We start from the raw sequence: 72,089 nt of genomic DNA, 5'->3' as shown, positions 1-72,089 counted from the left end.
AAGGAGGAGGTACATATCCAAATTGGCCGATCGGAAGCTATTACTCATGTAGCATCAGATCTGGAGCTGGAACTGAAAGCCAAGCTGATACAATGTTTAATACACAATAATGATGTGTTCACTTGGATGCCAAGGAAGTGACAAGAGTGTCTCCTATGGTTATGGAGCACATGCTTCATGTGTATCTTGATGCCCGACTGCTTAAACAGAGGAAGTGGGATTTTAGAGCTAATCAGAATAAAATCATCAAGGAAGATGTGGACAAGTTACTGGAAGTTGGTTATTTCTGAGAGGTGCAATTCCCCAGCTGGTTGGCCAATGTGGTCCTAGTTTTTAAGTTTGCAAACAAATGGCGAGTATGCATAGATTTTTGAGACCTCAATAAAGCTTGTCCAAAGGATTATTATCTCCTATCTCACATCGACCAAGTGGTAGATTCTATCTCTGGATGTGAGTTTATATGCATGCTAGATGCCTATCAGGGATATCATCAAATCCTGCTTGCTAAGGAAGATCAAGAAAATGCTAGTTTTATAACTGCTGAAGGTACTTCTTGCTATAATGTTATGCCTTTCAGACTAAAGAATGCAGGGGCTCCTTATCAAAAGCTCATGAATAAAGTTTTTCAAAAGCAGATCGGGAGAAATAAAGAAGTTTATATGGATGATATCCTTATCAAATCTCTGAGAGCCTCGGATTTATGTGCAGACATAGAAGAAACCTACGAAACTTTGAGGCGGTATGGACTTAAGCTCAACCTTCGTAAGTATTTATTTGGAGCTAAAAGTAGAAAATTTATGGGATACAAGGTGATCGAACGATGAATAGAAGCCAATCTCAACAAAGTACAGACACTTCAAGATATGGTTCCACCGTATAACATGAAGGAGGAGGCGCAAAAGTTGATCGGTCAAATTACTGCTCTATCGCACTTTATCTCTCAATCAGCCAACTAAAGTCTCCCTTTCTTCAAAATATCCCACCAGACTACTAAATTCCAATGGGATGAAGATTGTGATAAAGCGTTTGAAGAGTTAAAAAATTATTTGTCTGCTTTGCCTGTATTAGCAAAACCAATAGTGGGGGAAGACTTTGTAGGATTATCTATCGGCTAATGAGCATGCTGTTGACTCAGTTTAATGAGACAAGGGGGGAAAGAATAGCAGCCTGTGTATTTCTTAAGTAATTTATTAAAGGGAGTCGAGTGTCCCTATGCTACACTCGAGAAATTGGCTTATAGATTGATTTTGGCCCCTCAGAGATTATGCCCTTTCTTTTTATCACATCCAATCATAGTACTAGCTAATAGTACTTTGGGTCGAGTACTCATTAACCCGGAGGCGTCCGAGCCACTGATTAAGTGGACAATTGAACTTAGTAAATATGATATACAGTATCAACCCCGAGCAGCAATCAAAACCCAAGCCTTAGCAGATTTTATAACAAAAGTACAAGGTCTAGAAGAAAAGGAAACTTGAAAAATATATGTTGACGAGTCTTCCACTTAGCAAGGTAGTGGAATAGGAATTCTTCTTATATCACCAAGGGAGGATTGAAGGCAACTATCCTTTTGACTAAATTACAGAGCTACTAATCATGAGGCAGAATATGAGGTGTTAATAGTAGGACTACAAGTTGCAAGGCACGTAGGGGCCACTCTGATTTTGATCTATTTTGATTCTCAATGAGTTGCACAACAATTAACAGACAATTTTGATAATAGTAATGAGTGACTCAAACTATATGCAGAAGCATTAGATAAGTTGAAGCCTAGATTCCTAGAAGTAAGCATACAGAAGATTGCCCGATCGGATAATCAAGTAGCAGATGAATTAGCTAAATTGGCTTCCTCCATAATACCCTAGAACTTAGACAGACCTATGAAACAAACAATGTTGGTGTCTTGTATTAAACGATAGGTTGATGTGGAGATACAAGGTGATTGGAGGACATCAATCATCATGTTCTTACAGCAGGGTATCTTGCCAGCTGACAGAGAACAAGCACATGTATTTAAAAAGAGAGCTAGTCGATATACCATGGTGGGGGATCAATTATATAAAAGGACTTTTTCCAGTCCCCTACTTAAGTGTGTCAGACCAGATGATATACAGTATATTCTACATGAAGTGCATCAAGGTTCTTGTGGTACTCATGTGGGGGGGACGATCTCTTGCTAGAAAAATAATATTAGCTGGATATTTTTGGCCTAATTTATAAGCGGATGCTACTCAACTTATGAGAACATGTTTATCTTGTCAGAAGCATCAGAATATTCCCCATCACCCTAGTGAATTGTTGAAGACTTCAATTGTATCTTGTCCCTTTGATCAATGGGGGATGGATATATTGGGACCATTTCCTATTGCACTTGCTCAGAGAAGGTTTTTATTAGTGGCTGTGGATTATTTTTCAAAATGGGTGGAGTTTGAGCCGTTGGCCGGAATTACTGAACAGGCGGTCATTAAGTTCCTATGGCAATATATTATCTATAGATTTGGAATTCCTCATAAATTAGTCTCTGATAATGGAAGACAATTTTAAAGCAGGAGAATTAAGGAGTGGTGCTTGGAGTATGGTATTACATAGGCTTTCACCTCTGTGGCATATCCACAGAGCAATGGTCAAGCTGAAGTAATAGAGAGATTATTAGAGGGCTCAAAACTAAATTAGATCATGTTGGTGGTGTTGGTTGCTACTCGAAATACCGTTCCAGTTCCCCTGTATAAAAATTTGTACAAGCATAGAACTATCCTAGCTACCCATGTACTCCACTAAAGTTAAATTTGGATTGCAAATGATGCTTAACATTATTAATCCAAATTGTCCTTCAGAAGTTAAACTTGGATTGGAAGCGATACTTAACATTTTTACTCCAAGTTTAACCGATGTGTTCTTCATAAGTTAAACTATATTACAGAAGTTAATTAAATATCTATTTCAAAAATTGGCTTTCAGGTTAAACATGGCCAGGCACTAGGCCTTCTTAGGTATGAGATCATCCACCACTTTCTAGACAAACCCTTTCAAAGAAATCAGATATTTAACTTCTTACAGTAAACCAGGATTAACTACAGAGACCTCAATAGAAGCACAATATCAAAATACAAAATCAAAAAATAAAATCGATAACAAAATGATAACCCAAAACTGATAACATCTTGTGTTGGTATTTTAGAATCTATACAAAGAAAACTAACTAATTAATATGAAGCGGAAACCATTAATTAGTTATACCTTTCTTTGTAGCTAAAAGACCTCTTGATCTTCTATTGTATTCCTCTCCTTCTCTTGGACATCATGTGGGCGATGATCTACCAAGATAACTCCACCCGAACCACTTCTTTGCCTCCAAGAAACTCGAGCCACCAAGGGATGCCAAAATAGGAAACTTCCTTTCTCTTCTTCTTCTCTTCCAAGTATCCGGCCACCAAAGAAAAAGAACTTTTTGATGTGCCGCTGTGCTTGAGAGAAAGAAACAAGGAGCAAGGGAAGAAGCAAGGGCCGACCACACAAGGATCAAGAGAGGAGACTAAGGTTATGTTATCATGAAAGCTCCCTCTCCCTCTCTTTTATAATCCATGCTCAAGGCAAAAAATGAAAGTTTTAAAACAAAATTAAAATTTCCTTTTAATCCTTGCTAATGACTAAAAAGAAAAGTTTTAAAACAAAAAATTAAAACTTCCTCATAAACAATACATGGTCGGCCACACAAAAGTAAAAAAGGAAAGATTTAAAACAATTAAAATCTCTTTTTTAAAAAAAAAAATCCTATTGTACATGGCAATAAAGGAAAGTTTTAAAAATTAATCTCTCTCTTTTAAAACATGTAGACAACTACAAAAAATGAAAGATTAATTAAAACTTCTCTTTTTAAATCATGGTTACAAAAAAGGAAAGTTTTATCAAAAATTAAAATATCTCTTTTAAACATTATAGATAACTACAAATAAGGAAAGATTTTAACAAAAATTAAAATCTCTCTTTAATCTTTTGTAGAAATCTATAAAAAGAAAGATTTTAAAATTTTAAAACTCTTTTTTAAAACCATGATGTTGACTATAAAAGGAAATTAAAATATTTCTTTTAACCATTGTAGATAACTACAAAAAAGAAAAGATTTTAAACAAAATAAAATCTCTCTTTTAACCATTGTAGATAACTATAAATAATGAAAGATTCTAAAATTTATAATAACCCTTTTATTTAATGTGTGGCCGACCACCTTGCCTGGGCTCCAAGCTTGGCCGACCATTGATCTTGGCTCCATCCTTTGACTTGGCCGAGCCTAGCTTGGGCTCAAAGCTTGGCTTGGCCGACCACAAAGAGTTGGATAAGAAGCTTGACTCTAAGTGGATATAAGGCTTTATAAATAAGAGGCTACAATAGGGACCGAGAGGAGGAATTAGTTTTGGTCTCCCGATGAGCTTGAGCTTCCCGTGTTCGCCCCGAACACCCAACTCAAGTTCATCAATAATAACTCATACCACTAAAGAGTTATTATTGCATTACCACACCAATCCCATATTACAATATGGGCTCCTTCTTATCATGAGTGCATTAGTCTCCCTTATTTAAGATATTGAATGTCCATTAATTAAATGAGTTACTGACAACTCAATTAATTAATATCTAGCTCCAAGAGTAGTACCACTCAACCTTATTGTCAGGTCAGACTAAGTCCACCTACAGGGTTTACATAACAATCCTTATAAGCTCCTCAAGGGGACATCATCAACCTAGATTACTATGGCACAATTTCATTCTATAATCAACAACACACCATATAAATAATATCATTTCCCAACTTATCGGGCCAATAACTTTAACGAACTAAATCGTATCCTTTGATAAATTAAAGAAATAAATATTAAGTATATGTGATTGTTATTATATCATGATTAAGAGTACACACTTCCATAATAACAGAGGTTTTGTTCTTTTATGTAGTTAATATAAAAAGAAACTACCTCGAATGGTCCTGCTCAATACACTCATAGTGTACTAGTGTAATTTATAGTTAAGATAAACTAATACAAAATTACACTACAACCACTCCAATGGTTTGTCTCATTCCATCTTGGTTGTGAGCTACTATCACACCCGGGGAAAGTCTCTGTCCGAAGAAATTTCGACAGCACCTCCCCTGTACGGGTGACAATTTGAAGCATTTCTACAGACATAATATACATCAGCCACAGGCGGCTGGAATATACACACAACCACGCAGTTATATATATATCATCAGCCCACTCGGCTGGAACAAAATATAAAACACAGCAGAAAAACGATAGAAATCCAAAATACATGACTGCTAGCCGGCTAGGCTTACACCACACAACAACACAATACTCCGGAAACAAAATCGGAACACAAAGTCAAATACACACATACCATATACCACGATAAACATAAACAAAATGCGAAGATTGGTCTTCTAATGTGATGTGGGGACCGGCAGTCAGGATACTCCAAGCGACTCCATAAACAACCTGCTACTTGAAAAAGATAGTGTCCACGGGGTGAGTTCAACAACTCAGCAGATACCTAGTTGACATGTATAGTAAACTATAACAAATAGTAATAACTATGGAGTACAGTCTCCTGATCAAAAGAAGGTAATGCATAATAGAAAAGGCTAAAGAGTACTATACTCACCAGGGCCACCTCTCAGAATAATCAGGTCGTCAGATCGGAAGTGTCATAAATCCTGTATGCATGTCAAACATATACATCCATTCAAATGCAGCAAACACAAGCAGTAAATGCATAAATGCGTATGATGCCAATGATGCGTCCTGGTCACCCCTGACGCCAGTCAGTCATCTCACACACAATAGTGAGGCCGAGTGGGTAGGGCTGTGACAACCGTGCACTCTACCATCACTACACCTGATAAGTGAGTGAGTGGATGGAATGCTGTCAGAGTACTCCTGTCCTCTGACCCCAAATCATAAATGGGGGAGCTCAATGCTCTCATCTCCCGGTATACGATAACGGGGAGGTATCTCTGCCGGCTACCACGCTGGGTCACCTGACTAACGGAGCCAAACAGAGTCCATCGTCTGCCGGCTACTACCTGCTACACTAAATGCCAGCAGAGCCAAACAGAGCGGAACTATCTGCCGGCTACCACGCTGAGTCACCTGACCAACGGAGCCAAACAGCAAAACCGCCACACACCTGCCTGATATACCACTAATCCATGAGTGGTGGTGTGTGCAGTATATGTAACTGGCGATGCGCTCAACCATAGTGGAGCTAACAATCGCGCAGCATGCAATCATGATGCATGACACTAAGCATAGCAATAAACTGATCAGCATAACCATGTCCATATATATAAAATGAGTACCGTAATGTCGATGGTCAAATACCAAGATCTCAAGTACACAGGTCAGATAGGATATCAAAAACCTAGTTCTTGAACATAACAAACATGGTATGTCACTACCTATCTGAGCATATATATAATCATGTGGGTACTAGCATAAAATGCATAACAGGTGAGCAAACAAGCATGTAACAGGTATCCAGTAGTGACGTACCGAAACAATGATGAACATAATTATTACTAAAGGTTATAACCTACTAAGCATATCAACAAGACATTATCTAAAAGATAAGTCAAGGTACCCGCCTCAAATAGTAAGTTCAATCTAGTCGAGTCCAAGGTCGAGATGCTCGTCTCGAATCAACATCCTGTAACAACATGATATATATATATATATTTAGCTAATTATGTATAAATTAATTAGCCAAACCAAATCCCCCAATCACTGTCCTACATCACATAGGTAACTTATCAATTACATATGTTATACATAACTAAATCACATTCTGCATGAATCCTACAAGAACAAGATACGAAACAAAATTTAAGGATCTGCCACCAATGTATCCTCCTAATAACCAATTCAAATCCTCGTTCCAAATGAAAATTTCCAATTGGATCAACTCAGATGTAATCTAATAACCTATGCAGAATCTGTACAGAATAGATCATCCTCAATAGGAATCTAAAGAAAATCACTGAACATCAACATGCTCACCTAAGTGTATGAAAAATGATCAGATTCGTCATCTCCACAACAGTTTAATCCTGTTGATACCAAACATATCCCGGAGTTGCTTATACATCCAACCAATAGGCAATTAGGGTTTTAAAATATTAGAGATCAAGAGCATAACCTACCCAAATTCGCAAGTGGTGGATGGTGGTACAAGCTGGCCACAGAGGTTTACAATTCCTTCCTCCCTGCCTTCACTTCCTAGCCTTATTCCGATTCTCATCAGTGTAGAGAACAGAAAGGCGTGCAGTGCCAAAGATAAGCCCATGTCTGCCGGTGATAAATTTGAGACCACAACGCTTGCAAGGGATGAAAGAAGGTGATCTAGTGGCTTGAGGTGGATCTGCATCCCCTAGTGCTCACGTGGCCGGAGAATGAAGGGAATCAGATCCAGGGCTAGGGCACATAAAGGTTGCGCACAGGTATCTGAGATGCTGGCCGTCGGTGATCGGTCTGGCGGTTGGCTTTGGCTAGGGCGCGGCGTCGCCGATCGGCTGAGAAGACGAGAGGAAGAGGGCGTCGGCGTGATGTGGCTAGGGCACAGCGAGGAGCTGGGTCGGCGGCGGTGCTAGGGCACGGCGACGGCGGTGCTAGGGCACGCTGGAGAGGCGCCGGGCGAGGCGGCTCGGGTGCGCGAGGGAGAGGCACGCACAGATTCGGGGGAGGAAAAAGAAACGGAGGAATAAAGAAAATAAAAAGAAATAAAAGAAAAGGAAATGTAAATATAAACATTTCCTCGCTTAAAGGGGTAGCCTAAACAGTCTTTCCCGGGCCCTGTTTTTTTTTATCCCCGTTAACTCGTCCGTACGAGCTCCGAAAAATTCTCCAAAAATTTCCAAAAATTCTGGAAAATTCCCTTATTAATATTCGCCTATTTCCGGTATTTTACAGCTACTATTTATAATTTATAAGGAACTGATAACATGAACTTCTGTGTGTCTCCTCACACCATGTTATCTATAATATAAATTAAATGGGCAACTGCACTTATCATAAATGTAGATATTTGACCAATGTGATTCTTATTTCAAAATAATTTTTACAAAAAGCTACACTTTTAGTATACATTCTAATAGCTACCGACGAAAAGGTTTCCTCATAATTGATTCCCTCTTTCTGAGTATACCCATTTGCAACAAACCTTGCTTTGAAGGTTTCCACCTTCTCGTCTATCCCTCTTTTTCTTTTGTAGACCCATTTATATCCAATAGCTTTTACACCATTTGGTGGCTCTACAAGCTCCCAGACCTGATTAGAATACATAGATTCTATTTCAGAGTTCAATACAATTTGTCAAGATGTTACATCTTTATCTTGGGGTACTTTATCATATGTTCGGGGATCAAGTTCATGTTCACCAGGGATGAAGTCCGAAGACTCTCCCAAAAACATGAATCTTTCAGGTTCCCTAATAACCCTCCCACTACAACGAGGCACTACTTGAAATTGTGCATTATTTGTGTCACGTGTTGCAGTTTCTTGTGGTATCTTATCTTGTACAGTTGGTACTAAATTAGATGTGTCTTCTATAATTTCCTCAAGAATAATTTTATTCATGGGCTTGTGGTTCATTACATAGTTCTCTTCTAAAAATTGGCATTGGTGCTAACAATGACCTTCTGATCTTTAGAATTATAAAATAAACCACCTTTCGTCCTTTAGGATAGCCCACAAACAAGCAAACTTCTGTTCGTGATTCCAACTTATTAGTGTCTCTCTTCAACACATGTGCTAGACTACCCCAAATCTGAATATGCTTCAGACTATACTTATGCCCATTCCATAATTCTATGGGAGTAGAGAGTTACTGACTTAGAAGGTACCATGTGTAGAATGTATACTACCGTTTCCAGAGCATATCCCCAAAACGAATTTGGTAATTTTGAATAACTCATCATTGATCTAACCATTTCCATAAGAGTCTTATTCCTTCGTTCTGCCACACCATTCTGTTGGGGCGTACCAGGTGTAAACAGTTGGGATTGAATCCCGGCCTCTGATAAGTAACTCCTAAACTTTCCTAAGAGGTTCTCTCTGTTGGGTTTTTCGGGCCGTGAAAACCGCTTTTTCGCGTCGCGGAAACCGCGAAACCCCCTAGCCATTGGATCCGTGTGAAGAAAACTTTCAAAAATACGAGTACGAGTTTCAAACTATGATCTATAGTAGATCTACAAAGGAAAAAACATTTTATACCTTTGAAGCGTGCCCTCGCAAATCCCGCTCGTCCAACGGTACGCCGGATCTCGAAGTTGTCAACGTAGACAACTCTCTAGTGATATCCACACGAACAAGAAGTGTTCTCTAACACTCAAGGATGGAGAAGAGAGCACCACAAGTGTGCTAGCACTCTCTAGGGCTCTCGGGTAGGATTGGAAGAAGAAGAAAGGAAAAGAAGAGAACACACTCCTCTAAAATCTCTATGTGACTTTCACTAACCTTTCTTCTTGGATTAGATTCACTCTCCTTTCTTCTCCCTTGCTAGAAACCCATGACCAAGAGAAGAGAAGGAGCAAGAAGAGAGCTTAGGAGGAGGAAGATCACTTGAATGAGAGTTACACTTGCAAAATGAACCTCTTTTCATCTAATTAAGTGTGGTTTGTAACCTCCATGGGATACCAAGAGTCACAACTCTTGGTAACTCCCATGAGGTGGCACTTCACTTAAGTAACCATGATGATGTGGAGCATCATCATTGGTCCACTTAATGCCAACTCACCAATGAGGTGGCATAAAGTCAAGTCAAACTTGACTCTTCATCTTCCTCTCAAGTCAAGTCAAACTTGACTTAATCTCTCTCATGGTTGATCTAATCCAACCATTTAATTCAAGCCAATTTAATATAATGAATCTAATTCATTTAATTAAATTGATTCAATGAGTCATAATCTAAATTAGACTCATTGAACATATGAATCAACTTGAGTCCAACTCAATTAGCCCAATTAGGATTACTCTTAATCTAATTTGATTCATCAAATGAATCTAATCCTCTTGGTTCATCATATGAACATAATCTCCATCCACTTGTTCTTTGTGTGTGACCCAATAGGTTCTTGTAACGTTGGCAATGCCCCTAAACTCATTTAGAAACATAAGTAATGAGCGGTATCTAGCAATACATCATTACTACCCAAGTTACAAGAATGTTGAGATCCAACATCACCTTGTGACTACTAATTGTGACTCCTCACAATATATGACAAGTGTCCTTCTATCCTAGACATCTAGATTGATCAATGTGAGGCATAGACCGTGTCATCCTCTAATCAATCTAAATCTTGAACTCCAAGTAGACTCACTCAATCAAATGAGCTCAATATCCTATATTGACTCATTTGGGCATGGCCATGCACTTCGTGGTCTCACTCTATCAAGAATATCGATGTCTCTCCCGTCATATAGGAGGGATAGATCCCATCTACATCACTCACATCCCTCTGCATAATTTGTTACATACCCAGTAATCGCCTTTATGGTCCACCCAGTTACGGGTGACGTTTGACGAAACCAAAGTACATAACTCCTTATGTATGGAACCATGGTGACTTCAGGTCTAAGGACTAGTAGTCATACTAATAGCCACATGAGAAAGTATATGACACTCATATAACGATCCATGATACTTTCTCATGGTGGGTCATTCAGTATACATTCTCTAATGCATACCCATGTGTCAACTTGATATCTCTATATCCATGACTTGTGAGATCAAGTCATCGAGTTGACCTATATGCTAGTCTTATTGCATTAACATTGTCCCTGAATGTTAATACTCGACTAGGAATGATTAAGAGTAGTGTTCCCTATATCATCTCACTATCAGTTCAACTAACCGATTGATATAGGTGAGAACCGTCTACTCAAGGACGTTATTATACTTAGTTTATTTGGCACCAATACAAGTAAATATAATAACCAAAAACCAAATACCTTTATTTATATAGAATATGATACAACAAGTCCAAAATACAATCATCAAATGATTGGCTCTAGGGCTCTAGCTAACAATCTCCCACTAGCACTAGTGCCAATCAGTGTAGGCTCTAAGCCCAAATGTCCTAGTGTGACCATCATGCTTCCTCTGTGCCAAAGCCTTGGTCAAGGGATCTGCGATGTTAACCTCTGTAGGTACTCTGCAAATCTTCACATCTCCTCTCTCGATGATCTCTCGAATGAGATGGAAGCGCCGTAGTATGTGTTTGGTCCACTGGTGTGAGCGAGGTTCCTTCGCCTGTGCTATAGCTCCATTGTTGTCACAATAGAGCTCAATAGGGTCAGCAATGCTAGGAACCACCCCAAGTTCAGTGATGAACTTACGAATCCAAACCGCTCTTTATCGCCTTTGATGCAGAATATACTCGCCTCCGTAGAATCGCTACTATGTCCCGTCAACTCTTCCACCACAGCACCACCATTAATGCAAAATATGAACCCCGACTGCGATCTATAGTCATCCTGGTCGGTCTGGAAGCTAGCATCACTGTAACCCTTTACAGCTAGCTCATCATTGCCTCCATATAACAAGAAATATTCTTTAGTCCTTCTTAAGTACTTAAGAATATTCTTGACCACTATCCAGTGACTTTCACCTGGATCTGACTGGTATCTGTTCGTCATGCTCAAAACATACGAGACATCAGGTCGAGTACATAGCATGGCGTGCATGATCGATCCTATGGCTGAGGCATAAGGGATCTGATCCATGCGGTCTCTCTCCTCTCTAGAAGAGGGACCTTGAGTCTTCGAAAGACTAATGCCATATGACATCGTCAGAAATCCCTTCTTGGAGTTCTGCATGGCAAACCGAAGGAGTACCTTATCAATGTATGTACTCTGACTTAGGCCAAGCAACCGCTTAGATCTATCTCTATAGATCTTTATCCCTAGAATGCGGGATACCTCACCTAAGTCCTTCATTGAGAAGCAACTCCCTAGCCAGGTCTTGACAGACTGAAGCATAGGGATGTCCTTCCCAATGAGTAGTATGTCATCCACATATAATATGAGGAAGACAACTATATCCCCTACAACCTTCTTGTAGACACAAGGCTCATCTTCGTTCTTGATGAAACCAAACTGTTTGATTGCATCATCGAATCGAAGATTCCAGCTCCGAGAAGCTTGCTTTAGTCCATAAATGGACCTATGCAACTTGCATACTCTGCTAGTATGCTGTGGATCTACAAAACCCTCAGGTTGTGTCATGTACACATCCTCGAGTAGGTTTCCATTCAGAAACGCGGTTTTGACATCTATCTGCCATATCTCATAGTCATGGTAGGCTGCAATAGCAAGCATGATCCGAATGGACTTAAACATCGCTACTGGAGAAAAGGTCTCATCATAGTCAATACCATGAATCTGCTTGAAACCTTTAGCTACCAAGCGACCCTTATAGATAAGTCCATCCATGTCAGTCTTTCTCTTAAAGCCCCACTTGCACCCAATGGGTTTTACCCCTTCAGGTGGATCAACCAAAGTCCATACTTGGTTGGTGTACATGGATTCCATTTCGGATCTCATGGCCTCTAGCCATTTCTCAATCTGGTCTCAGCTTCCCGATAGGTGGTAGGCTCATCCTCTATGAGCACAATGTCATCATGGTCGATAAGAGAAATGAGTATCTCTCAGCTGACGACGTACCCTATCAGATCGCGAAGAGGTATGTCTACTTGAATCGGTTGTTGTTCCTCAACCCTTGTGGAACAACATCATCCACAACACTTTGTGGTTCCAGCTCAACTTCCATTGAGGTGATATTGTTCGCATCTTGAACTTCTTCAAGATCGAACGTGCTCCCACTAGTCTTTCTAGAAACAAAGTCCCTTTCTAGAAAGACCCCAGTCTTTGCCACAACTACCTTGTGCTGACTGGGAATGTAGAAGTAATATCCCTTAGTTTCCTTGGGATATCCAATAAAATAGCACTTGTCGGATTTGGGTCTTAACTTGTCTGAGACTTGACGTCAAACGTAAGCCTCACAACCCCAAATCCTCATGGAAGACACCTGGGCATCTCTCCCAGTCCATATCCTATATGGTGTCTTTATCACGGCCTTGGATGGAACTCGGTTGAGTATAAAAGCTACCATGTCTAGAGCATAGCCCCAAAGGTATGTCGGAAGATCTGTGTGACTCATTATAGATCGTACCATATCTAATAGGGTATGATTCCTCCTTTCGGATACACCATTCCACTGTGGTGTTCCAGGAGGAGTGAGTTGGGATAGAATTGTTGGTGCAGTGAGCACCAGATGATCGAACCTGAGTTTTGATTATGGCAAAAGGCTCAAAGTTAAGTGGTGGTGTTATCTAACAAAGTTCATGGAGCTTGCAGGAAAGTCCTAAGTGATACTTAGGCAAAAGTCCTAGCTGCGGTTAGGCAGGTAAAAACCCTAGGGGGTGGTAACCCTAGGTCATAGGGGGTGGTAACCCTATGCGGGAAATCTTGGCAGGTCGATGGCTTCAGGCAAAAGTCTTAGGGGGTGGTAACCCTAGGTGAAAAGTCCTGGTGTCGCGAACCAGGTGAAAGTCTGGACTAGCCGGGAAGCGGAGGTCCAGCAGAAAGTCCGGAAGCGTCGAGTGCCGAGCAAAAGTCCAGTCGATCTGGAGGATCGTACTGGCAACAAGTAAATCTCCTGAGTGGAGTAGGTGAGGACGCGTTCCCTGTAGAGGGAACAGTAGGCGTCGGGTCGACCTAGGGTTTCCGGTCGGAAACCTGAAGTCAGACTCGGATAGTCCGGAGACTGTTAATACTTCATTTATAATATCTGTTGTATTATGTGCTAACTTTGTGCTGCAGGGTAGTGTTTGGGACTAACGTATCTTGCAGGTGCAAAGAAACTTGCAAGTGCAAAGGAGCAACTTAAAGCCTCGGATGCAAGGCTGGAGCTGGCTGCGAGAAGCTGTTCAAGGCGCCTTGATGAACTGTGGAAGGCGCCTTGAACAGATGAAGGCGCCTGGTGAACAGTGGAAGGCGCCTTGAGTCTGTGATAAGATTCGACCAGTTCGCTCCTCATCTCCTTGGCTGACTCGGCTGTTCAAGGCGCCTTGGTGAACAGTAGAAGGCGCCTTGAACACCCTTTATAAGGGGTTTCGACCAGCAGCTCCTTACAACAACTTTCAAGCAATCTTTCTGCTACAAGCTGCTCACGAGACGATCCCGAAGTGCTGCTACGAGACACCGACGACCCGGAGCTCCGAAATCTTCAGATTACGATATTGTCGTCGGTATAACTGTACTTTTTCATTATACTTAACTGTATTACTTGTACTCTTGTCGAGCTTATAGTTGTTGCCCATGGAAAGCGATCAAGGATCGCGGGCCTTCGAGTAGGAGTCGTCACAGGCTCCGAACGAAGTAAATTCTCTTGTCTTTCTGTGTGTTTGTTTACTTTCCGCTGCGTTACTTCTCCGATAGTTGTTACGATTCCGATAATAGAACGATTTTAGCCACGAGCGCTATTCTCCCCCCCCCTCTAGCGCGTCTCGATCCTACAATTGGTATCAGAGCGGGGTAGCTTTGAACAGGTGCAACCACCATTCAAGCATTTTTCGTGGCTTTGTCGTGTGTATAGGGTAAAAATAAAACCTTACGCCTTTCGTTTTCTTTTTCCTCCAAAATTATTTTCGAAAAATTCATTTTCATCCTTTCACGGCTTATTAGTATTGATAAATTCTTCCAAGCAAGATTCGCAGGTTGGAAAGTTTTCCACCACCAATAAACCCAAAAGTCCATCGGCTATTAACCTTTAAATCCTACTCAATTTAATATGACCTAGCCTTAGATGCCAAAGATATATTTGGTTCATTTTCAAAGGATGCTTTCTCTTATTAGAATTAGAAGATGTGTTATTAATTTTCATTTATTGCATCGTGTGAGTTATTGGATTTAGAGTATACAAATTGCCAACCAATGTACTAGAACAGATAATCACTCTATTTTTCTTGAAAACTACTTTGTAATCAAAAGAAACAGAATATCCATCCTCAAATAGTTTAGAAACTGAAATCAAATTCTTTCTAAAACTTGTATACAAAGGCAATTTCTCAAAATCAATGTTTTATTCCGATCAAAGGATAAATAAACATCTCCCACTGCAATAGCCGTCACATTCGTAGCATTACCCATGTAAACAGTGATTTCCCCTTCTTGTAGTCATCTGGTTTCCTAGAACCCTTGCAATGAATTGCAGACATGATCAGTAACTCCCATATCTACACACCAGGTAGCGGTAGATAACACCACTAAACATGTTTCAATAACTAATGAATAAGATACACCTTTATCGTTCTCATTTTTTAGAGAACAATCCACCTTAGTGCCCAACTTTTGTTTCCAATTCAAACATTTGTAAGTGGGAGTTTTACCCATTAATTTTATTATCTTGTCAACCTAACTTTATGACAAATTAATAGTTGATTTTTCTTCAGTCACATAAATAATAGCAGTGACTCCGATGGGGAGGATACTATTAAATGTGTCTAAGTGTATACTATTACTTGATACTTAGTCCATTAAATATGATTGTACCCCTTCAGTTGGAGAAGATCACACGCTCCTAACCGTCCAATTACTTGATCAGTAATTTCCTATAACCGTCCAATAAGAAACTTTGATCTAGTGATCCGCAAACAAACACATCCGTTGTGGAGGAAGGCACATAGAGCCAACACGCAAGTTTGAATGCATCACTTACAAACCAGTAATGGAGACCGTATAATTTAAATAAAATTCCTCTCCCACTTAGTTATTTAGAGATGAGGAATTTTAACATACACACAAGCACACAAACACAGCATATCACAACATAAAAGGCAGTAAATATGAAAACTAATTTTCCAACTATTATGGCCTTGTCCATAGCTATCCTCCATGTGCCGCCAACCTTAGCCGCGGCCAACGGGTCATGTCGTCGCATCTATCTTGCTTCCTTTTCTCCTGCGCCTCTGGTCCTCAAATAGCACCACGTCTCGTAAGGATATGATCCACAACAAAAATAAAATTTCACATTTATCGATCCTATATTCCACGAAGGAATGTACATGTAATCTAGATCGAACAAAAATATAAAATCCTAAAACTAATACAGCTCCTGCTGTATTTAATAATTACAATCATGCACATATTTAAAATGACCTTGACATGTCCGAGGGTCCTATCACATACAATCACAATAGGCCATAATAGTTGGAGCCTACAACCACAGAGTTAATCTATTTGCACATCCTACTATTATCCTGCCTAAACTTATGTATGAAAAGTGCATAATTAACTGAAAACCAAACACACAAAGGCAAAAATCTAGCTCTGATACCAATTTTTGGTTGCTACTCGGAATACCGTTCTATTTCCCCTGTACAAAAATTTGTACAAGCAAAGAACTATCCTAGTTACCCATGTGCTCTACTGAAGTTCAATTTTGATTGAAAATGATGCTTAACATTATTAATCCAAATTGTCCTTCAGAAGTTAAACTTGGGTTGGAAATGATATTTAACATTTTTACTCCAAGTTTAACCGATGTTATTCATAAGTTAAACCATATTACAGAAGTTAATTAAATATCTATTTCAAAGATTGGCTTCCAGGTTAAACATGGCGAGGCACTAGGCCTTCTTGGGTATGTGATCATCCACTTCTTACAGTAAACTAGGTTTAACTACAGAGACCTCAATAGAAGAACAATATCGAAACATGAAATCGAAAAATAAAATCGATAACAAAATGATAACCTAAAATCGATAGCATCTTGTGTTGGTATTATAGAATCTATATAAAGAAAACTAACTAATTAATTTGAAGCGGAAACCATTAATTAGTTAAATATTTCTTTGTAGCTAAAAGACCTCTTAATCTTCTATTGTATTCCTTTCCTTCTCTTGGACATCATGTGGGCGATGATCTACCAAGATAACTCCACCCGAACCACTTCTTTGCCTCCAAGAAACTCGAGCCACCAAGGGATGCCAAAATAGGAAACTTCCTTTCTCTTCTTCTTCTCTTCCAAGTATCCAGCCACCAAAGAAAAAGAACTTTTTGATGTGTCGCCGGCCTTGAGAGAAAGAAACAAGGAGCAAGGGAAGAAGCAAGGGCCAACCACACAAGGATCAAGAGAGGAGACTAAGGTTATGTTATCATGAAGGCTCCCTCTCCCTCTCTTTTATAATCCTTGCTCAAGGCAAAAAAGGAAAGTTTAAAACAAAATTAAAACTTCCTTTTAATCCTTGCTAATTACTAAAAAGGAAAGTTTTAAAACAAAAAATTAAACTTCCTTTTAAACAATACATGGTCGGCCACACAAAAGTAAAAAGGAAAGATTTAAAACAATTAAAATCTCTATCTTTTTAAATTTCCTATTGTACATGGCAATAAAGGAAAGTTTTAAAAATTAATCTCTCTCTTTTAAAACATGTAGACAACTACAAAAAATGAAAGATTAATTAAAACTTCTCTTTTTAAATCATGGTTACAAAAAGGGAAAGTTTATCAAAAATTAAAATCTCTCTTTTAAACATTATAGATAACTACAAATAAGGAAAGATTTTAACAAAATTAATATCTCTCTTTAATCTTTTGTTGAAAGATATTAAAGGAAAGATTTTAAAATTTTAAAAATCTCTTTTGAAACCATGATGATGGCTATAAAAGAAAATTAAAATCTTCCTTTTAACCATTGTAGATAACTACAAAAAAGGAAAGATTTTAAATAAAATAAAATCTCTCTTTTAACCATTGTAGATAACTACAAATAAGGAAAGATTTTAACAAAATAAAATCTCTCTTTTAACCATTGTAGATAACTACAAATAAGGGAAGATTTTAACAAAAGTTTATTTTAAAAACAAAACTTCCTTTTCCTTTTCTTGTGGCCGGCCCCTAGCTTGAGCACCAAGCTTGGCCGACCACCTCTTGGCTTCCAAGCTCATGCTTGGCTGACCCCCTTGCACCAAGCAAGGGTATGGCTGACCCATTACTTGGGTAAGAAGTGGACTTTAAGGATACAAGGATTTATAAAGGCTACAACAGGGATCGAGTGGAGAAATTGGTTTTGGTCTCCCGATGAGCTTGAGCTTCCTGTGTTCGCCCCAGATACCCAACTCAAGTTCATCAATGATAACTCATATAACTAAAGAGTTATTATTGCACTACCGTACCAATCCCATATTACTATATGGGCTCCTTCTTATCATGAGTGTGTTAGTCTCCCTGTGTTTAAGATATCGAATGCCTATTAATTAAATGAGTTACTGACAACTCACTTAATTAATATCTAGCTCCAAGAGTAGTACCACTCAACTTCATTGTCATGCCGGACTAGGTCCACCTGTAGGGTTTACATGACAATCCTTATGAGCTCCTCAAGGGGACATCATCAACCTAGATTACTAGGACATAGTTTCATTCTATAATCAATAACACACCATATAAATAATATCATTTCCCAACTTATCGGGCCTATTCATTTAATAAACTAAATCGCACCCTTTGATAAATCAAAGAAATAAATATTAAGTACACGTGCTTGTTATTATATCATGATTAAGAGTACACACTTCCATAATAACAGAGGTATTATTCTTTTATATAGTCAGTATAAAAAAATACTACCTCAAATGGTTCTACTCAATACACACATAGTGTACTAGTGTAATTTTATAGTACTGAATGACCCGCCATGAGAAAGTATCATGGATCGTTATATGAGTGTCATATACTTTCTCATGTGACTATTAGTATGACTATCAGTCCTTGGACCTGAAGTCACCATGGTTTCCTACATAATGAGTTGCATACTTTGGCTTCGTCAAACGTCACCCGTAACTGGGTGGACTATAAAGGCGATTACTAGGTATGTAACAAATTATGCGGAGGGATGTGAGTGATGTCGATGGGATCTATCCCTCTTATATGACGGGAGCGACATCATTACTCTTGATAGAGTAAGACCACTAAATGCATGGCCATGCCCAAATCAGTCAATATGAGATATTGAGCTCATTTGTTTAGAGTGAATCTACTTGGATTTCAAGATATAGATTGATTAGATGATGGCACGGTCTATGCCTCAATTTAATTAATCTAGATGTCTAGGATAGAAGGACATTGTCATATATTGTGAGGGTCACAATTAGTAGTCACGAAGGTGATGTTGGATCTCAACATTCTTGTAAGTTGGGTAGTAATGATGTGTTGCTAGATACCGCTCATTACTTATGCTTCTAAATGGGTTTAGGAGAATTACCAACGTTACAAGAACGTATAGGGTCACACTCAAAGAGCAATTAGATGGAGATTAGATTCATATGATAAACCAAGAGGATTAGGTTCATGTGATGAACCAAATTGGATCAAGAGTAATCAAAATTAGAACTAATTGAGTTGGACTCAATTTGATTCATGTGTCCAATGAGTCTAATTAGATTATGATTCATTGAGTCAATTTAATTCAATGAATATAGATTCATTAGATTGAATTGATTTGATCAACCATGGGAGATAAGAGGTCAAGTTTGACTTGACTTGAGAGGGAAGATGAAGGGTTAAGTTTGACTTGACCAAATGCCACTTCATTGGTCAAGTTTGACTTGACCAAAGCCACTTGGCATGGGGTCGGGCAATGATGGTGTTACACATCATCAAGGCCACATTGTTTGGTCAAGATTGACTTGACCAAATGCCACCTCATGAGGGAGACCAAGAGCCTTGACTCTTGGTATCCCATGGAGGTTTATAACCTCTCTATTGTGGCCAGCCACTTGAATGTGTGAGTGATTGCATTTGTGTGCTCATTCAAGAGGTCTTCTTCTTCCTCCTCTCTTCCTCTCTTCTCTCCCTCTCTTCCTCCATTGTCGTGACCTTCTAAGGGTGCTAGCACACTCTTAGTTGTGTTTTTCTCCACCTATTGTTCGTGTGGATACACATAGAGGAGTGTACATTTAACACTCTCGAGATCCGGCAACCCTTCTAGACGAGCGAGAATTGCAAAGGGCTTCACTTCAAAGGTATAAACCCCTTTCTTGTATATCTAGTGTAGATCTAGGATTAGGAAACATGTACATGATAATTTTTATATATCTTTGCACGGATCTGTGGCAAGACTTTGGGGTTTCCGCAATGCAAAAAGCGGTTTTATGGCCCGAAAGTCCCAACAGTGGTATTAGAGCCACGTGCGAAGCATGTACTTATTTTGTTTTTTATTTTTATGAAAAATATCAGATCTGTAAATTTCTATAAATTTGCTATTTTTATGTATTTTATGAGTATTTTTCTCGTAGAGGCGAAGCAACAAGTGTTTGGACACTTGTAGGCTTCGACTACCAAGAAAAACTTTCCGAATTGGCAAGGTCTCGCCTAAATTGTTTTGGGACAGCGGCTCAAGGCGCTGTAAGATCGTAAATGGACACTCGTGTGACTCATTTAATGAGAAGGGTTGTTGCCCCTAACCCCGCAAGGGGCATTGTCCCGCGATCGCGCCCGAAAATCGCTAAACGGGACCGCCGGGAAATTGTGACTCATAAAATCATAAAAACAGTAGTAAAATTATAGAAATTTATATTTAATACATAATTTAGAATTATGTATGATTTTCTGATGGTCATGGCCCAAAAACCCAATGTGTTGTAATTCATAATATGGTCTGCGCGCCATTTTGTGTGATGTGCGTGTTGTATATATTATGCGACCTGCGTGTCGTACCTCCCTCATTTTTATATTCCTGTTGTAAAATAGTTTTAGGCTCAAATGTAACTCGAGTTTCATACTTGTAATGTACAAAAATTGGAGCGGTGGAAGGTCCACTCGAGAAGGAACGAGGAAGGTGTGAGCAACACATGATGGTCAAAGGGAGGAGCTTGGAGAAGCTATTGACCCTAGGTTGACCGTCCGATCTTCTCATTGGCTTGAGAAGATCATAGTAGGGCCATGACCTAATCAAAATTTAATTAATTGCTTGAGTATGTGATGCATGATAATGTAGAGTAATTAATTAGTGCCTTGATGCGTATAAGATACGAATCCACGATTAGATTAGATCTAAATCAACTCAACTCGAAATGCCTACCATGTTTTGATACCCATCACTACCTCGATCACATGTTGTTGTTGAATCTACCAAAGCAGAGCAACACATATTATCTTGGTAGGGTGCGGAGGGATATTCTTGGTCCCGCCTATCAAAGCTTGGGTGAGTACAAACTTAATTGGATTAAGTATAACTAGTTAACTCAATTGGATCGAGTATAACTATAGGCATTTTTCCAATAGTTGGAAAATAGGACAAAATCACATTTATATTAAATCTTGGGCGATTTAGCCAAAGCTAACTCAAGTTCTAATATAAATGAGGATCTTGATCCTATAAACAAGAGTTGCATAGAGATGTAATTGATAATTAGTTATTTACCAATCATACTAAGTCTTGGGCGATTTAGCCAAAGCTAACTCAAGGCGTAGTATGATGTGGATCTTGTCCCGAAAGAATTATAACTAATTGGTTAGAATCTAGTAAGTGTGGTTTGACCACATCCATGACTTGATTCAACAAAAAATTCTATAATTTAGTGGGAGCATCATTTAATTAAAGGTCTAATTAAATGATTAGTGGAATATGATATTTATTTTCTACATTTTTCTGTTGTAGATTGCCATGTCGACAAACATGAACGCATTCTCTCTACGTTCTATCCTTGATAAGGACAAGCTCAATGGAGCTAATTTCCTGGACTGGTAAAGGAATCTGAGAATCGTTCTCACACAAGAACGAAAATTGTATGTCCTGGAACAACCCATTTCCGAGGCACCTCCTGCCACTGCCACGCGAGCTGACCGAGATGCTTTTAAGAAGCATCAAGATGATGCATTAGATGTGTCATGCCTCATGCTCGCGACCATGAACTCTGAGCTTCAGAAGCAACACGAGTTGATGGGTGCTTATGATATGGTTGAACATCTTCGTCAACTATATCAAGGACAAGCGAGGCACGAGAGATTCGAGATCTCTAAGGCACTGTTCAGTGCAAGATGTAAGATGGGACTCTCGTACGACCATATGTGCTCAAGATGATTGAGTACATAGAAAACCTAAAGAGGTTGGGCTTCCCACTTGGCCAAGAGTTGGCCACTGACTTGGTCTTGCAATCCTTGCCAGAGAGCTACAGTCAATTCATCATGAACTACAACATGAACAAAATTGATAAGCCACTACCCGAGCTGCTTAGCATGTTGAGAAGTGCTAAGCTCAACCTTAAGAAGGTTAAGCCCTACTCCATTTTGATGGTACAAAAGCATAAGGGCAAGGGTATGCCTAAAGGCAATGGAAAGTCCCAAGCCAAGGGCAAAGGCAAAGCACTGAAACCCAAAGAAGGGGTCGCCAAGGATGCTACCTGCTTCCACTGCGGTCAGACCGGGCACTGGAAGAGGAACTGCAAAGTTTACCTGGAATATCTTAAGAAGAAGAGAAGTGAGATTTCTACTTCAGGTATATATGTTATAGAAGTTAATCTCTCTATTTCTTCATCATGGGTATTAGATACCGGATGTGCTTCTCACATTTGTACTAATGTGCAGGCATTGAGAAATAGCAGGGCATTGACGAAGGGCGAGGTGGACCTACGAGTAGGCAATGGAGCACGGGTTGCTGCTGTTGTTGTAGGGACTTACTTTCTATCTCTACCCTCTGGGCTTATACTTGAATTAAATGAATGTTGTTATGTGTCTGCTCTTACTAAGAACATTATATCAGTTTCTTGTTGGGACAAGAAAGGTTTTTCATTTATCATAAAGAACAAATGTTGTTCCGTCTATTTAAACAATATGTTCTATTGTAGTGCACCTTTGATGAACGGACTCTATATTCTAGACTTAGAGAACCCCATCTATAACATAAATACCAAAATGTTCAAATCAAATGAAATGAACCAAACCTATCTCTGGCATTGTCGCTTAGGTCATATAAATGACAAACGTTTATCCCAACTCCATAAAAATGGTTTGCTGGACTCATTTGATTTTGAATCATATGAGACATGCGAGTCATACCTACTAGGCAAGATGACCAAGACTCCCGTTAGTGGACACAGCGAAAGAGCGACTGACATGTTAGGACTTATACATAGTGATGTATGTGGCCCTTTCAATGTCGCTGCCAGAGGTGGTTATAGGTACTTCATTACATTTAATGAAGACTTCAGTAGATATGGTTATGTGTATTTGATGACATATAAGTCAGAATCCTTTGAAAAGTTCAAAGCATTCAAGAATGGAGTACAAAACCAGCTTAGCAAGAGTATTTAGATACTTCGATTAGATCGAGGATGTGAATACCTTAGCCATGAGTTTCATGACTATCTAGCTGAGTGTGGGATTCTATCCCAACTCACTCATCCTGGAACACCACAATGGAATGGTGTATCCGAAAGGAGGAATCGTACTCTATTAGATATGGTACGATCTATGATGAGTCACACAGATCTTCCTATATCTTTTTGGGTCTATGCTCTAGACATAGCAGCCTTCATACTTAACCGTGTTCCATCCAAGGCTGTGATAAAGACACCATATAAGATATGGACTGGGAGAGATGCCCAGGTGTCTTTTATGAGGATTTGGGGTTGTGAGGCTTACGTTCGACATCAAGTCTTGGAAAAACTAGGATCCAAATATGATAAGTGTTATTTCATAGGATATCCCCAGGAAACGAAGGGATATTACTTCTACATTTTCAGTCAACACAAAGTAGTTGTGGCTAAGACTGGGGTATTTCTAGAAAGAGACTTTGTTTCTAGAAAAACTAGTGGGAGTACGTTCAATATTGAAGAAGTTCAAGATATGGACCATAGCACTGAAGCCTTGATGGAAGTTGAAATGGAACCACAAAGTGTTGTGGATGATAAGATCGTTCCACAAGTTGTTGAGGAACAACAACCAGTTCAAGTAGACCTACCTCTTCGCAGGTCTAATAGGGTACGTCGTCATCCTAAGAGATACTCATTTCTCTTCTCTGACCATGATGATGTTATGCTCATTGAGAATGAGCCTACCTCCTATCAAGAAGCTGTGATGAGACCAGATTCTGAGAAATGGCTAGAGGTCATTAGATCCGAGATGGAATCCATGTACACCAACCAAGTATGGACTTTGGTTGATTCACCTGAAGGCGTCAAACCCATTGGGTGTAAGTGGGTCTTTAAGAGAAATACTGACATGGATGGACTTATATATAAGGGTCGTCTGGTAGCTAAAGGTTTCAAGCAAATTCATGATATTGACTATGATGAAACCTTCTCTCCAGTAGCGATGTTTAAGTCCATTTGAATCATGCTTGCTATTGCAACATACCACGATTATGAGTTCTGGATATGGAAGTCAAAACCGCGTTTCTAAATGGAAACTTGCTTGAGGATGTGTACATGACACAACTTGAGGGTTTTGTAGATCCATAGCATACTGGCAGAGTATGCAAGCTGCATAACTCCATTTATGGACTAAAGCGAGCTTCTCGGAGCTGGAATCTTCGATTCGATGATGCAATCAAATAGTTTGGTTTCATCAAGAATGAAGATGAACCCTGTGTCTACAAGAAGGTTGTTGAGAACACAGTTGTCTTCCTTGTATTGTATGTGGATGACATACTACTCATAGGGAATGACATCCCTTTGTTGTAGTCTGTAAAGACTTGGCTAGGGAATTTTTTCTCGATGAAGGACTTAGGTGAAGCAGCCTGCATCCTAGGCATAAAGATCTATAGAGATAGATCTAAGAGATTGCTTGGCCTAAGTCAGAGTACATATGTTGACAAGGTATTACTATGCAGAATTCAAAGAAAGGATTTCTGCCGATGTCACATGGTATGAGTCTTTCGAAGACTCAAAGTCCATCTTCTAGAGAGGAAAGAGACCGCATGGATACGATCCCTTATGCCTCAGCCATAGGATCTATCATGTACGCCATGCTATGTACTCGTCCTGATGTCTCGATGCTTTGAGCATGATGAGCAGATACCAGTCAGATCTAGGTGAGTGTCACTGGATAGCGGTCAAGAATATTCTTAAGTACTTAAGATGGACTAAAAAATATTTCTTGATATATGGAGGCGATGATGAGCTAGCTGTAAAGGGTTACAGTGATGCCAGCTTCCAAACTGACCAGGATGATTATAGATTGCAGTATGGGTTTGTGTTTTGCTTAAATGCTGGTGCTGTGAGCTGGAAGAGTTCGAAGCAGGACACAGTTGCTGATTCTACAACAAAGGCCGAGTATATTGCTGCATCAGAAGCAGCAAAGGAGGCAGTTTGGATCCGCAAGTTCATTACTGAGCTTGGGGTGGTTCCTAACATTGCAGATCCTATTGAGCTCTATTGTGACAAAAATGGAGCAATTGCGCAGGCTAAGGAACCTCGCTCACACCAGCGGACCAAACACATATTACGGCGTTTCCATCTCATTTGAAAGATTATCGATAGAGGAGATGTGAAGATTTGCAAAGTACCCACAGAGGCTAACATCGCTGATCGCTTGACCAAGGCTTTGGCATAGAGAAAGCCTGATGGTCACACTAGGTCATTGGGCCTTAGAGCCTACACTGATTGGCACTAGTGTTAGTGGAAGATTGTATGTTAGAGCCGTAGAGCCAATCATGTGATGATTGTTGTATAGACTTGATGTATCATATTCCTATATATTTATAAAGACATTTTCTTTATGGTTATTATACTTACTTGTATTGGTGTCAAATAACTAAGTATAATAGCGTTCATGAGTAGAAGGTTCTTATTTATATCAATCGATTAGTTGAATCGATAGTGAGATGATATAGAGAACACTACTCTTAATCATTCCTAGTCAAGTATTTACATTCAGGGACAATGTAAATGCAATGAGACTAGCCTGTAGGTCAACTCGATGACTTGATCTCACAAGTCATGGATATATAGATATTAGGTTGACACATGGGTATGCATTGGAGAATGTATACTGAATGACCCGCCATGAGAAAGTATCATGGATCGTTATATGAGTGTCATATACTTTCTCACGTGACTATTAGTATGACTATCAGTCCTTGGACCTAAAGTCACCATAGTTCCCTACATAAGGAGTTGCATACTTTGGCTTCGTCAAACGTCACCCGTAACTGGGTGAACTATAAAGGCAATTACTGGGTATGTAACAAATTATGCGGAGGGATGCGAGTGATGTAGATGAGATCTATCTGTAACGCCCGTCCCTCTTGCTAGTAGGGTACGGGGTTACGTACTTAACCATTTCTATTTCTATTTGAGGAAGCATATATGCATATTAAAATTTCTTTTTTTAAAAAAAAATAAACACATAAGAATATCTCGAAGTCATACGGACAATAACATAACACACTAGTCCATGTTAACATAACCAAATAACTTAAGCAGGTCTTCATTTGCCTTAGCCGAGCCACCACCACACACATCTCCTTGCCTCTCCTGCAGCTCCCTTAGGTCATCCATTCTTTGCCCTTATCTGTGGTACAAGGAAAGTAAGCTATAAGCACACAGGCTTAGTAAGATCCTTTCCTACTCACAAAATCCATATATCAATGCATAAACACATAAGCATACAACCATAAAATATGATCATCTACATCATAAGGGCATAGCATATTATATCATAAAACATGAGGAACATCATGCTAAATCATATCATAAATCCAAATTTCATAGGAGCATAGCATGTCATATCGTAAATCATATCACATCAGTTCTTAAATAACATCATGTCCTATAAATCATAAATCATATCATGCAAGATGTCTTTTAAAACATGGGTCATGTCATATGTAAGATGGTTTAAAACATAGCATATAATACTTGAACATAATATCATCATGAGGGCCCGGCTTGTACCATATACATATATAAATGCGCGCAATCCCTAGGATAGGTAGCTAGCCCCGAACCAACTAGGCATCTAGGTCCGTTCATAGTCCGTCGACCTAGGGGCGTACTAAGGAGCCCATCCCTTTACTAGACCCGTTCATAGTCTGTCGGCCTAGGGGCGCTTATGGAGCCCACCCTTGGTACAAGCCATACAAAGTAAAATATCATATCATGGTTCATATCATAACATAACACATCTTATCTTATCATATCATGAGGAGTAAAGCATGCATATTTGGGCACACAACACATGCATGGATTACAAACATACATAATGAACATGTCATTTATCACATCATAAAACATGCATATTTGGGCACACAACACATGCATGGATCATAAGCATACATAATGAATATGTCATTTATCATATCATAAAACATGCATATTTGGGCACACAACACATGCATGGATCATAAGCATACATAATGAACATGCCATTTATCATATCATAAAACATGCATAATTGGGCACAAGGCACATCATAAAAAAACACAATCATGCATAGCATCAGTAAATAACATTTCCTAATACATAACACATCATGTGAAGCATATCTAAGCTTTTAAACTTATAATGGCCGAACCACTCATAAGGAGAAAACCAAGCTATAGGCAACATGCAAGTGTGAACTCCTAGCTAAATTCGTATCATATTATCAAGAGGTACATGAGCATGCTAGGTTCACTTTTTAGCTTCTTTAAAACCCTAATTTTGGTCTTGGCAGAAACACACATGAAGGAAAACTAGATTTTTAAATCAACATATAAGCATAATCACCTAGCTAAATTCATATCATATTATTGAGAGATACATGAGCATGCTAGGTTAACTTTTAGCTTCTTTAAAACCCTAGTTTTTGGTCTTGGCCGAAACATACATGAAGGAAAAGCTACCTTTAAAACAACATAAAAACATGAACACCTAACTACATTCATATCACATTATCAAGATATACATGAGCATGTTAGGTTAAATTTCTAGCTTCTCTAAGCCCTAGTTTGTTCTTGGCCGAAACATACATGAAGTGAAAGCTACCTTTAAAACAACATTAAAACATGAACACCTAACTACATTCATATCACATTATCAAGAGATACATGAGCATGTTAGGTTAAATTTCTAGCTGCTCTAAGCCCTAGTTTTGTTCTTGGCCGAAACATACATGAAGAGAAAGCTACCTTTAAAACAACATAAAAGCATGAACACCTAACTACATTCATATCACATTATCTAGGGATACATGAGCATGTTAGGTTAAATTTCTAGCTTCTCTAAGCTCTAGTTTTGTTCTTGGCCGAAACATACATGAAGAGAAAGCTAACTTTAAAACAACATAAAAGCATGAACACCTAACTACATTCATATCACATTATCTAGGGATACATGAGCATGTTAGGTTAAATTTCTAGCTTCTCTAAGCCCTAGTTTTGCTCTTGGCCGAAACATACATGAAGAGAAAGCTAACTTTAAAACAACATAAAAGCATGAACACCTAACTACATTCATATCACATTATCTAGGGATACATGAGCATGTTAGGTTAAATTTCTAGCTTCTCTAAGCCCTAGTTTTGTTCTTGGCTGAAACATATATGAAGGGAAAGCTATCTTTAACAACTTTGAAGCATAAGAAAAACCAACCCAATCCCTTAACATAGCATACATATCATAAGGATATAGTAAACATGGTTAGTTTAGGTCTTAAGCTTCCCTAGATCCTTCATCTATACTTGGCCGAAAGTTCATATTTAAAGATCTAGGTTTTAAGTCAAACATTCAACATGAAAACATTTACTAGCTTCTTATACTAGGGTACTTATCATAAGATCATAATGGACATGCTTTATTTAGATCTTGATCTACCCAAACAACTCCTTTCATTTTATACTTGGCTTAAAGTTCCAACTTGGTACCATAGGTTTTAAGCATTCTACTCCTTTGTAAAAACAAAAGCAACATGTACCACAGGTGATGGGATTCTTACGTCCTTTCGCTTGTGGTTTTTCTTAAGGAAGAATACTCTAGGTGAAGAGGAAGAAGAGAGCTTCTTCTTCTCCCTTTGATTTCTCTTGCTTGGGAAGGGGTAGACCTTGAAGGCTCCTTCTTGTAGATTAGTTTTCTTGGAGAGGAACCTTATCTTAGCTTTTGGAAATGAGGAGGGGGAGGGCTTTTGGTTTCGGTGAAGAATGAAGAAGGAGAAGAAAGGAGGAAGAAGAAAGAAAAAGATTAATCACTTGTCTTTCCTTCTTTTCTTCCTTTTTATTTCCTTTGTAATGATCATACCTTCATTCATCCCCCTTAGCCCTCCTATTTACTTCTCTCTTTTAATTTCCACGCAAATAGAGAGAAGAGGGGAAGCAAGCAACTTGTCTTTTGCTTGCTTCTTCTCTAAACCAAGAGGAAGAGAAAGTAAGCTACTTGGTTTTCTCTTGTTCCTTTATTTAACCATCCTCCCACCTTTAACTAATATTTCTATTCTTTTCTATTTACATATCATTCATGTCTCTAGTGGTTATCATACTCCATTTTAACTCTATCATTTGGGGGAGGTTCAAGGTCAATCCTTGACCACACCTCTTTTTATTTTGGTTTTTATTTATCCCTTTTTCTCTTTCTTTCTTTTATTCTTCTATTTTAAGGAAAAATACTCCTAGGTATAGCTTAGCATTTTTTTGTGGGCGTTACACTATCCCTCCTATATGACGGAGCGACATCATTATTCCTGATAGAGTAAGACCATTAAGTGCATGGACATGCCCAAATCAGTCGATATGAGATATTGAGCTCATTTGTTTAGAGTGAGTCTACATGGAGATCAAGATATAGATTGTTTAGAGGATGACATGGTCTATGCCTTAATTTAATCAATCTAGATGTCTAGGATAGAAGGACATTGTCATATATTGTGAGGGTCACAAATAGTAGTCACGAAGGTGATGTTGGATCTCAACATTCTTGTAAATTGGGTAGTAATGATGTGCTTCTAGATACCGCTCATTACTTATGCTTCTAAATGTGTTTAGGAGCATTGCCAACGTTACAAGAACCTATAGGGTCACACACAAAGAGCAATTAGATTGAGATTAGGTTCATATGATGAACCAAGAGGATTAGGTTCATGTGATGAACTAAATTGGATCAAGAGTAATCCAAATTAGAACTAATTGAGTTGGACTCAATTTGATTTATGTGTCCAATGAGTCTAATTAGATTATGATTCATTGAGTCAATTTAATTCAATGAATATAGATTCATTAGATTGAATTGATATGAATCAAATGGTTGGATTTGATCAACCATGGGAGATAAGAGGTCAAGTTTGACTTGACTTGAGAGAGAAGATGAAGTATCAAGTTTGACTTGACCAAAGCCACTTGGCATGGGGCCGGCCAATGATGGTGTTACACATCATCAAGGCCACATCATTTGGTCGAGATTGACTTGACCAAATGCCACCTCATGAGGGAGACCAAGAGCCATGACTCTTGGTATCCCATGGAGGTTTATAACCTTTCTATTGTTGCCGGCCACTTGAATGTGTGAGTGATTGCATTTGTGTGCTCATTCAAGAGGTCTTCTTCTTCCTCCTCTCTTCCTCCTCTCCCTCTCTTCCTCCATTGTCGTGACCTTCTAAGGGTGCTAGCACACTCTTAGTTGGGTTTTTCTCCACCTATTGTTCGTGTGGATACACATAGAGGAGTGTACATTTGACACTCTCGAGATTCGGCAACCCTTTTGGACGAGCGGGATTTGTGAAGGTATAAACCCCTTTCTTGTAGATCTAGTATAGATCTAGGATTAGGAAACATGTACATGATAATTTTTATATATCTTCGCACGGATCCGTAGCAAGACTTCAGGGTTTCCACAACATAAAAAGTGGTTTTTGCGGCCCGAAAGTCCCAACAAAATCTTTCTTGGAGTTTTGCATGCTAAAACGAGCAAGGATAGTATCGATATACGAAGCTTGGGATAATCACAACATCCTTTTCTTGCGATCGCTTATTGGCTTGATCCCAAGAATATGTTCACATTCTCCTAAGTCTTTCATATCAAATTGCTTAGACAACCATACCCTTACGTCTGACAATACTTTGACATTGTTGCTAATGAACAAAATGTCATCTACATATAGTACAAGAAATACCACCACATTTCCGTCACACTTCTTGCATACACAAGACTCATCCGGACACTAAATGAATCCATAAGACTGGATCACTCCATTAAACCAAATGTTCCAAGATCTCAAAGCTTGCTTCAGTCCATAAATAGACCAGTTGAGCTTACATACAAGATGCTCTTTGCCCTTCGCAATGAATTCCTTTGGTTGCTTCATATGGATGTTTTCTTCAAGACTTCCATTAAAGAAAGTTATCTTGACATCCATTTCCCAAATCTCATAATCCATATGAGCGACAATAGATAAAAGAATCCGGATAGACTTAAGCATGGCTACCGTTGGTTGCTACTCAGAATACCGTCCTAGTTCCCTTGTAGAAAAATTTGTATAAGCATAGAACTATCCTAGCTACCCATGTGCTTTACTAAAGTTAAATTTGGATTGCAAATGATGCTTAACATTATTAATTCAAATTTCCCTTTAAAAGTTAAACTTGGATTGGGAACGAAACTTAATATTCTTACTCCAAGTTCAACCGATGTGATCTTTCTAAGTTAAACCATATTATAGAAGTTATCAAATATCTATTTCAAAGATCGCCTTCCAGGTTAAACATGGCGAGGCACTAGGCCTTCTTGGGTATGGGATCATCCACCACTTCCTAGACAAAGCCTCATAAAGAAATCAGATATTTAACTTCTTACAGTAAACTAGGTTTAACTATAGAGACCTCAATAGAAACACATTATCGAAACATGAAATCCAAAAATAAAATCTATAACAAAAATGATAACAAAAACCGATAACCTCTTGTTTTTGGTTTTTCAAGATCTATACAAAAGATGAACTAGTTATGATGCAGAAACTAATAACTAGTTATACCTTTTGTACCTTATAGACCTCTTGATCTTCTATTGTATTCCTCTCCTTCTCTTGAATGTCGTGTGGGCGACGATCTTCCAAGAGGAAATCCACCCAAGCTTCTTCCTTTGCTTCCAAGATCCGACCACCAACTAACCTCCAAGGGATGGTAGACAAGAGAGCTTCCTTCTCTTCTTCTTCTCCTTCAATCAATCGGCCACCAAGATATCTCCCACAATTGATGTCGCCGGCCTCCAAGAGAGAAAACAAAAGGAGAGAAGTGAAAGAATAGGGCTGGCCACCAAGGAATTAGAAGAGAAAAATAGAAGATGTGTTATGGGGTGAGGCACCCCCTCCTTCTCTTTTATAATCCTTGGTCTTGGCAAAAAAGGAAAGTTTTAAACATAATTAAAACTTCCTTATATTCCTTTCAAATGACTAAAAACGAAAGTTTTAAAATAAAAAATTAAAACTTCCTTTTAAGCTTGTCATGGCCGGCCATATTCAAGTGCTCCAAACAAGGAAAGTTTTAAACACAAAATTAAAACTTCCTTATTTGTTTCCGGTAAGGAATTTTAATAAAAAAAATTTCTCTTTTAAATCCCTTGTTGGTTAAAAAAGGAAAGATTTTAAAATCTTTCTTTTAAAACATATGGATGGTTACCAAAAAGGAAAGTTTTATCAAAAATTAAAATCTTCCTTTTAACTACAAATAAGGAAAGATATCAAACCTTTATCTTAATTCTTTGTACAAAACTATAAAAGAAAAGATTTTAAAATTTAAAACTCTCTTTTAAAAGCATAGCTTCCACATAAAGAAAGATTTTAAAATTTATAATCACCCTTTTATTTAATGTGTGGCCGGCCACCTTGCCTGGGCTCCAAGCTTGGCCGGCCATTGATCTTGGCTCCATCCTTTGACTTGGTCAGCCCTAGCTTGGGCTCCAAGCTTGGCTTGGCCGGCCACAAAGAGATGGGTAAGAAGCTTGACTCTAAGTGGATATAAGGCTTTGTAAATAAGAGGCTACAATAGAGACCGAGAGGTGAAATTGGTTTTGGTCTCCCGATGAGCTTGACCTTCTCGTGTTCGCCCCGAACACCCAACTCAAGTTCATCAATAATAACTCATACCACTAAAGAGTTATTATTGCACTACCGCACCAATCCCATATTACAATATGAGTTCCTTCTTATCATGAGTGCATTAGTCTCCCTTGTTTAAGATATTGAATGTCCACTAATTAAATGAGTTACTGACAACTCACTTAATTAATATCTAGCTCCAAGAGTAGTACCACTCAATCTTATTGTCATGTTGGACTAAGTCCACCTGCAGGATTTACATTACAATCCTTATGAGCTCCTCAAGGGGACATCATCAACCTAGATTACTAGGACACAATTTCATTCTATAATCAACAACACACCATATAAATAATATCATTTCCCAACTTATCAGGCCTATTGATTTAATGAACTAAATCACACCCTTTGATAAATTAAAGAAATAAATATTAAGTATATGTGATTGTTATTATATCATGATTAAGAGTACGCACTTCCATTATAATAGAGGTTTTGTTATTTTATGTAGTCAGTATAAAAAGTGTTAGTTAGAGCCCTAGAGCCAATCATTTGATGATTGTATGGACTCATTGTATCATATTCTTGTATATTAATAAAGGCATTTGTTTGGTTATTATACTTATTTGTATTAGTGCCAAATATACTAAGTATAATAGCGTCCTTGAGTAGAAGGTTCATACCTATATCAATCGATTAGTTGAATCGATAGTGAGATGATATAGGGAACACTACTCTAAATCATTCCTAGTCGAGTATTAACATTCAGGGACAATGTTAATGCAATAAGACTAGCATGTAGGTCAGCTCGATGACTTGATCTCACAAGTCATGGATATAGAGATATCATGCTGACACATGGGTATACATTGGAGAATGTATACTGAATGACCCGCCATGAGAAAGTATCATGGATCGTTATATGAGTGTCATATACTTTCTCATGTGGCTATTAGTATGACTATTAGTCCTTAGACCTGAAGTCACCATGGATCCCTACATAAGGAGTTATGTACTTTAGTTTCGTCAAACGTCACCCGTAACTGGGTGGACTATAAAGGCGATTACTGGGTATGTAACGAATTATGCAGAGGGATGTGAGTGATGTAGATGGGATCTATCCCTCCCATATGACGGGAGCGACATCGCTATTCTTGATAGAGTGAGACCACGAAGTGCATGGCCATGCCCAAATGAGTCAACATTAGATGTTGAGCTCATTTGATCGAGTGAGTCTACTTGGAGTTCAAGATTTAGATTGATTAGAGGATGACACGGTCTATGCCTCACATTAATCAATCTAGATGTCTAGGATAGAAGGACACTTGTCACATATTGTGAGGAGTCACAATTAGTAGTCTCAAGGTGATGTTGGATCTCAACATTCTTGTAACTTGGGTAGCAATGATGTATTGCTAGATGCCGCTCATTGCTTATGTTTCTAAAGGAGTTTAGAAACATTGCCAACGTTACAAGAACCTATTGGGTCACACACAAAGAACAAGTGGATGGAGATTAGGTTCATATGATGAACCAATTGGATTAGGTTCATGTGATGAACCAAATTGGATTAAGAGTAATCCAAATTGGGCTAATTGAGTTAGACTCAAGTTGATTCATGTGTTCAATGAGTCTAATTTGGATTATGACTCATTGAATCAATTTAATTAAATGAATTAGATTCATTATATTAAGTTGGCTTGAATCAAATGGTTAGATTAGATCAACCATGAGAGAGATTTGGTCAAGTTTGACTTGATTTGAGAAGGAAGATCAAAGGTCAATTTTGAATTGACCATTTGCCACCTCATTTGTGAGTTGGCATAAGGTGGACCATTGATGATGCTCCACATCATCATGGTTGCACATGTGTGTGACACCTCATGGAGGTTACAAATCCCCTCTTTAATGGCCACATTAAATGGGAAGGGGGTTACACACACATGAAGGAGAGTGAATGCAATTCATTCTCATTCATTCCATCTTCTTCCTCCTTAGCTCTCTCTTGCTTTCTCCTCTCTTTTGGTCGTGGGTTCCATGAAGGGAGAGAAGGTGGTTGAGTTGTATTCCAAGAGAAGAAAGAAAGGGTGAAGGTCACAAAAGAGGAGACTACTTCTTGAGTGTAAGAGTTTCCTTTCTTCTTTCTTTTTCCCTCCATTTAAATCCTATCCGAGAGCTCTAGAAAGTGCTAGCACACTTGGGGCTCTCTTCTCCATCCTTTGAGTGTGAGAGACACTCCTTGTTCGTGTGGATATCACTAGAGAAGTATCTACCTTGATACTTTGGAGATTCGACAAGTACCTTGGACGAGCGGGATTTTGCAAGGGCACGCATCGAAGGTAAAATGGTTTTTCCTTTGTAGATCTACTGTAGATCGTAGTATAAAACTCGTATTTGTGTTTTCAAAATTTTTTCCTTGCACGGATCTACGGCTTTGGGTGATTCGGGGTTTCCGCGACGCGAAAAGCGGTTTTCGCGGCCCGAAAAACCCAACAGTGGTATCAGAGCCACGTGCAAGGCGAATACGAGTTTGTTTTTGGTTTTATGAAAACTAAAGTTTCTGTAATTTTCTGTAAAATTATGATTTTATAGTTTTTATGGGTAATTTTTCCGTAGAAGCGAAGCACAAGTGTCTCGGCACTTGTAGGCTTCGGCTACCGGAAAGATTTTTCCAAAACGGCTTCGTTTTGCCCCAAATCCGTTTGGGACAGCGGGCTTGGGTGCCATTAGATCGCAAAGGAGCAACTCACGATGGTTAGATCGTGGGTAGGGGTACTGCCCCTAACCCCGCAAGGGGATTTGCTCCGCGATTGCACCCGAAATCGCTAAAAACGAACTCGCCGGGAAGATTTTTTCCGAAACGGCAATGTCTCGGCCCAAATCGTTTTGGGACAGTGGGTTTAGGCGCTGTTGGATTGCAAAGGAACCCTCGTGATGGTTAGATCGCGGGTAGGGGCGCTGCCCCTGGCCCCGCAAGGGGATCCGTTCCGCGATTGCGCCCGAAACCGCTAAACGGGACCGCCGGGAAATTTTACTCGTAAAAATTGAAAAAATTAATTTTAAAATTACAGAAAATTATGAAAAATATATAATTTTGAATTATATATTAATTTTTTGATAGTCATGGCCCAAAAATCCAATGTGATTGGATTGTGTTGTAATTCATAATACGGCCTGCATGCCGTTATGTGTTTGCGAGTGTTGTATTATATTCGCGACCTGCGCGTCATGCCTTCTCTTATATTCTTGTTGTAAATTAGATTTAGACTCGAATGTAACTCGAGTTTCAAATTGTAATGTACAAATTGGAGCGGTGGAGGGTCCACGCGAGACGGAGTTCCGAGGCGGGCACGAGCAACACAAGGTGGTAAAAGGGAGGAGCTTGGAGAAGCTGTTGACCCTAGGTTGACCATTCGATCTTCTCATTGGCTTGAGAAGATCGTAGTAGGGCCATGACTAAATCACAAATATATTAATTAGTTAATTGCTTATGTATATGATGCATGTTTAATAAGTAATTAATTAATTAGTGCCTTACGATTAGATTAGATCTAAGTCGTGCACATGATGCACCCACGCGATTAGATTAGATCTAAGTCATGCACAAGATGCATCCTTCTCGATTAGATTAGATCTAGATCGAACCAACTCAAAATGCCTAACCGTGCCGTGATACCTATCACTACCTCGATCACATGTATTGTTGAATCTGCCAGAGCAGAGCAATACATATTATCTTGGTAGGGTACGGAGGGACAATCTTGGTCCCGCCTATCAACGCATGGATGAATACAAACTCAATTAGATTGAGTATTCCTAGTTACTCGGTTGGATCGAGTCAACTATAGGCATTATTCCAACGGTTGGAAAAGAATAGGTCAAAATCACATCTATATTAACTCTCGGGCGTATTAGCCAAAGCTAACTCGAGTTTTAATATAAATGTGGGTATTGATTCTATAAACAAGAGTTGCATAGAGATGTAATTGGTAATAGTTACCTACCGATCATACTAAGCCTTGGGCGTATTAGCCAAAGATAACTCAAGGGTTAGTATGATGTGGATCTTGTCCCACAAGAATTATAGAATTCAGTGGGAGCATCATTTAATTAAAGGCCTAATTAGATGATTTAAAAAAATATGATATTTATTTCTGCAAATTTTCTGTTGTAGATAACCATGACGTCGAATACGAACTTTTTCTCTCTGCGTTCTGTCCTTAAGAAGGACAAGCTCAACGGAGCAAATTTCCTGGACTGGTACAGGAGCTTGAGAATAGTTCTCACCCAAGAACGTAAACTGTACGTTCTGGAGCAGCCCATTCCACTGCCACTGCCACGCGAGCTGACCGGGATGCTTACAAGAAGCATCAAGATGACGCATTAGATGTGTCCTGTCTTATGCTCGCGACCATGAACTTTGAGCTTCAGAAGCAACATGAGTTGATGGGCGCTTACGATATGGTTAAGCATCTTTGTCACCTATATTAAGGACAAGCAAGGCACTGGAAGAGGAACTCCAAAGAATACCTAGAAGATCTTAAGAAGAAGAGAAATAAGATTTCTACTTCAAGTATACATGTTATAGAAGTCAACCTCTCTATTTCTTCATCGTGGGTATTAGATACCGGATGTGCTTCGCACATTTGTACTAATGTACAAGCGCTGAGGAATAGCAGGGCATTGACGAAGGGTGAGATAGACCTACGAGTAGGCAATGGAGCACGAGTTGCTGCTATTGCTGTAGGAACTTATCATCTATCTCTTCCTTCTGGGCTTGTACTAGAATTAGATGATTGTTGTTATGTGCCTGCCTTGACTAAGAACATTATATCAGTTTCTTGTTTGGACAAGAAAGGATTCTCGTTTATAATAAAGAACAAATGTTGTTCTGTCTATTTAAACGATATGTTCTATTGTAGTGCACCTCTGATAAACGGACTCTATATTCTAGACCTCGAGAGCCCTATCTATAACGTAAATACCAAGAGGTTCAAGTCTAATGACATGAACCAAACCTACCTTTGGCACTGTCGCTTAGGTCATATAAATGACAAGCGCTTATCCCAACTCCATAAGGATGGTTTGTTGGACTCATTTGATTTTGAATCATATGAGATATGCGAGTCATGCCTACGAGGCAAGATGACCAAGACTCCCTTTAGTGGGCACAGCGAGAGAGCGACTGATTTGTTAGGACTCATACATAGTGATGTATGTGGCCCTTTCAATGTCGCTGCTAGAGGCGGTTATAGGTACTTCATCACATTTACTGATGACTTCAGTAGATACGGTTATGTGTACTTGATGACACATAAGTCCGAATCCTTTGAAAAGTTCAAAGAATTCAAGAATGAAGTACAGAACCAGCTTGGCAAGAGTATTAAGGTACTTCGATCAGATCGAGGTGGTGAATACTTAAGCCATGAGTTTCGTGACTACTTAGCTGAGTGTGGGATTTTATCTCAACTCACTCCTCCTGGAACACCACAGTGGAATGGTGTATCCGAAAGGAGGAATCGTACCTTATTAGATATGGTACGGTCTATGATGAGTCACACAGATCTTCCGACATACCTTTGGGGTTATGCTCTAGACACGGCAGCTTTCATTCTCAACCGAGTTCCATCCAAGGCCGTGATAAAGACACCATATAGGATATGGACTGGGAGAGATGCCCAGGTGTCTTTCATGAGGATTTGGGGCTGTGAGGCTTACGTACGACTTCAAGTCTCAGACAAATTAGGACCCAAATCCGACAAGTGCTATTTCATCGGATATCCCAAGGAAACTAAGGGATATTACTTCTACATTCCCAGTGAGCACAAGGTAGTTGTGGCAAAGACTGGGGTCTTTCTAGAAAGGGATTTTGTTTCTAGAAAGACTAGTGGGAGCGCGTTCGATCTTGAAGAAGTTCAAGATGCGAACAATAGCACTAATGCCTCGATGGAAATTGAACCGGAACCACAAAGTGTTGTGGATGATGTTGTTCCACAAGGAGTTGAGGAACAACAACCGGTTCAAGTAGACATACCTCTTCGCAGGTCTGATAGTGTACATCGTCAGCCTGAGAGATACTCTTTTCTCTTGTCTGACCATGATGACATTGTGCTCATAGAGGATGAGCCTACCACCTATCAGGAAGCTGTGATGAGACCAGATTCCGAGAAATGGCTAGAGGCCATGAGATCCGAGATGGAATCCATGTACACGAACCAAGTATGGACTTTGGTTGATCCACCTGAAGGGGTAAAATCCATTGGGTGCAAGTGGGTCTTTAAGAGAAAGACTGACATGGATGGACTTATCTATAAGGGTCACTTGGTAGCTAAAGGTTTCAAGCAGATTCATGGTATTGACTATGATGAAACCTTTTCTCCTGTAGCGATGTTTAAGTCCATTCGGATCATGCTTGCTATTGCAGCTTACCACGATTACGAGATCTGGCAGATGGACGTCAAAACCGCGTTTCTGAATGGAAACCTACTCGAGGATGTGTACATGACACAACCTGAGGGTTTTGTAGATCCAAAGCATACTAGCAGGGTATGCAAGCTGCATAGGTCCATTTATGGACTAAAGCAAGCTTCTCGGAGCTGGAATCTTCGATTCAATGATGCGATCAAACAGTTTAGTTTCATCAAGAACGAAGATGAACCTTGTGTCTACAAGAAGGTTGTAGGGGACATAGTTGTCTTCCTCATATTGTATGTGGATGACATACTGCTCATTGGGAAGGACATCCCTATGCTTCAGTCTATCAAGACCTGGCTAGGGAGTTGCTTCTCAATGAAGGACTTAGGTGAGGCATCCCGCATTCTAGGGATACAGATCTATAGAGATAGATCTAAGAGATTGCTTGGCCTAAGTCAGAGTACATACATTGACAAGGTACTCCTTCGGTTTGCCATGCAGAATTCCAAGAAGGGATTTCTGCCGATGTCACATGGCGTGAGTCTTTCGAAGACCCAAGGTCCCTCTTCTAGAGAGGAGAGAGATCGCATGGATCAGATCCCTTATGCCTCAGCCATAGGATCGATCATGTACGCCATGCTATGTACTCGACCTGATGTCTCGTATGCTTTGAGCATGACGAGCAGATACCAGTCAGATCCAGGTGAAAGTCACTGGATAGCGGTCAAGAATATTCTTAAGTACTTAAGAAGGATTAAAGAATATTTCTTGATATATGGAGGCAATGATGAGCTAACTGTAAAGGGTTACAGTGATGCTAGCTTCCAGACCGATCAGGATGATTACCGATCGCAGTCAGGGTTCGTGTTTTGCTTAAATGGTGGTGCTGTGAGCTGGAAGAGTTCAAGCAAGACACTGATGATTCTACAACAGAGGCGAGTATATTGCTGCATCGAGGCAGCAAAGGAGGCGTTTGCGCAAGTTCATCATCGAACTTGGGGTGGTTCCTAGCATCGCACCCAGTTGAGCTCTATTGTGACAACAATGGAGCTATAGCACAAGGAACCTCGCTCACACCAGCGGACCAAGCACATACTACGGCGCTTCCATCTCATTCAAGAGATTATCGATAGAGGAGATGTGAAGATTTGCAGAGTACCTACAGAGGCTAACATCGCAGATCCCTTGACCAAGGCTTTGGCACAGAGGAAGCATGATGGTCACACTAGGTCTTTAGGCCTTAGAGCCTATACTGATTGGCACTAGTGCTAGTGGGAGATTGTTAGTTAGAGCCCTAGAGCCAATCATTTGATGATTGTATGGACTCATTGTATCATATTCTTGTATATTAATAAAGGCATTTGTTTGGTTATTATACTTATTTGTATTAGTGCCAAATATACTAAGTATAATAGCGTCCTTGAGTAGAAGGTTCATACCTATATCAATCGATTAGTTGAATCGATAGTGAGATGATATAGGGAACACTACTCTAAATCATTTCTAGTCGAGTATTAACATTCAGGGACAATGTTAATGTAATAAGACTAGCATGTAGGTCAGCTCGATGACTTGATCTCACAAGTCATGGATATAGAGATATCATGCTGACACATGGGTATACATTGGAGAATGTATACTGAATGACCCGCCATGAGAAAGTATCATGGATCGTTATATGAGTGTCATATACTTTCTCATGTGGCTATTAGTATGACTATTAGTCCTTAGACCTGAAGTCACCATGGATCCCTACATAAGGAGTTATGTACTTTAGTTTCGTCAAACGTCACCCGTAACTGGGTGGACTATAAAGGCGATTACTGGGTATGTAATGAATTATGCAGAGGGATGTGAGTGATGTAGATGGGATCTATCCCTCCCATATGACGGGAGCGACATCGCTATTCTTGATAGAGTGAGACCACGAAGTGCATGGTCATGCCCAAATGAGTCAACATTAGATGTTGAGCTCATTTGATCGAGTGAGTCTACTTGGAGTTCAAGATTTAGATTGATTAGAGGATGACACGGTCTATGCCTCACATTAATCAATCTAGATGTCTAGGATAGAAGGACACTTGTCACATATTGTGAGGAGTCACAATTAGTAGTCACAAGGTGATGTTGGATCTCAACATTCTTGTAACTTGGGTAGTAATGATGTATTGCTAGATGCCGCTCATTGCTTATGTTTCTAAAGGAGTTTAGAAACATTGCCAACGTTACAAGAACCTATTGGGTCACACACAAAGAACAAGTGGATGGAGATTAGGTTCATATGATGAACCAATTGGATTAGGTTCATGTGATGAACCAAATTGGATTAAGAGTAATCCAAATTGGGCTAATTGAGTTAGACTCAAGTTGATTCATGTGTTCAATGAGTCTAATTTGGATTATGACTCATTGAATCAATTTAATTAAATGAATTAGATTCATTATATTAAGTTGGCTTGAATCAAATGGTTAGATTAGATCAACCATGAGAGAGATTTGGTCAAGTTTGACTTGATTTGAGAAGGAAGATCAAAGGTCAATTTTGAATTGACCATTTGCCACCTCATTTGTGAGTTGGCATAAGGTGGACCATTGATGATGCTCCACATCATCATGGTTGCACATGTGTGTGACACCTCATGGAGGTTACAAATCCCCTCTTTAATGGCCACATTAAATGGGAAGGGGGTTACACACACATGAAGGAGAGTGAATGCAATTCATTCTCATTCATTCCATCTTCTTCCTCCTTAGCTCTCTCTTGCTTTCTCCTCTCTTTTGGTCGTGGGTTCCATGAAGGGAGAGAAGGTGGTTGAGTTGTATTCCAAGAGAAGAAAGAAAGGGTGAAGGTCACAAAAGAGGAGACTACTTCTTGAGTGTAAGAGTTTCCTTTCTTCTTTCTTTTTCCCTCCATTTAAATCCTATCCGAGAGCTCTAGAAAGTGCTAGCACACTTGGGGCTCTCTTCTCCATCCTTTGAGTGTGAGAGACACTCCTTGTTCGTGTGGATATCACTAGAGAAGTATCTACCTTGATACTTTGGAGATCCGACAAGTACCTTGGACGAGCGGGATTTTGCAAGGGCACGCATCGAAGGTAAAATGGTTTTTCCTTTGTAGATCTACTGTAGATCGTAGTATAAAACTCGTATTTGTGTTTTCGAAATTTTTCCTTGCACGGATCTACGGCTTTGGGTGATTCGGGGTTTCCGCGACGCGAAAAGCGGTTTTCGCGGCCCGAAAAACCCAACAAAAAGAACTATCTCGAATGGTCCTGCTCAATACACTCATAGTGTGTACCAGTGTAATTTTATAGTTAAGATAAACTAATACCAAATTATACTACAACCACTCCAATGGTTTGTCCCATTCCATCTTAGCGGTGAGCTACTATTTATAATTTATAAGGAACTGATAACATGAACTTCTGTGTGTCTCCTCACACCATGTTATCTACAATATAAATTAAATGGACAACTACACTTAGCATAAATGTAGATATTTGTCCAATGTGATTCTTATTTCAAAATAAATGTTTACAAAAAGCTACACTTTTAGTATACATTCTAACAACTACTAGCGAAAAAGTTTCCTCATAATCAATTCCATCTTTCTAAGTATACCCATTTACAACAAGCCTTGCTTTAAAGGTTTCCACCTTCTTGCCTATCCCTCTTTTTTCTTTTGTAGACCCATTTATATCCAATAGCTTTTACACCATTTGGTGGCTCTACAAGCTCCCAGACCTGATTAGAATACATAGATTCTATTTCAGAATTCATTACAATTTGCCAAGATGCTACATCTTTATCTTGGGGTGCTTCATCATATGTCCGGGGATCAAGTTCATGTTCACTAGGGATGAAGTTCGAAGACTCTCCCAAAAACGTGAATCTTTCAGGTTGCCTTACAATCCTCCCACTACGACGAGGCACTACTTGTAATTGTGCATCATTCGTGACACGTGTTGCAATTTCTTGTGGTATCTCATGTTGTACAGTTGGTACTAAATTAGACATGTCTTCTATAATTTTCTCAAGAATAATTTTATTCATGGGCTTGTGGTTCATTACATAGTCCTCTTCTAAAAATTGGGCATTGGTGCTAACAATGACCTTCTGATCTTTAGGATTATAAAATAAACCACCTTTTATCCTTTAGGATAGCTCATAAATAAGCAAACTTCTGTTTGTGATTCCAACTTATCAGTGTCTCTCTTCAGCACATGTGCTGGACTACCCTAAATCTGAATATGCTTCAGACTAGGTTTATGCCCATTTTATAATTCTATGGGAGTAGAAAGTACTGACTCAGAAGGTACCATTTTAGAATGTATATTGTCGTTTCCAGAGCATATCCCCAAAATGAATTTGGTAATTCTGAATAACACATCATTGATATAACCATTTCCATAAGAGTTCTATTCCTTCGTTCTGCCACACCTTTCTGTTGGGGTGTACTAGGTGCAAACAGTTGGGATTGAATCCCGACCTCTGATAAGTAACTCCTAAACTCTCCTAAGAGGTACTCTCCATCATGATCAGACCGTAGTGTCTTGATACTTTTACCATGACATTTTTCCACATCAGCCTTGTACTCTTTGAACTTATTAACACACTCAGACTTGCGGTGAATTAAGTAAATGTACTCGTATCTCGAATAGTCGTCTATAAAAGAGATAAAATATTCAAAACCACCTCTTGCCTGTATAGTTATTGGTCCACATAAATCAGAATGAACTAATTCCAACACATCTTTGGCTCTATTCCCCTTGGCCATAGAAGGTCTCTTGATCATTTTTCCTTCCAAGCAAGATTCGCAGGTTGGAATATTTTCCACCACCAATAAGTCCAAAAGTCCATCGGCTATTAACCTTTGAATCCTACTCAATTTAATATGACCTAGCCTTAGATGCCAAAGATATGTTTGGTTCATTTTCAAAGGATGCTTTCTCTTATTAGAATTAGAAGATGTGTTATTAATTTTCATTTATTGCATCGTGCGAGTTATTGGATTTAGAGTATACAAATTGCCAACCAATGTACCAGAACAGATAATCACTCTATTTTTCTTGAAAACTACTTTGTCATAAAAAAAACAGAATATCCATCCTCAAATAGTTTAGAAATTGAAATCAAATTCTTTTTAAAACTTGGTATATAAAGTCAATTTCTCAAAATCAATGTTTTATTCCGATCAAAGGATAACAGCCGCCACTTTCGTAGCATTGCCCATGTAAACGGTGATTTCCCCTTCAAGTAGTCATCGGGTTTCCTGGAACCCTTGCAATGAATTACATACATGATCAGTGACTCCCGTATCTATACACCAGGTACCGGTAGATAATGTAATGCCCGCCCTCCCACTGCTCAAGGAGGGACGGGGTTACTTACATACGTGCATACATATAAAAGAAATCATTGCAGCGGAAACAGTTATAAATTTTTTTCTACACTAACTACAGTAAACATCATGCTTCTCATATTGAATATGTAGACATACTGATGTTCATGCATTTAACTTAATTAGTATCAACTACTTGAAACATGATTCATGATACCATAAGCATACTAACATGAAATATGGAGAACAAAAGTGCATACTATCCATACTAGTGCAAGTACCATCAAAGCATAATGACAACACATGGTTCATACGCAACTTAAAAACATATCAACATAAAGCAGTTTTGTTTTCTTCCACCATGCCACTGCCACACACACACTTTCCCTTCCTACTGCTCCTCTTAATTAAGTCATTCCTTTCCTTTTTTGCAGTACAAGGAAACATAAAAAGACTATAAGCCAATGGGCTTAGTAATTTCCTTTCCTACTCACAAAAACCATGATTCATACATGAACATAAAGTGATAACATGTACATTTGGTAAGTCATAACATAACATGTGAGAGCATAACATAAAGTCATATCATATCATGTGAGAGCATGATCATAAAATCATATCATATCATGTGAAGGCATAAACATAAAATCATATTATATCATGTGAAAGCATAAACATAAAATCATATCATATCATGTGAACATCATAAACATAAAATCATATCATATCATGTGAACATCATGGACATATCTCAAGAGCATCCTTAAAGTAGCATAAAGGAAAACATATAACATGAACTTGTAGATGCAAGATGTTCTTTTGAAAACATGTGACATGAGATGAGTATATGCAGAATGTCCTTTTGAAAACATATATCATATACATACTTAAACATAATCTCAACATGAGGGCCTGGCTTGTACCACATACGTACATGAGTGTGCGCATCCTAAATAGATCCAAGGTAGCAAATCTTGAACCTACTAGGAACTAGGCCCGTTTCATAGACCATCGACCTAGGGGCAACTTAGGAGTCCATCCCTTTTACTAGGCCTGTTTCATAGACCATCGACCCAGGGGCTCTTATGGAGCCCACCCTTGGTACAAGCCATATAAAGTAAAATAGCATGTCATATCATAACATATCATGTTCTTGTCATATCATAACATTTCATGTTCTTGTCATATCATGAAGAGTGCTCTTGATCCCATCTCAAGGGAAGCATCTCTTAAGCTTTTCATCTTACATAAGCCTTTCATAAACATATCATAATAGCATGAGGTGCACATAACACAAAGCATATCATAAGGAATCATAACATGATGTCATAAGTGCACATACATAAAGCATATAACATACAACATGGTGACCTAAATTTCTTAGCACATCATAAGAAGTCATTATCATGCATGGTTGGGGTTTTGATCTTCCTACAAATCCTAATTCATTGTTGGTCGAAACCTAAAGGTGAGGTTCCAACTTTTTAATACAACATATAGCATGAAACTTAACAACATATAAGAAATCATATATCACAAGGAAGCATAAATAATCATGGTTAGGTTTCAAAACTTTGCTCTAAGTCTCAATTTCAATCTTGGCCGAAACCTAAATGTGAGGTATTTAAACTTTTAAATACAACATGAAACATGAAACTTAAACCAACCATATGATAATGATTATACATCATAAGGAAGCAAATACAAGCATGATTAGATCTCAAAACCTTGCCCTAGACCTTATTTCCCAACTTGGCCGAAACATCAAGGTAGGGTTTCTAAACTTTTAACACCACATGGAGCATAAAACTCTTAAATAACAACATATAAGAGATCATGTATCATGAAGAAGCATAAACAAGAATGTTTTCATTTCAAATTTTTGCCCTAGACCTTGTATCTTAACTTGGCCGAAACTTTAAGGTAGGGTTTCTAGGTTTTTCAAGTAACATGAGCCATGGATATTTAACCTAACATAGCATAAGAAAGCATACATCATGAGGAAGCATCAAACAAGTATAGTAAGGTCAACAATTTTTTTCTCTAAACCTTTAATTCAACCTTGGCCGAAACCTAAGGGTAGGGTTTCTAGGGTTTTCATGCAACATAAGACATGGAATTTCAATATAACATTGCATAGAAAATCATACATCATGAGGAAGCATAAACAAGTATAGTTAGGTCTCAAAATCTTGCCCTAGACCTTGTGTTTATCTTTGGCCAAAACCTAAGGAAAGGTTCTAGGTTTTGTTTATACATCATGTAGCATGGGAACTTATCTAGCAACATATAATAGATCATGTATCATGAAGGAGCATAAATAAGCATGTAGGCTTCAAAATTTTACTCAAATCCTTGTACTCCATCTTGGCTAAAACCTAAAGTATGGATCTAGGTTTCATTTATACAACATGTAGCATAAAACTTAACTAACAACATGTAATATATCATAAGTCATGAAGGAGCATAAACAATCATGTTTAGGTTTCAAAGTTTTACTCTAAGCCTTATATTCTATCTTGGCCGAAACCTAAAGTAAGGATCTAGGTCTCATTTATACAACATGTAGCATAAAAACTTAACTAACAACATGTAATATATCATATGTCATGAAGGAGCATAAAAAATCATGTTTAGGTTTCAAAGTTTTACTCTAAGCCTTGTATTCTATCTTGGCCGAAACCTAAAGTAAAGATCTAGGTTTCATTAATACAACATGTAGCATAAAAACTTAACTGACAACATGTAAATCATATGTCATGAAGGAGCATAAATAATCATGTTTAGGTTTCAAAGTTTTACTCTAAGCCTTGTATTCTATCTTGGCCGAAAGCTAAGGTAAGGATCTAGGTTTCATTTATACAACATGTAGCATAATTTGTAACTTGACAACCATAAGTGACCACAACTTCTTGTCTTAGCCGAAACTTGCAAGGAGATCCCTAAGTCCCTTTTTTTTTCAAAACGTAAAGCGTACGATAACTATTGTACTGCATGTGAGAGGATACTTACATCTCTTGCTAAATTCCCTAGGAGAAGAAATCCTTGGTTGTGAAGTTTTTCCTAGAGGGCAAATCTTCTTGCTTGGTTCGGCAATGGTGAGGAAGAGGAGGATGGTTTCGGTGGAGAGAAGGAGGAAGGAGAAAGAGAGAGCAAAAATGAAGATTCTCATTCATTTTCCCCTTTTATTCCAATTGAGAGAAAGAAGGAAACATGAATTTTTTTTCCTTCCCTCTTCTTTTACTTCATCCTTAATGAAGGGAGAAAGTAAAAACTCTCTTTTCATTGTGAGAAGAGGAAGGAAACTTGGACTTCTCCTCCTTAGTGAAGAGAGTCTCCACTTTCCTTACCTTTAACAACAATTTCCCTCTTTTTCATATCAGCACACCCCTGCTTGGGCCACTGGTTATGACATGGAACCACTTACCAAGAGGTCTAAGGTTCAATCCTTGTCATGCCTCTTTTTTTTTTGGTTCTTTTTATTTTATTTTCTAAAGAAGAATCCACATAAGGTCCATACTATATCATGTATAAATCTATTTAAATTATTAAGGATTATTTTAATCATGCTTAAATCTATATTAATCATGCATAAATCTACATGAATTATTAGAGACCCTATGGGCGTTACAGATAACACCACTAAACATGTTTCAATAACTAATGAATAAGATACACTTTTATCGTTCTCATTTTTGAGAGGACAATCCACCTTAGTGTCCAAGTTTTGTTTCCAATCATAATAATTGGGACTTGTAAGTGTATTCTCTAATATAATAGCAGGAGGTCTGAAGGGCATTTGAAATTCTAAGAATCACAAAATATTTGGTCAATACTTTAGAATTTAAAATAATATTGATTCCTCAAACAATATCATTTAAATTTACCAACACCTCAAACACCGTTAATTTTGCATACCACGTTAGTGTGGACATAAACAAAATCAAACATTTATAAGAGGAGGGTTTTACCCATTAATTATCTTGTCAACCTAACTATATGGCAAATAAAATAACCTCAAACATCGTGAATTTTGTATGCCACGTTAGTGTAGACGTATACAAATTCAAACATTTGTAAGAGGGAGTTTTACCCATTAATTTTATTATCTTGTCAACCTAACTTTATAATAAATTAATAGTTGATTTTTCTTCAGTCACATAAATAATAGCAGTGACTCTGATGGGGAGGATACTATTAAATGTGCCTAAGTGTATGTCATTACTTGATACTTAGTCCATTAAATAGGATTGTGCCCTTTCAGTTGGAGAAGATTACACGCTCCTAAATAATTTCCTATAACCATCCAATAAGAAAGTTTGATCTAGTGATCCGCAAGCAAACTCATCCGTTGTGGAGGAAGGCACTCAGAGCCAACATGCAAGTTTGAATCCATCACTTACAAACCAGTAATGGAGACCGTAGAATTTAAATAAAATTTCTCTCCCACTTAGTTATTTAGAGATGACGAATTTTAACATACACACAAGCACACAAACACAGCACATCACAACAAAAAAGGCAATAAATATGAACACTAATTTTCCAACTATTATGGCCTTGCCCATAGCTGTCCTCCGTGCGCCGTCAACCTTAGCCGCCGCCAACGGGTCATGTCGTCGCATCTATCTTGCTTCCTTTTCTGCTGCGCCTCTGGTCCTCAAATATCACCACACCTCGTAAGGATATGATCCACGACAAAAATAAAATTTTACATTTATTGATCCTATATTCCACAAAGGAATGTACATGTAATCTAGATCGAACAAAAATATAAAATTCTAAAACTAATACAACTCCTACTGTATTTAATAGTTATAATCATGCACACATTTAAAATGCCCTTGACATGTCCGAGGGTCCAATCACATACAATCACAATAGGCATTAAAAGTTGGAGCCTACAACCACAGAGTTAATCTATTTGCACATCCTACTATTATCCTGCCTAAACTTATGTATGAAAAGTGCATAATTAACTGAAAACCAAACACAGAGGCAAAAACCTGGCTCTGATACCAATTGTTGGTTGCTACTCAGAATACCGTTCTATTTCCCCTGTACAAAAATTTGTACAAGCATAGAACTATCCTGGCTACCCATGTGCTCTACTGAAGTTAAATTTTGATTGCAAATGATGCTTAATATTATTAATCCAAATTGTCCTTCAAAAGTTAAACTTAGATTGGAAACGATACTTAACATTTTTTACTTCAAGTTTAACCGATGTGTTCTTCATAAGTTAAACCATATTACAAAAGTTAATTAAATATCTACTTCAAAGATTGGCTTCCAGGTTAAACATGGCGAGGCACTAGGCCTTCTTGGGTATGGGATCATTCACCACTTCCTAGACAAAGCCTTTCAAAGAAATCAGATATTTAACTTCTTACAGTAAACTAGGTTTAACTACAGAGACCTCAATAGAAGAACAATATCAAAGCATGAAATTGAAAAATAAAATCGATAACAAAATGATAACCTAAAACTGATAGCCTCTTGTGTTGGTATTTTAGAATCAATATAAAGAAAACTAACTAATTAATTTGAAGCAGAAACCATTAATTAGTTATACCTTTCTTTGTAGCTAAAAGACCTCTTGATCTTCTATTGTATTCCTCTCCTTCTCTTGGACGTCGTGTGGGCGACGATCTACCAAGATAACTCCACCCGAACCACTTCTTTGCCTCCAAGAAACTCGAGCCACCAAGGGATGCCAAAATAGGAAACTTCCTTTCTCTTCTTCTTCGCTTCCAAGTATCCATCCACCAAAGAAAAAGAAATTTTTGATCTGCCGCCGGCCTTGAGAGAAAGAAACAAGGAGCAAGGGAAGAAGCAAGGGTTGACCACACAAGGATCAAGAGAGGAGACTAAGGTTATGTTATAATCCTTGCTCAAGGTAAAAAAGGAAAGTTTTAAAACAAAATTAAAGCTTCCTTTTAATCCTTGCTAATGCCTAAAAAGGAAAGTTTTAAAACAAAAAATTAAAACTTCCTCTTAAACAATACATGGCAGGCCACACAAAAGAAAAAAAGGGAAGATTTAAAACAATTTAAATCTCTCTTTTTAAATTTCCTATTGTGCATGGCAATAAAGGAAAGTTTTAAAAATTAATCTCTCTCTTTTAAAACATGTAGACAACTACAAAAAAGGAAAGTTTAATTAAAACTTCTCTTTTTAAATCACAAAAAAGGAAAGTTTTATCAAAAATTAAAATCTCTCTTTTAAACATTATAGATAACTACAAATAAGGAAAGATTTTAACAAAATTAAAATCTCTCTTTAATCTTTTCTAGAAAGCTATAAAAGGAAAGATTTTAAAATTTTAAAACTTTAAAACTCTCTTTTAAAACCATGAGGATGACTATAAAAGGAAATTAAAATATATCTTTTAACCATTGTAGATAACTACAAAAAAGGAAAGATTTTAAACAAAATAAAATCTCTCTTTTAACCATTGTAGATAACTACAAATAAGGAATGATTTTAACAAAATAAAATATCTCTTTGAACCATTGTAGATAACTACAAATAAGGAAAGATTTTAACAAAATTTTGTTTTAAAAACAAAACTTCCTTTTCCTTTTCTTGTGGCCGGCCCCTAGCTTGAGCACCAAGCTTGGCCGGCCACCTCTTGGCTTCCTAGCTCATACTTGGCCGACCCCCTTGCACCAAGCAAGGATATGACTGACCCATTACTTGGATAAGAAGTGGACTTTATGGATACAAGGATTTATAGAGGCTACAATAGGGACCGAGAGGAGAAATTGATTTTGGTCTCCCGATGAGCTTGAGCTTCCTGTGTTCGCCCCGAACACCCAACTCAAGTTCATCAATAATTACTTATACCACTAAAGAGTTATTATTGAACTACCGCACCAATTCCAAATTATATTATGGGCTCCTTCTTATTATGAGTGCATTAATCTCCTTGCGTTTAAGATATGGAATGCCCACTAATTAAATGAGTTACTGACAACTAACTTAATTAATATGTAGCTCCAAGAGTAGTACCACTTAACTTCATTATCATGCTGGGCTAAATCCACCTGCAGGGTTTACATGATAATCCTTATGAGCTCCTCAAGGGGACATCATCAACCTAGATTACTAGGACATAGTTTCCTTCTATAATCAACAACACACCATATAAATAATATCATTTCCCAACTTATCGTGCCTATTGATTTAATGAACTAAATCTCACCCATTGATAAATTAAAAAAATAAATACTAAGTATACGTACTTGTTATTATATCAGGATTACGAGTACGCACATCCATAATAATAGAGGTTTTATTCTTTTATGTAGTTAGTATAAAAAGAAACAACCTCAAATGGTCCAACTCAATACACACATAGTGTACTAGTGTAATTTTATAGTTAAGATAAACTAATACCAAATTACACTACAGCCACGCCAATGGTTTGCCCCATTCTATCTTGGTTGTGAGCTACTATTTATAATTTATAAAGAATTTATAACATGATCTTCTGTGTCACACAAAACATCATGTAATCTATAATATAAATTAAATGGACAACTACATCTAACATAAATGTAAACATTTGACCAATGTGATTCTTATTTCAAAATAAATATTTACAAAAAGCTAGGCTTTTAGTATACATCCTAACAGGTGGTAGCTGGGTAGATGAGTTACCTAGTGTATTATGGGCATATCATACAACCCCCCGAGAATCAATAGGGATAACTCCTTTTCACCTAGTATATGGTGGTGAGGCGGTGGTCCTAATTGAAGTCAGAGTTGAATCCGATCGAAGGCGTTTGTATGATGAAGATAATTCAGAGTGACATATTATGGAGCTCGATCTGATAGAAGAAGCGCAAGACAAGGCGACGACTCGGCTTGTATCGTACCACTAGAGAATGAGGAAAAATTATAACAAAAGGGGCATTCCTAGATTCTTTCAAGTAGGTGATTTAGTTTGAAAGCGCATCAAACTAGTTGGAGATGTTAACAAGTTAGAACTACAATGGGAAGGACCTTATAGGGTGATACAAAAAATCACTTTGGGATCTTATTATCTTCAAGATGTAGATGGAAGAAATCTCGAGCGACCTTGGAGTGCTAACCATTTACAACCTTATCGAACATAACAAGTATGCTTGTGCCCCATTTATACATTCTGTTCAGCTCTCTGGTGCAATTAATGGAAAGTGCAGGTAATATTATTTAGAAATGTACACATTTTCTTGAATAGATAGATTGGTTTCCCTCTATTCATTTGATCAGTGGCCTTAAGGAATGATCAGGCATGCTCTCTTAAGGGGAGACCGGAGACAATAAACCTTCATTCAGTTGTTCGACAACCTTAAGGGGTGACCGGGCAGGCCCCCTTGAGGGGAACCAGAGACTTTAAACCTTCATTCAGTTGATCAGGGACCTTAAGGGGTGACCGGACATGCTCTCTTAAGGGGCGACCGGAGACTTTAAACCTTCATTCTGTCGATTGGGGACCTTAAGGGGTGACCAGATAGATTCCTTTGAGGGGAACCAGAGACTTTAAACCTTTATTCAGTCGATTGACAACCTTAAGGGGTGACTGGATAGACTCTTTTAAGGGGTGACCGAAGACTTTAAACATTCACTCAGTCGATCGGTGACCTTAAGGGGTGACTGGACAAGCTCTCTTAAGGGGTGACCAGAGAAATTAAACCTTCATTTAGTCGATCGGGGACCTTAAGGGGTGATCGGACAATCTCTCTTAAGGAGTGACCGAAGACTTAAAACCTTCATTCAATTGATCGGGGACCTTAAGGGGTGACCAGACTGGCTCCCTTGAAGGGAACTGGAGACTTTAAACCTCTATTCAATCGATCGACGACCTTAAGGGGTGATCGGATAGGGTCTCTTAAGTGGCGACCGAAGACTTTAAACCTTCTCAGGTGATCGGCGACCTTAAGGGGTGACCGGATAGACTCTCTTAAGAGGAATCATAGACTTTAAACCTTTAACAAGTTGATCAAAGCATATGGATTGTGGATATTATATTTATCTTATTTTGTTCGATAGTATATGGCCGATTGATTCATCGTGTAACCTAGAAATCCATTAGGAAAGGCTTACATGTCATATTCAACCTCTTTACTTTGCTTAGAAGCACATAGTTACATAATCAATCATATTGATTGAAGATTTCTTATAAAACAATTATATTGCATCTAGTTTACCTATTTCATCCAGGAGTATATGCTCTATAAGGAACTAGGGCGTTAAATACACGAAAGTGCAGCAGAAAATATCTAGTTCCTCCAGAAGATCCATGTGAAAGGAACTATATAATAAGTCTTACATGAGAGGATTATACCTTTGATGTGTGCCCTTCGTAATCTTGGCAGCAACCTTTTTTTGGATGCAGATCTCAACCTGATCAAGTGTCCGCGCATGTACGGTATCCACACGAACATGTTTCGTTCATCTCACAAACTCTCGATCTGGAGAAGAACCAACTTTGTGGTGCCACCCACACAAGGCGATTCAGCCATAAGGAAGGATTAGCTAAGAGGAAGAAGAGGAGGAAGGAGAAGAAGACAAAAAATGAACTGTTTTTACAATCAATGGCCAAAATTCCTCCTTTTGTACCCCCATGGAATACCAAAAGTCAAATTGGCTCTTGATCTCCCTTTTGCCTCTTGATATTCTTCATGAATTGACTCTTAGTCATCTTTCATGAAGAGTCTTTTGGTCAAGTCAAAATTGACCTTTCCTCTTCCTTTGTGAATTCATGTTCACCTAATGAGTCTAACTTATTGAACCTTATCAATCCCAATTGACTCCATGGACATCAGTCCAAACTAACTCTATGAATCTAATTCGAATTAGACTCAATCCAATAATTGGATCCAATTGAGTCAAACTCAATGAGTTTAATTCGGATTAAACTTCTCTTTGTTTTCCTCTTAATAGGTTGGATTATTATATTGGATTAGCCATTAATCCAATAATCCAATAAGCCTAATCATTTCATAATTGGCTCTTAGGACTATTACTAACAATCTCCCACTAGTATTAGTATCAATCATTACAAAGATGAAACCAACACTTTAGATTAACCCATTAATCTTAAGATCCTCGGTATTTTAGTCAAACTAAAATATCCATCTTCAAACCAACATATTCTTTGTGTGTGACCCAATAGGCTCTTGTAACATTGGCACTGTTACATTGGCACTGTGACCCAATAATATGACGATTGTTGTATGGCTTGATGTATCATATTCCTATATGTTTATAAAGGTATTTCTTTATGCTTATTATACTTACTTGTATTTGTGCCAAATAACTAAGTACAATATCGTCCTTAAGTAGAAGGTTCATATTGTTAGTTAGAGCCCTAGAGCCAATCATTTGATGATTGTATGGACTCATGTATATCATATTCTTATATATATATTAAGGCATTTGGTTTTTGGTTATTATGCTTATTTGTATTAGTGCCAGATAAAATAAGTATAGTAACGTCCTTGAGTAGAAGGTTCTTACCTATATCAATCGATTGGTTGAATCGATAGTGAGATGATATAGGGAACACTACCCTAAATCATTCCTAGTCGAGTATTAACATTCAGGGACAATGTTAATACAATAAGACTAGCATGTAGGTCAGCTCGATGACTTGATCTCACAAGTCATGGATATAGAGATATCAAGCTGACACATGGGTATGCATTAGAGAATGTATACTGAATGACCCGCCATGAGAAAGTATCATGGATCGTTATATGAGTGTCATATACTTTCTCATGTGGCTATTAGTATGACTATTAGTCCTTAGACCTGAAGTCACCATGGATCCCTACATAAGGAGTTATGTACTTTGGTTTCGTCAAACGTCACCCGTAACTGGGTGGACTATAAAGGCGATTACTGGGTATATAACGAATTATGCAGAGGGATGTGAGTGATGTAGATGGGATCTATCCCTCCCATATGACGGGAGCGACATCGCTATTCTTGATAGAGTGAGACCACTAAGTGCATGGCCATGCCCAAATGAGTCAACATTAGATGTTGAGCTCATTTGATCGAGTGAGTATACTTGGAGTTCAAGATTTAGATTGATTAGAGGATGACACGGTCTATGCCTCATATTGATCAATCTAGATGTCTAGGATAGAAGGACAATGTCACATATTGTGAGGAGTCACAATTAGTAGTCACAAGGTGATGTTGGATCTTAACATTTCTTGTAACTTGGGTAGCAATGATGTATTGCTAGATGCCGCTCATTGCTTATGTTTCTAAAAGAATTTAGAAACATTGCCAACGTTACAAGAACCTATTGGGTCACACACAAAGAACATGTGGATAGAGATTAGGTTCATATGATGAACCAATTGGATTAGGTCCATATGATGCACCAAAGATTGGATTCAAAATTAGACTTATTGAGTTAGACTCAATTAGATTCAAATGTTGAATGAGTCTAATTTAAATTTGATTCATTGGGTCAATTTATATTAATGAATTAGATTCATTAAATTAAAATTGACTTGAATCAAAGGTTGGATTTAACTCAACAAGGAAGAGAATTGGTCAAGTTTGACTTGACCAAATGGAAGTTGAAACATCAAGTTTGACTTGATGTCTTGCCACATCATCATGAAGGTTGACTCATCCTACTTGGCATGACCAACCTAGCCACATCATTAGCCACATCACCACCTCATAATGGTATGCCACCTCATTGGAGGTTACACATCCAATTGGTTTTAATGTGGCCGGCCACATTAATGAGGGGCTTTATGGTGTGGCCGGCCACACATTAGATGGTGTGGAGGTTTTTGTTTTGGGTATTGATGTGGTGTCATTATTCCTTCTTCTTCCTTGGGTTCTCCTCTCCTCTTGAGTTGCTGTGGTCGTGGCTATCATGGTGAGGAGAAGATGTTGAGTTGTTTCCAAGAGCACAAGGGAAAGTGAAGGTCACAAAGGAGGGTACTAAAGTAGTGTATGTGATTCTCTCTTCTATTTCTCTCTTTTCTCCTTTTTGTTCCCATCCGAGAGCTCTAGAAAAGTGCTAGCACACTTGGGGCTCTCTTCTCCATCTTTGAGTGGTAGAAGACCACTCCTTGTTCGTGTGGATATCACTAGAGGAGTGTCTACATTGACACTCTCGAGATCCAACGCTTCCTTGGACGAGCGGGACTAAACGAAGGGCACGCTTCAAGGGTAAACTCTTAACATATAGATCTAGGAGTAGATCTAAAATTATGAAACTCGTACTCGTATTTTTCGTTTGGTTTTCCTTGCAGGAGATCCGTGGCTTGGGCGATTCGGGGTTTCCGCGACGCGAAAAGCGGTTTTCGCGGCCCGAAGAACCCAACACATATCTATATCAATCGATTTGTTGAATCAATTGTGAGATGATAAAGAGAACACTACTCTTAATCATTCTTAGCCAAGTATTAACATTCAGGGACAATGTTAATGCGACGAGACTAGCATGTAGGTCAACTCGATGACTTGATCTCACAAGTCATGGATATAGAGATATTAAGTTGACACATGGGTATACATTGGAGAATGTATACTGAATGACCAGCCATGAGAAAGTATCATGGATCGTTATATGAGTGTCATAAACTTTCTCATGTGACTATTAGTATAACTATTAGTCCTTGGACCTGAAGTCACCATAGTTCCCTACATAAGGAGTTGCATACTTTGGCTTCGTCAAACGTCACCCGTAATAGGGTGGACTATAAAAGCGATTACTGTGTATGTAACAAATTATGTGGAAGGATGTGAGTGATGTAGATGGGATCTATCACTCCTATATGACGGGAGAGACATCATGGTTCTTGATAGAGAGAGACCACTAAGTGCATGGCCATGCCCAAGTGAGTCAATTTGAGATATTGAGCTCATTTGATTAGAGTGAGTCTACTTGGAGTTCAAGATATAGATTGATTAGAGGATGAAACGGTCTATGCCTCAATTGATTAATCTAGATGTCAAGGATAGAAGGGCATTGTCATATATTGTGAGAGTCACAATTAGTAGTCACAAGGTGATGTTGGATCTCAACATTCTTGTAACTTGGGTAGTAATGATGTGTTGCTAGATGCCGCTCATTACTTATGTTTCTAAATGGGTTTAGGAACATTGCCAATGTTACAAGAACCTATAGGGTCACACACAAAGAGCAATTAGATGGAGATAAGATTCATATGATGGACTAAGAGGATTAGGTTCATGTGATGAACCAAATTGGATTAAGAGCAATCCAAATTAAACTAATTGAGTTGGACTCAATTTGATTCATGTGTCAAATGAGTCTAATTTAGACTTGGATTCATTGAGTCAATTTAATTCAATGAATATAGATTCATTAAATCAAATTGATTTGAATCAAATGGTTAGATTTGATCAACCATGGGAGATAAGAGGTCAAGTTTGACTTGACCTGAGAAGGAAGATGAAGGGTCAAGTTTGACTTGACCATATGCCACCTCATTCGTGACATGGTATGGGGCTGGGCAATGATGGTGTTCGACATCATCAAGGCTAGCTCAAGTGAGTGCCACCTCATGAGGAAAACAAAGAGCCATGACTCTTAGTATTCCTTTAGTGGCCGGCCACATAAAGAGATGAATTAGCATTTGTGTGCTAATTCAAGGCAATTGAATTGCTTCTTCTTCCTTCTCTCTTCCTCTATTCTCTCCCTCACATCCTTGCCGTGACTTCTAAGGGTGCTAGCACACTCTTAGTTGTACTCTCCATCTCTTGTTCGTGTGGATACTTCTAGAGGTGTATCCACTTGAACACACTTGAGATCCGAAGAACCTTGGACGAGCGGGATTTGCGAAGGTCTTCGCTTCAAAGGTATATCCCTTGTGATGTAGATCTAAAGTAGAAAACTAAGTACATGAAAATTTTATCTTCGCACGGATCGAGTGGCTAAGAACTTCAGGGTTTCTACAACACAAAAAGCGGTTTTTGCGGCTCGAAAGTTCTAATAGTGGTATCAGAGCCACGTGCGAAGCGTGTACTTATTTTGTTTTTGTTTTTATGAAAAAAATTCAGATCTGTAAGTTTCTGTAACTTTACTATTTTTATAGATTTTATGGGTATTTTTCTCGTAGAGTCGAAGCAACAAGTGCTAGGACACTTGTAGGCTTCGACTACTAAGAAAATTTTTTTAAAACGACGAGGTCTCGCCCAAATTGTTTTGGGACAACGGATTAAGACGTTGTAAGATCATAGTAGGACACTCGTGAGACTTATTTCGTGAGAAGGGGCGCTGCCCCTAACCCTGAAAGGGGCATTGTCCCGCGATCGCGCCCGAAAATCGATAAACGGGACCGCGGGAAATTGTCTCATAAAATTGTAAAAATTGTAGTAAAATTATAGAAATTATGTAAAATACATAATTTAGAATTATGTATAATTTTGTGATGGTTATGGCCCAAAAACACAATTTGATTGGACAAATTTGTGTTGTAATTCATAATATGGCATGCGCGCCATTTTGTGTGATGTGCATGTTGTATATGTTATGTGACCTGTGTGTCATGCCTCCCTCATTTTATTCCTGTTGTAAATAGATTTTTAGACTCAAATGTAACTCGAATTTCATATTTGTAATGTACAAAAATGGAGCGGTGGAAGGTCCACTCGAGAAGGAACGACGAAGAGGGTGCGAGCAACACATGGTGGTCAAAGGGAGGAGCTTGAAGAAGCTGTTGACCCTAGGTTAACCGTCCGATCTTCTTATTGGCTTGAGAAGATCATAGTAGGGTCATGACCTAATCAAAAATTTAATTATTCATTGCTTGTGTGTATGTGATGCATGCTAGTGCAGGATAGTTAGTGCCTTGATGCGTATAAGATGCGAATCCACGACTAGATTAGATCTTAATCGAGTCAACTCGAAATGCCTACCAAGTCTTGATACCCATCACTACCTCGATCATTTGTTGTTGTTGAATCTGCCAAAGCAAAGCAACGCATATTATCTTGGTAGGGTGCGGAGGGACAATCTTGGTCCCGCCTATCAAGACTTGGGTGAGTACAAACTCAATTACATTGAGTACAACTAGTTAACTCAATTTGATCGGGTATAACTATAGGCATTTTCCAACGGTTGGACGATAGGATAAAAATCACATTTATACTAAATCTTGGGAGATTTAGCAAAAGCTAACTCAAGTTTTAATGTAAATGAGATTTTTGATCCTATAAACAAGAGTTACATAGAGTAATTGATAAATTCGTTATCTACCGATCATACTAAGTCTTGGGTGATTTAGCCAAAGCTAACTCAAGGCGTAGTATGATGTGGATCTTGTCCCACAAGAATTATAGTTAGTTGGAAGAATCTAGTGTGTGGTTTGACCACATCCATGACTTGATTCTACAAAAGGGTTCTATAATTCGGTGGGAGCATCATTTAATTAAAGGCCTAATTAAATGCTATTTGAAATATGATATTTATTTTCTGCATTATTTCTGTTGTAGATTGCCATGTCAACAAACACGAACATTTTCTCCCTGCGTTCTGTCCTTGATAAGGACAAGCTCAATGGAGCTAATTTCCTGGACTGGTACAGGAATCTGAGAATTGTTCTCACTCAAGAGAGAAAACTGTACATCCTGGAGCAGCCCATTCCGGAGGCACCTCCTGCCACTGCCACACGAGCTGACCGAGATGCTTACAAGAAGCATCAAGATGATGCATTGGATGTATCATGTCTCATGCTCGCAACCATGAACTCTGAGCTTCAGAAGCAACATGAGTTGATGTCAGCTTATGATATGGTTGAACATCTTCGTCAACTATATCAAGGACAAGCAAGACACGAGAGATTCAAGATCTCCAAGGCACTGTTTCGGTGCAAGATGCAAGATGGGACTCCCGTAGGTCCATATGTGCTCAAGATGATTGGGTACATAGAAAACCTACAAAGGTTGGGATTCCCACTTGGCCAAGAGCTGGCCACAGACTTAATCTTGCAATCCTTGCCAGAGAGATACAATCAATTTGTCGTCAATTACAACATGAATGAAATTGACAAGTCACTGTCTGAGCTGCATAGCATGTTGCAAACTGCTGAGCTAAACCATAAGAAGGTAAAGCCCAACTCCATTTTGATGGTGCAAAAGCATAAAGGCAAGGGCAAGCCTAAAGGTAAGGGAAAGCTCCAAGCAAAAAGCAAAGGCAAGGCACTGAAACCTAAAGGAGGGGTTGCCAAGGATTATACCTACTTCCACTGCGATCAGACCGGACACTGGAAGAGGAACTGCAAAGTATATCTAGAAGATCTCAAGAAGAAGAGAAGTGAGACTTCTACTTCAGGTATATATGTTATAGAAGTCAATCTATCTATTTCTGCATCATGGGTATTGGATATGATACAACTCCGGATCAGCTCCAAGCCAATGAAACGGGACTGCAAGTCGAGATGTACGTCCCGAACCAAGAGGAGCATGAAGGGGACTTGCACATACCAGCTGAGCCGATAACGAAAACAGAGGTCAAGCAAGTTCAACGTGTTGTGCAAGCATTGACATCTCATATCTTGGAAGGGCAGGCTATGGAGTTACAGTCGATGCCATACCGAATGATCAACTTCATACAAGTCGACCCTAAATTGGGCCAATCAGCTGCGGAAGAATGGAATATCATGATGCAACATGTTCCTAGTCAACTACCATACTAGAATGATGGGAAAACACACCATTTTGGTTGGAATTGGTGTGTCATTTAATGCCACCTACATTTTGGACGAATTCCCAAGTGGAGAACAACTAGAAGGAGTTTGCATGAAGACTTGCATTCATTATCTTCTCTTTCCATGCCTTGGAAACTACCATTTTCAGTTATATATAATGTCTTGAGTAGATATCAAAGGGGGCAGCAAACATTCTATTTTGAGAGAGTTTTCCTCCTTGTTGTTCTTCAGCAACTCTGTAGGGATTACGGGTGAGCACTTGTAATTTCTCAGCACTCTTATAATATCGGTTCTTGGTTCTGTTATAACTATTGGGTCGATATTCTCCATTTTCTCATAATATTGGTTCTTGATTCTCTATAATCAACGGGTCAATATTTCATCCCTCGAAACCTCCTTTGGACGTTCCCGGAACTGAGTTCCAAATCTTATTGTTGATGGGTCTCGCGGCATTGTTCGTCGAGGTTCGCATCATCTTTGGTATCAGAGCTTGGCTCCAAATCAGGTTTATCTATCTATTGTAGTGTTTATATTTTTATCACAATCAGTCCATACTCATCTTGTTTATCTTCATCTACTTTCTAGTTGTTTCAAAAAAAAAAAAAAAAGAAGAAGAAGAAGCCGAAGAAGAAGAAGAAGGGAAAAAAAAAAGAAAAAAAAAAAGAGGAAAAACAAAAAGAAGAACAAAAAAAAACACAAAAAAAAAAAGTGAACAGAAAAGAAAAGGAAGAACAAAGATCGTTTGATTTGTTGGACTGCATCTCGTGATATACATCTAGTGCCATTTGTGGCTGCCGTGATTCCATTTCCATTTGCATTTTTTTTCTCTACTCTACTTACCATCTCCATTGTGCTGCTTTGATTTGCTTTGTTCTATTTTGCTTCATCATATCATCATTTCTGTTTACTTCATATCGTCTTTTCATCATTCCTTGATTGACATCGTAACCTCGATCCAATTGAGCCTAGAATCGGTGTTCTGAGTTTGTTGGGTTGAACAAGTGATTGCTTATTTGACTTGCTTAGTTTCTCTAGAACTTTTTGGAGGAAAACAAGTGAGCAGAGAGAACTCAATTTTCTGAGTGAAACACGAGTGTTTTCCAACTGAGTGCAACACGTGAGGGAGTGAGTGAGGATCCCCCTTTGTTTGTAATATTTCATTTGCAGCTCACTATGTCTCAAGAGCACGGTGGCAGGATTGATCCGAGTGATGGAGGAGCGGCTGATCAGACTACGATCATGCGGGCTATGCAGCAACAATTTGAGCGCATGAATGTCGTGTTCAATGAGATTCGAGATCGGCTGGATAGGCATGAGGATCGGCTCGAACAACTTCAGCAAGAGCCATTACCTAGGCCTCGGAGACCCGACCAGCGGCCACATTTTGCTCCAAATGTCCCAGATGATGACTATAATGATGGGGCGAGCAATGAAGTAGTCTCCAATGCTACTTGGAGGAGGGCTAGGGCTATCAGACCCGAAAGACCAAGGCATGCTCAAAGGCAACACCGAGAAAGGGAAGTCATAGATCGTAACATGGGCACCATCAAACTGTCCATTCCTCCATTTCAAGGTAAAAATGACCCTGATGTTTATATTGAATGGGAGAGGAAAGTTGAGCTAGTATTCGATTGTCACAATTATTCGGAGGATAAGAAAGTGAAGCTTGCTGCGGTGGCTTTTACCGACTATGCCATTATATGGTGGGATCAGCTGACCCTGAGTAGGCGTCGAAACCGTGAGCTTCCCATCAACAATTGGGAGGACATGAAAGCCGTTATGAGAAGAAGGTTTGTTCCATCTCACTATTATCGGGACTTACATTTGAAATTGCAAAGTCTGAAGCAGGGGTCCATGACTGTGGAAGACTACCACAAGGAGATGGAGATAGCCTTGATTCGGGCTAACATTGAGGAGGACCGAGAGGCGACCATGGCTTGGTTCATTTGTGGCCTGAACCGTGAGATTGCCAATATTGTTGAGCTGCATCACTACGTGGAGCTTGACGATGTGGTACACATGGCAATTAAAGTTGAAAGACAACTCAAGAAAGGAGTGCGATCATCTTCCAAGTATGAGGCTGCGAGTTCATCCCCTTGGAAGCAAAAGTGGGGATCATCAAAACCAACTGAGAAAACAGTTTCAAAATCAAAGGGAGAGACGAATGTGGCCAAGACACAACCTAGCAACAAAGATAGGGGTAACTCATCTTCCCAGCCTCAAAGAAATCGTGACATCAAATGTTTTCGTTGTTTAGGATCAGGTCATATTGCTTCTCAATGCCCAAACAAGCGATCAATGATCATATTGGATAATGGGGAGATCGAAACTGAAGAGGAGGATGAAGGAAATGAGTCCACTCCATCAGTTGAAGATACTAGTGATGTTGAGATTGCTGTTGATGGCCAAGCTCTTGTTGTGCTAAGAGCTCTCCATATGCAAGCCAAAGAAGATGATGATGGGCTGCAAAGGGAGAACATCTTCTACACCCGCTGCCATGTGAAAGATCGAGTATGCGGTTTGATTATTGATGGTGGCAGCTGTGTTAATGTTGCAAGCAAGTTAATGGTGGACAAGCTTGGTCTACCTACCTTGAAGCATCCAAAGCCGTATAAACTCCAATGGCTCAATGACAGTGGAGAAATGAAGGTAACCAAGCAGATCCTTATTTCATTTACGATTGGAAGGTACACGGATGAGGTTCTGTGTGATGTTGTACCCATGCAAGCTAGCCATTTGCTTCTTGGAAGGCCATGGCAATTTGATAGACGGACCACACATGATGGGTACAAGAACCGCTACAGCTTCAGCAAGGATGGTAGGAACATTACACTTGCACCTTTGACACCTCGTCAAGTATTTGAGGAACAGATCCAGATCAAAAAGTCTATTGCAGCAAGAGGAAAAAGTGTGGCTGAGATAGAAAAAGAAAATGAGAGTGAAAATGAGAAAAAAGATGGTGGAATGAGAATGAAAAAAGAGAGTGGAAAAAAAGAAAAGATTGAGAGTTCAGCCTTGAAAAAGAAAGAAGAAAGAAAAATGAGCTTCTATGCAAAAGAAAGAGAGATCAAAAGTGCTTATAACTCCGATAGACCGATGATCTTGTTTCTATACAAGGAGGCCTATCTTTCTTTGGCTGACCATAATGTTTCTTTGCCTAGTGCTGTGATGTCTCTTTTGCAGGATTTCAAGGATGTCTTTTCCGAAGATACGCCACCTGGGTTACCACCCAAAAGAGGAATCGAGCATCAGATTGATCTCATTCCGGGAGCTTCCATTCCAAACCGACCAGCTTATCGAAGTAGTCCAGAAGAGACCAAAGAGCTTCAAAGGCAAGTTGAAGAACTTATGACTAAAGGACATGTTCGTGAAAGCATGAGTCCCTGTGCTGTGCCTGTGCTGCTGGTTCCAAAGAAAGATGGGACATGGAGGATGTGCGTGGATTGTCGAGCTGTAAACAAAATAACGGTAAAGTATCGTCACCCTATTCCTCGCTTAGATGACATGCTTGATGAATTACATGGATCCACTATATTTTCTAAGATTGATTTGAAGAGTGGGTATCATCAAATTCGAATTAAGGAAGGGGATGAGTGGAAAACAGCTTTTAAGACAAAACAGGGGTTATATGAATGGTTAGTGATGCCATTTGGATTGACAAATGCTCCTAGCACATTTATGCGTCTCATGAATCATGTGCTACGTGCATTTATTGGAAAATTTGTTGTTGTTTATTTTGATGACATTCTGATCTATAGCAAGAGTTTGCATGACCATATTGATAATTTGAAATGTGTGCTTGAAGCTTTGAGGCATGAAAAATTGTTTGCTAACCTTAAGAAATGCAGCTTTTGCGTAGATAGGGTTGTTTTTCTTGGATTTGTTGTTAGTTCCAGAGGCGTGGAAGTTGATGAGGAGAAGGTGAAAGCTATCAGGGAATGGCCTACCCCTAGCACCATCACTGAAGTAAGGAGTTTTCATGGTTTAGCCGGGTTCTATAGGAGGTTTGTGCCAAATTTCAGCACCATAGCTGCCCCTTTGACGGAAATCATCAAGAAGAATATTGGATTCAAGTGGGGAGACTCACAAGAGAAAGCCTTCAACGCATTAAAAGAAAAGCTAAGTACTGCTCCTTTACTACTTCTACCTGATTTTACTAAGGCTTTTGAAATCGAATGTGATGCTTCTGGTATTGGTATAGGTGCCGTTCTTATGCAAGAAAAGAGGCCAATTGCATACTTCAGTGAGAAGCTCAATGGGGCAGCATTGAACTACTCAACATATGACAAGGAGCTCTATGCATTGGTGCGAGCTTTGGAGACATGGCAACATTACTTGTGGTCCAAGGAGTTCATCATTCACACGGACCATGAGTCACTAAAGCATTTGAAAGGCCAAGGTAAGTTGAATCGTAGACATGCTCATTGGATTGAATTCATTGAAATGTTTCCTTATGTGATCCAATACAAGCAAGGAAAAGAGAATGTGGTAGCAGATGCTTTGTCACGCATGTACGCCCTTATCTTTACCTTAGGGTCAAAGTTTCTTGGATTTGAGCACCTGAAGGAATTGTATGTGAATGATGCTGACTTTGCTGATATCTTTAAAGCATGCGAAAAGGGTACATTTGATAAGTTTTATATGCATGATGGTTACTTGTTTCGAGAAAATAGACTTTGCGTTCCCCGAAGTTCTATGCGTGAATTGCTTGTTAGGGAGTCACATGGGGGTGGATTAATGGGGCATTTTGGAACTGTGAAAACCTTGGACATTTTAAAAGAACATTTTTTCTGGCCTCATATGAAAAGAGATGTTGAAAGGATTTGCATTAGGTGCATTGCATGTAAGAAAGCCAAATCTAAGGTGCAACCACATGAACTTTATATGCCTTTGCCTGTGCCTAGCCACCCTTGGACTGATGTGTCAATGGATTTTGTGTTAGGTTTGCCTAGAACTAGGAATGGACGAGATACTATTCTTGTGGTTGTGGACCGATTTTCGAAAATGGCACACTTTATCCCTTGCCATAAAACTGATGATGCTACACATGTGGCAAATTTATTCTTTAGGGAGGTGGTCCGTTTGCATGGGGTCCCTCGAACAATTGTTAGTGATCGAGATGTGAAGTTCCTCAGCCATTTTTGGCGAGTCTTGTGGGGAAAACTTGGGACAAAGTTGTTATTCTCTACCACTTGTCACCCACAGACTGATGGGCAAACCGAGGTCGTTAATCGAACCTTGGGAAATTTATTGCGTTCTGCCATTGGGAAGAACTTGAAAGCATGGGAAGATTGCATACCATTCATTGAATTTGCATACAATAGGGTTACACATTCTTCTACTAAGTATTCACCTTTTGAGATTGTCTATGGTTTTAATCCCTTAACTCCATTAGATTTAATTCCATTACCTGTGGATAAGATTGCTAGCCTTGAAGGTCAAGCAAAGGCTGATTTGGTGAAAAGGATCCATGACAAGGCAAGGCAACACATGCTGAGGAGGAATGAGCAGATTGCAACCCGTGCCAACAAGGGACAAAAGCCGATTACGTTTCAACCTGGAGACTGGGTCTGGGTTCATTTTCGAAAGGAGCGATTTCCGAAACGAAGGCAATCCAAGCTGAACCCACGTGGTGATGGACCATTTCAAGTACTGATGAAAATCAACAACAATGCATACAAGTTGGATCTTCCAGGTGAGTACCAAGTGAGTTCAACCTTTAATATTTCTGATCTTTCCCCTTTTGTTTCAGATTCGAGGACGAATCCTTTTGAGGAAGGGGGGGATGATACAACTCCGGATCAGCTCCAAGCCAATGAAACGGGACTGCAAGTCGAGATGTACGTCCCGAACCAAGAGGAGCATGAAGGGGACTTGCACATACCAGCTGAGCCGATAACGAAAACAGAGGTCAAGCAAGTTCAACGTGTTGTGCAAGCATTGACATCTCATATCTTGGAAGGGCAGACTATGGAGTTACATTCGATGCCATGCCGAATGATCAACTTCATACAAGTAGACCCTAAATTGGGCCAATCAGCTGCGGAAGAATGGAATATCATGATGCAACATGTTCCTAGTCAAATACCATACTAGAATGATGGGAAAACACACCATTTTGGTTGGAATTGGTGTGTCATTTAATGCCACCTACATTTTGGACGAATTCCCAAGTGGAGAACAGCTAGAAGGAGTTTGCATGAAGACTTGCATTCATATCTTCTCTTTCCATGCCTTGGAAACTACCATTTTCAGTTCTATATAATGTCTTGAGTAGATATCAAAGGGGGCAGCAAACATTCTATTTTGAGAGAGTTTTCCTCCTTGTTGTTCTTCAGCAACTCTGTAGGGATTACGGGTGAGCACTTGTAATTTCTCAGCACTCTTATAATATCGGTTCTTGGTTCTGTTATAACTATTGGGTCGATATTCTCCATTTTCTCATAATATTGGTTCTTGATTCTCTATAATCAACGGGTCAATATTCCATCCCTCGAAACCTCCTTTGGACGATCCCGGAACTGAGTTCCAAATCTTATTGTTGCTGGGTCTCGCGGCATTGTTCGTCGAGGTTCGCATCAGGATACCAGATGTGCTTCTCACATTTGAACTAATGTGCAGGCGCTGAGAAATAGCAGGGTATTGACGAAGGGTGAGGTGGACTTACGATAGGCAATGGAGCACGAGTTACTGCTGTTGCTGTAGGGACTTACTATCTATCTCTTCCCTCTTGGCTTGTACTAGAATTAGATGAATGTTGTTATGTGCCTGCTCTTACTAAGAACATTATTTTAGTTTCTTGTTTGGACAAGAAAGGTTTTCCGTTTATCATAAAAAAACAAATGTTGTTCCATTTATTTAAATGACATGTTCTATTATAGTGCACCTCTGATGAATGGACTCTATATTCTAGACTTAGAGAACCCCATCTATAACATAAGTACCAAACGGTTCAAATCAAATGAAATGAACCAAACCTATCTCTGGCATTATCGCTTAAGTCATATAAATGACAAATGCTTATTCCAACTCCATAAAGACGGTTTGCTGGACTCATTTGATTTTGAATCATATGAGACATGCGAGTCATGCCTACTGGGCAAGATAACCAAGACTCCCTTTAGTGGACACAGTGAAAGAGCGACTGACTTGTTAGGACTTGTACATAGTGATGTATGTTGCCCTTTCAATGTCGGTGCCAGAGGTGGTTATAGGTATTTTATTACATTTACTGATGACTTCAGTAGATATGGTTATGTGTATTTGATGACACATAAGTTAGAATCCTTTGAAAAGTCAAAGCATTCAAGAATGAAGTAAAAAACTAGCTAGGCAAGAGTATTAAGATACTTCGATCAGATCGAGGTGGAAAATACCTTAGCCATGAGTTTCGTGACTATCTAGCTGAGTGTGGGATTTTATCCCAACTCACTCCTCCTGGAACACCACAGTGGAATGATGTATCCGAAAGGAGAAATCATACCCTATTAGATATGGTATGGTCTATGATGAGTCACATAGATCTTCCTATATCTCTTTGGGGCTATGCTCTAGACACAGCAGCCTTCATAGTTAACCGTGTTCCATCCAAGGTTGTGATAAAGATACCATATAGGATATGGACTGGGAGAGATGCCCAGGTGTCTTTTATGAGGATTTGGGGTTGTGAGTCTTACATTCGACGTCAAGTCTCGGACAAACTGGGACCCAAATCTGATAAGTGTTATTTTATAGGATATCCCAAGGAAACGAAGGGATATTTCTTTTACATTTCCAGTCAACACAAAGTAGTTGTGGCTAAGACTGGGGTATTTCTAGAAAGAGACTTTGTTTCTAGAAAAACTAGTGGGAGTACGTTCAATCTTGAAGAAGTTCAAGATATGGACCATAGCACTGAAGCCTTGATGGAAGTTGAACTGGAACCACAAAGTGTTGTGGATGATGAGATTGTTCCACAAGGAGTTGAGAAACAACAACCAGTTTAAGAAGGCATACCTCTTCGCAGGTCTGATAGGGTACGTCGTCAGCCTGAGAGATACTCATTTCTCTTGTCTGACCATGATGACATTATGCTCGTTGAGAATGAGCCTACCTCCTATCAGGAAGCTGTGATGAGATCAGATTCTGAGAAATGGCTAGAGGCCATGAGATCCGAGATGAAATCCGTGTACACCAACCAAGTATGGACTTTGGTTGATCCACCTAAAGGTGTCAAACCCATTGGGTGTAAGTGGGTCTTTAAGATAAAGACTGACATGGATGGACTTATTACCTATAAGGATCGTTTGGTAGCTAAAGGTTTCAAGCAAATTTATGGTATTGACTATGATGAAATTTTTTCTCCAGTAGCGATGTTTAAGTCCATTCGAATCATGCTTGCTATTGTAGCATACCATGATTATGAGATCTGGCAGATGGATGTCAAAACCGCGTTTCTGAATGGAAATTTGCTCGAGGATGTGTACATGTTGGGTTTTTCGGGCCGCAAAAACCGCTTTTCCCGTCGCGGAAACCCCGAATCACCCAAAGCCGTAGGATCCGTACAAGGAAAAATTTCGAAAACACAAGTACGAGTTATAAACTACGATCTACAGTAGATCACCAAAGGAAAACACTTTATACCTTTGATGTGTGCCCTTTCGCGTTCCCGCTCGTCCAACGGTACGCCGGATCTCGAGAGTGTCAACGTAGACACTCCTCTAATGATATCCACACGAACAAGGAGTGTCTCTCACACTCAAAGGATGGAGAAGAGAGCCCCAAGTGTGCTAGCACTTTCTAGAGCTCTCAGGTAGGATTTGAAAAGGGAGAAAAGGAGAGAAAGGAAAGGAATCTCACATACTCCTCTAGGTATCCTCCTTTGTGACCTTCACTTCACCCTTTTCTTTTGACCTTAACACATTCCTCTTCACCTTGCTTGAAACTCTCGGCCAAGGAGGAGGAAAGGGAGAAGAGAATGACTAGAGGAAGGAGATGAAATGAATGAGACCAATTGAATGAAAATTCATTCCCATTCATTCACTTGTGTGGCCGGCCACATGAGTAACTCCTACTCATTTAATGTGGCCGGCCACATTAATGAGAATGGAGGCTTGTAACCTCCATGATGTGGCATACCATGATGATGTGGAGCATCATCATTGGTCCACATCTTGCCATCTCACTAATGATGTGGAAATTAGTCAAGTCAAACTTGACTCTTCCTCTCCCTCTCAAGTCAAGTCAAACTTGACCAAATCTCTTCCATGGTTGATCTAATCTAACCATTTGATTCAAGCCAACTTAATATAATGAATCTAATTCATTAAATTAAGTTGATTTAATGAGTCATAATCTAAATTAGACTCATTGAATACATGAATCAACTTGAGTGCAACTCAATTAGCCCAATTTGGATTACTCTTAATCCAATTTGATTCATCAAATGAATCTAATCATCATGGTTCATCATATGAACTTAATCCAATTGGTTCATCATATGAACCCAATCTCCATCCACTTGTTCTTTGTGTGTGACCCAATAGGTTCTTGTAACGTTGGCAATGTTTCTAAACTCCTTTAGAAACATAAGCAATGAGCGGCATCTAGCAATACATCATTGCTACCCAAGTTACAAGAAATGTTGAGATCCAACATCACCTTGTGACTACTAATTGTGACTCCTCACAATATATGACATGTGTCCTTCTATCCTAGACATCTAGATTGATCAATGTGAGGCATACACCATGTCATCCTCTGACCAATCTAAATCTTGAACTTCAAGTAGACTCACTCAATCAAATGAGCTCAATATCTCATATTGACTCATTTGGGTATGGTCATACACTTCGTGGTTTTACTCTATCAAGAATATCGATGTCACTCCTGTCATATAGGAGGGATAGATCCCATCTATATCACTCACATCCCTCTGCATAATTCATTACATACCCAGTAATCACCTTTATAGTCCACCCAGTTACGGGTGACGTTTGATGAAACCAAAGTACATAACTCCTTATGTAGGGATCCATGGTGACTTCAGGTCTAAGGACTAATAGTCATACTAATAGCCACATGAGAAAGTATATGACACTCATATAACGATCCATGATACTTTCTCATAGCGGGTCATTCAGTATACATTCTCCAATGTATACCCATGTGTCAGCTTGATATCTCTATATCCATGACTTGTGAGATCATGTCATCGAGCTGACCTACATGTTAGTCTTATTGCATTAACATTGTCCCTGAATGTTAATACTCGACTAGGAATGATTAAGAGTAGTGTTCCCTATATCATCTCACTATCGATTCAACTAATCGATTGATATAGGTATGAACCTTCTACTCAAGGACGCTATTATACTTAGTCTATTTGGCACTAATATAAATAAGTATAATAACCAAACAAATGCCTTTATTGATATACAAGAAAATGATACAATGAGTCCATACAATCATCAAATGATTGGCTCTAGGGCTCTAACTAACAATCTCCCACTAGCACTAGTGCCAATCAGTATAGGCTCTAAGGCCTAATGACCTAGTGTGACCATCATGCTTCCTCTGTGCCAAAGCCGTGGTCAAGGGATCTGCG

Source organism: Zingiber officinale, chromosome 11A (assembly GCF_018446385.1).
Source record: "Zingiber officinale cultivar Zhangliang chromosome 11A, Zo_v1.1, whole genome shotgun sequence".
Lineage (NCBI taxonomy): Eukaryota > Viridiplantae > Streptophyta > Magnoliopsida > Zingiberales > Zingiberaceae > Zingiber > Zingiber officinale.
The sequence above is the reverse complement of the archived record's forward strand: the minus strand, read 5'-3'. Positions refer to the sequence as shown.